We start from the raw sequence: 72089 nt of genomic DNA, 5'->3' as shown, positions 1-72089 counted from the left end.
CAGCCCATCTCAAGCTCACCAGAACCCACCACAGACCACCATAGCCCGTCCCAGCCCGTCCCAGCCCACCGCAGCCCGTCCCACCAAACCACAGACCGTCCCTGTCCACCACAGACCATCCCAGCATGTCCCAGCCCGTCCCAGCCCATCACAGCCCGTTCCAGATCACCACAAAACGTTCCAGCCCACCACAGCCCACCACAGCCCTTCCCAGCCTGTCCCCGCCCAACCCAGCCCGTCCCAGCTCATCCCAGCCCGTCTCAGCCCACCACAGCCCGTCCAAGCACACCACAGACCGTCCCAGCATGTCCCAGCCCGTCCCAGCCCATCACAGCCCGTTCCAGACCACCACAGCCCGTTCCAGCCCACCACAGCCCACCACAGCCCTTCCCAGCCGGTCCCAGCCTACCACAGCCCGTCACCGCCCACCACAGCCCGTCACCGCCCACCACAGCCCGTCACCGCCCACCACAGCCCTTCCCAGCCGGTCCCAGCCCACCACAGCCCGTCACCGCCCACCACAGACCGTCACCGCCCACCGCAGCCCGTCCCCGCAAACCACAGCTTGTCCCAGCCCACCACAGCCCGTCCCAGCCCAACCACAGCTCGTTCCAGACCACCAGAGCCCACCACAGCCCACCACAGAATGTCCCAGGCCACCACAGCCTATCTCAGCCTATCCCAGCCTGTCCCAGCCCGTCCCCGCCTGTCCCAGCCCACCACAGACCAGCACAGCCCTTCCCAGCACACCACAGCCCGTCCCAGCCCACCACAGCACACCAGAGCCCGTCCCAGCCCACCACAGCCCGTCCCAGCCCGTCCCAGCTTATCCCAGCCCGTCGCAGCCCACCACAGCCCGTCCAAGCACTACCACAGCCCGTCCCAGTCCACCACAGACCGTCCCAGCATGTCCCAGCCCGTCCCAGCCCATCACAGCCCGTTCCAGCCCACCACAGCCCACCACAGCCCTTCCCAGGCCGTCCCAGCCCACCACAGCCCGTCACCGCCCACCACAGCCCGTCCCCGCCCACCGCAGCCCATCCCCGCAAACCACAGCTTGTCCCAGCCCACCACAGCCCGTCCCAGCCCAACCACAGCCCGTTCCAGACCACCAGAGCCCACCACAGCCCACCACAGAATGTCCCAGGCCACCACAGCCTATCTCAGCCTATCCCAGCCTGTCCCAGCCCGTCCCAGCCCACAGCAGCCCGTCCCAGCCGACCACAGCTCGTCCCAGCCTGTCCCAGCCCGTCCCCGCACACCACAGCCCGTCCCAGCCCGTCCCCGTCGACCACAGCCCGTCCCAGTCCACCACAGCCAGTCTCCGCCCACCACAGCTCGTCACAGCCCGTCCCAGCCCGTCCCAGCACACCACAGCCCGTCCCAGCACACAACAGCCCGTCCCCGCCCACCACAGCCCGTTACAGCTTACCAAAGCCCGTGCCAGCCCACCACAGCCCGTCCCAGCCCGTCCCAGCTCGTCGCAGCCTGTCCCAGCACACCACAGCTCGTCCCAGCACACCACAGCCCGTCCCAGCACACCACAGCCCGTCCCAGCACACCACAGCCCGTCCCATCACACCACAGCCCACCAGAGCCCGTCCCAGCCCGTCCCAGCCCACCAAAGCCTGTCCCCGCCCACCACAGCCCGTCCCAGCCCGTCCCCGTCGACCACAGCCCGTCCCAGCCCGTCCCCGTCGACCACAGCCCGTCCCAGTCCACCACAGCCAGTCTGCGCCCACCACAGCTCGTCCCAGCCCGTCCCAGCCTGTCCCAGCACACTACAGCCCGTCCTAGCACACCACAGCCCGTCCCCGCCCACCACAGCCCGTTACAGCTTACCAAAGCCCGTCCCAGCCCACCACAGCCCGTCCCAGCCCACCACAGCCAGTCCCAGCCCACCACAGCCCGTCCCAGCCCACCACAGCCCACCAAAGCCTGTCCCCGCCCACCACAGCCCGTCCCAGCCCGTCCCCGTCAACCACAGCCCGTCCCAGTCCACCACAGCTCGTCCCAGCCCGTCCCAGCCCATCCCAGCACACCACAGCCCGTCCTAGCACACCACAGCCCGTCCCCGCCCACCACAGCCCGTCCCCGCCCACCACAGCCCGTTACAGATTACGAAAGCCCGTCCCAGCCCACCACAGCCCGTCCCAGCCCACCAAAGAATGTCCCAGCCCACCACAGCCCGCCCCGGCCCACCACAGCCCGCCCCGGCCCACCACAGCCCGCCCCGGCCCACCACAGCCCGCCCCGGCCCAACACAGCCCGTCCCAGCACACCACAGCCCACCACAGCCTGTTCCAGACCACCAGAGCCCGTCCCAGCCCGTCCCAGCCCACCACAGTCTGTCTCAAGCTCACCAGAACCCACCACAGCCCACAACAGCCCGTCCCCGCCCACCGCAGCCCGTCCCAGTCCACCGCAGCCCGTCCCCGCCCACCGCAGCCCGTCCCAGCACACTACAGCTTGTCCCAGCCCACCACAGCCCGTCCCAGCACACCACAGCCCGTGCCAGCCCAGCCCAGCCCACCACAGCCAGTCCCAGCACGCCACAGCGTGTTCCAGACCACCAGAGCCCGTCCCAACCCATCCCAGCACACCACAGCATGTCCCAGCCCGTCCCAGCTCGTCCCAGCCCGTCCCAGCACACCACAGCATGTCCCAGCCCGTCCCAGCCCATCGCAGCCCGTCGCAGCCCACCACAGCCCATCCCAGCACACCACAGACCGTCCCTGTCCACCACAGCCCACCACAGCCCGTCCCAGCTAGTCCCAGCCCACCACAGCCCGTCCCAGCACACCACAGCCCGTTCCAGCCCATCCCAGCCCGTCGCAGCCCATCCGAGCCCGTCCCAGCACACCACAGACCGTCCCAGTCCACCACAGACCGTCCCAGCATGTCCCAGCCCAGCCCAGCCCATCACAGCCCGTTCCAGACCACCACAGCCCGTTCCAGCCAACCACAGGCCACCACAGCCCTTCCCAGCCTATCCCAGCTCACTACAACCGTCACCGCACACCACAGCCCTTCCCAGCCTCTCCCAGCCCACCACAGCCCGTCACCGCCAGCCACAGCCCGTCCCCGCACAACACAGCCCATCCCAGCACACCACAGCCCGTCCCAGCCCACCACAGAATGTCCCAGCCCACCACAGCCCGCCCCGGCCCACCACAGCCCGCCCCGGCCCAACACAGCCCGTCCCGGCCCACCACAGCCCGTCACAGCCCGTCCCAGCCCACCACGGCCCGTCCCAGCCCACCACGGCCCACCACAGCCCGTCCCAGCCCGTCCGAGCCCACCACAGCCTGTCCCAAACCACCAGAGCTCGTCCCAGCCTGTCCCAGCCCACCACAGCCCGTCTCAAGCTCACCAGAACCCACCACAGCCCACCATAGCCCGTCCCAGCCCACCACGCCCCACCACAGACCATCCCAGTCCACCACACACCGTCCCAGCATGTCCCAGCCTGTCCCAACCCACCACAGCCTGTTCCAGACCACCACAGCCGGTCCCAGCCCACCACAGCCCGTCCCCGCCCACCATAGCCCGTGCCAGCCCACCACAGCCCGTCCCAGCCCACCACAGCCCGTCCCAGATCGTTCCAGACAACCAGAACTCGTCTCAGCCCACCACAGCCCGTCTCAAGCTCAGCAAAACCCACCACAGCCCGTCCCAGCCCGTCCCAGCCCACCACAGCCCGTCTCAAGCTCACCAGAACCCACCACAGCCCACCACAGCCTGTCCCAGACCACCACGGCCCACCACAGCCCACCATGGCCCGTCCCAGCCCACCATGGCCCACCACAGCGAACCACGGCCCAGCAAAGATCACCACAGCCCGTCCCAGCACACCACAGCCCGTCCCAGCCCACCACTGCCCGTCCCAGCACACCACAGCCCGTCCCAGCCCACCACTGCCCGTCCCGGCCCACCACTGCCCGTCCCAGCCGGTCCCGGCACACCACGGCCCACCACGGCCCGTCCCGGCACACCACGGCCCGTCCCAGCCCACCACGGCCCGACCGAGCCCACCACAGCCCGACCGAGCCCACCACAGCCCGTCCCAGCTCACCACAGCCCGTCCCAGTCCACCACAGCCCACCACAGCCCGTCCCAGCCCACCACATCCCACCACAGCCCGTCCCGGCGCACCAGAACCTGTGCAGGCTTACCACAGTGCGTCCCGGCCCAGCACGGCCCGGCCCGGCCCAGCACGCCTTGTCCCGGCCCACCACAGCCCACCACGGCCCGTCCTGGCACACCACAGCCCGTCCCAGCCCACCACGGCCCGACCGAGCCCACCACAGCCCGACCGAGCCCACCACAGCCCGTCCCAGCCCATCCCAGCCCATCCCAGCCCGTCCCAGCCAGTCCCAGCTCACCACAGCCAGTCCCAGCCCAGCACAGCCTGTCCCAGCCCACCACAGCCAGTCCCAGCCCACCACAGCCCGTCCCAGCCTACCACAGCCCGTCCCAGCCCACCACACCCCGTCCCAGCCCGTCCCAGCCCGTCCCAGTTTACCACAGCCCGTCCCAGACCACCACGGCCCAAGACAACCCACAACGGCCCGTCCCAGCACACCACGGCCCACCACAGCCTGCCACAGCCCACCACATCCCGTCCCAGCCCACCACAGCCCATCCCAGGCCACCACGGCCCGTCCCAGGCCACCACGGCCTGTCCCAGCCCACCACGGCCCACCACAACCCACCACAGCCCGTCCCAGCCCACCACGGCCCAGCACACCCCACCATGGTTCACCACAGCCCGTCCCAGCTCACCAAAGCCCATCCCATCACACCACAGCCCACCAGAGCCCGTCCCAGCCCGTCCCAGCCCACCACAGCCCGTCCCAGTCCACCACGGCCCGTCCCCGCCCACCACGGCCCGTCCCAGCACACCACAGCCCGTCCCAGCACACCACAGCCCGTCCCCGCCCACCCCAGGCCGTCCCAGCACACTACAACTCGTCCCAGCCCCTCCCAGCCCGTCCCAGCCCGTCCCAGCCCACGACAGCTCGTCCCAGCACACCACAGCCCGTCCCAGCACACCACAGCCCGTCCCAGCCCACCACAGCCCCTCCCAGCCCACCACAGCCCCTCCCAGTCCCACACAGACAATTCCAGCACACCACAGCCCTTCCCAGCTTACCACAGCCCACCACAGCCCGTCCCGGCCCACTACAACTCGTCCCAGCCCACCACAGCCCACCACAGCCCGTCCCGGCCCACCACAGCCCGTCCCGGCTCACCACAGCCCGTCCCGGCTCACCACAGCCCGTCCCGGCTCACCACAGCCCGTCCCGGCTCACCACAGCCCGTCCCGGCCCACCACAGCCCGTCCCAGCCCACCACAGCCCGTCCCAGCCCACCACAGACCACCACAGCCCGTCCCAAACCACCACAGCCCGTCCCAGCCCACCACAGCCCACCACAGTCCGTCCCGGCCCACTACAACTCGTCCCAGCCCACCACAGCCCACCACAGCCTGTCCCTGAGCACCACAGCCCGTCCCAGCCCACCACGGCCCATCCCAGCCCACCACAGCCCGTCCCAGCCCACCACAGCCCGTCCCAGCCCACCACAGCCCACCGCAGCCCACCACAGCCCACCGCAGCCCGTCTCAGCCCACCGCAGCCCGTCTCAGCCCACCGCAGCCCGTCTCAGCCCACCGCAGCCCGTCTCAGCCCACCGCAGCCCGTCTCAGCCCACCGCAGCCCGTCCCAGCCCACCAGAGCCCGTCCCAGCTTACCACAGCCCACCACAGCCCGTCTCAGCCCACCACAGCCCGTACCGGCCCACTACAACTCGTCCCAGCCCACCACAGGCCACCACAGCCCACCCAGCCCTTCCCAGCCCACCAGAGGCCGTCCCAGCCCACCACAGCCCAATACAGCACACCACAGCCCGTCACAGCCCGTCAGAGGCCACCAGAGCTTGTCCCGGCCCACCAGAGTCCGTCTCAGCCCACCACGGCCCGTCCCAGCCCACCACAGCCCGTCCCAGCCCACCACAGACCACCACAGCCCGTCCCAAACCACCACAGCCCTTCCCAGCCCACCACAGCCACCACAGTCTGTCCCAGCCCAGTACAACTCGTACCAGCCCACCACAGCCCACCACAGCCCATCCCAGCCCACCACAGCCCGTCCCAGCCCACCACGGCCCGTCCCAGCCCACCACGGCCCATCCCAGCCCACCACGGCCCGTCCCCGCCCACCACGGCCCGTCCCCGCCCACCACGGCCCATCCCAGCCCACCACGGCCCGTCTCAGCCCACCACGGCCCGTCCCAGCCCCCCACAGACAATCCCAGAACACCACAGCCCACCACAGCCCGTCCCGGCCCACTACAACTCGTCCCAGCCCACCATAGCCCACCACAGCCCGTCCCGGCCCACCACAGCCCGTCCCAGCTCACCACAGCCCGTCCCAGCCCACCACAACCCGTCCCAGACCACCACAGCCCGTCCCAGCCCACCACAGACCACCACAGCCCGTCCCAAACCACCACAGCCCGTCCCAGCCCACCACAGCCCACCACAGTCCGTCCCGGCCCACTACAACTCGTCCCAGCCCACCACAGCCCACCACAGCCCGTCCCAGCCCACCACAGCCCGTCCCTGAGCACCACAGCCCGTCCCAGCCCACCACGGCCCATCCCAGCCCACCACAGCCCGTCCCAGCCCACCACAGCCCGTCCCAGCCCACCACAGCCCACCGCAGCCCGTCTCAGCCCACCACAGCCCGTCCCAGCCCACCAGAGCCCGTCCCAGTTTAACACAGCCCACCACAGCCCGTCTCAGCCCACCACAGCCCGTCCCGGCCCACTACAACTCGTCCCAGCACACCACAGGCCACCACAGCCCACCCAGCCCTTCCCAGCCCACCAGAGGCCGTCCCAGTCCACCACAGCCCAATACAGCACACCACAGCCCGTCACAGCCCGTCAGAGGCCACCAGAGCTTGTCCCGGCCCACCAGAGTCCGTCCCAAGCCACCACGGCCCGTCCCAGCCCACGACAACTGACCAAAAGCCGTCCCAGCCCACCACGGCCCGTCCCAGCCCACCACAGCCCGTCCCAGCCCACCACAGACCACCACAGCCTGTCCCAAACCACCACAGCCCTTCCCAGCCCACCACAGCCCACCACAGTCTGTCCCAGCCCAGTACAACTCGTCCCAGCCCACCACGGCCCGTCCCAGCCCACCACGGCCCATCCCAGCCCACCACGGCCCATCCCAGCCCACCACGGCCCGTCTCAGCCCACCACGGCCCGTCACAGCCCACCACTAGCCCGTCCCAGCCCACCACAGCCCGTCCCAGCCCGTCCCAGCCCACCACAGCCCGTCCCAGCCCACCACAGGCCGTCCCCGCCCATTACAGCCCATCCCAGCCCGTCCCAGACCACCACAGCCCGTCTCAAGCTCACCAGAACCTACCACAGCCCACCACAGCCCGTCCCAGACCACCACGGCCCACCACAGCCCACCACGGCCCGTCCCAGCCCACCACGGCCCGACCAAGCCCACCACGGCCCGAACAAGCCCACCACGGCCCGAACAAGCCCACCACGGCTCGTAGCGGCCCACCACGGCCCGTCGCGGCCCACCACGGCCCACAGCGGTCCGTCCCGGCCAACCACGGTCCGTCGCAGCCGACCATGGCCCACCTCAGCCCACCACGGCCCTTCCCAGCCCACCACAGCCCGTCCCAGCCCACCACAGCCCACCGCAGCCCACCACAGCCCACCACAGCTTGTCCCAGCCCACCAGAACCCGCCTCAACCCAAAACAGCTCTTCCCAGCCCACCACAGCCCGTCCCAGGCCACCACAGCCCGTCCAAGCCCACCACAGCCCGTCCCAGCCAGTGTCAGACCGTACCAGCCCACCACAGCCCGTGCCAGCCCGTCCCAGCTCGTCCCAGCCCACCACAGCCCGTCCCAGCTCGTCCCAGCCCACCACAGCTTACCGCAGCCCGTCTCAGCCCACCACAGCCCGTCTCAGCCCACCACAGCCCGTCTCAGCCCGTCCCAGCCCACCAGAGCCCGTCCCAGCTTACCACAGCCCACCACAGCCCGTCTCAGCCCACCACAGCCCGTCCCGGCCCACTACAACTCGTCCCAGCCCACCACAGGCCACCACAGCCCACCCAGCCCTTCCCAGCCCTTCCCAGCCCACCAGAGGCCGTCCCAGTCCACCACAGCCCAATACAGCACACCACAGCCCGTCACAGCCCGTCAGAGGCCACCAGAGCTTGTCCCGGCCCACCAGAGTCCGTCCCAAGCCACCACGGCCCGTCCCAGCCCACGACAACTGACCAAAAGCCGTCCCAGCCCACCACGGCCCGTCCCAGCCCACCACAGCCCGTCCCAGCCCACCACAGACCACCACAGCCCGTCCCAAACCACCACAGCCCTTCCCAGCCCACCACAGCCCACCACAGTCTGTCCCAGCCCAGTACAGCTCGTCCCAGCCCACCACAGCCCACCACAGCCCATCCCAGACCACCACAGCCCGTCCCTGAGCACCACAGCCCGTCCCAGCACACCACAGCCCGTCCCAGCCCACCACGGCCCATCCCAGCCCACCACGGCCCATCCCAGCCCACCACGGCCCGTCCCCGCCCACCACGGCCCGTCCCAGCCCACCACGGCCCAGCCCAGCCCACCACGGCCCATCCCAGCCCACCACGGCCCGTACCAGCACACCACGGCCCGTCCCAGCCCACCACTAGCCCGTCCCAGCCCACCACGGCCCGTCCCAGCCCACCACAGCCCGTCCCAGCCCACCACAGCCCGTCCCAGCCCACCACAGGCCGTCCCCGCCCATTACAGCCCATCCCAGCCCGTCCCAGACCACCACAGCCCGTCTCAAGCTCACCAGAACCTACCACAGCCCACCACAGCCCGTCCCAGACCACCACGGCCCACCACAGCCCACCACGGCCCGTCCCAGCCCACCACGGCCCGAACAAGCCCACCACGGCCCGAACAAGCCCACCACGGCTCGTAGCGGCCCACCACAGCCCGTCGCGGCCCACCACGGCCCACAGCGGTCCGTCCCGGCCAACCACGGTCCGTCGCAGCCGACCATGGCCCACCTCAGCCCACCACGGCCCTTCCCAGCCCACCACGGCCCGTCCCAGCCCACCACAGCCCACCACAGCCTGTCCCAGCCCACCAGAACCCGCCTCAACCCAAAACAGCTCTTCCCAGGCCACCACAGCCCGTCCCAGGCCACCACAGCCCGTCCAAGCCCACCACAGCCCGTCCCAGCCAGTGTCAGACCGTACCAGCCCACCACAGCCCGTCCCAGCTCGTCCCAGCCCACCACAGCCCGTCCTAGCTCGTCCCAGCCCACCACAGCCCGTCCCAGCTCGTCCCAGCCCACCACAGCCAGTCCCCGTCGACCACAGCCCGTCCCAGCCCACCACAGCCCGTCTCAGCCCACAACGGCCCGTCCCAGCCCACCACGGCCCGAAACAGCCCACCACGGCCCGAACAAGCCCAGCACGGCCCCAACAAGCCCAGCACGGCCCCAACAAGCCCAGCACGGCCCCAACAAGCCCACCACGGCTCGTAGCGGCCCACCACAGCCCGTCGCGGCCCACCACGGCCCACAGCGGTCCGTCCCGGCCAACCACGGTCCGTCGAAGCCCACCATGGCCCACCACAGCCCACCACGGCCCTTCCCAGCACACCACACCCGTGCCAGCCCGTCCCAGCCCACCACAGCCTGTCCCAGCCCACCACAGCCCGTCCCAGCCCACCACAGCCCGTCCCAGCCCACCACAGCCCGTCCCAGCCCACCACAGCCCACCACAGCCTATCCCAGCCCACCAGAACCCGCCTCAACCCAAAACAGCTCTTCCCAGGCCACCACAGCCCGTCCAAGCCCACCACAGCCCGTCCCAGCCAGTGTCAGACCGTACCAGCCCACCACAGCCCGTGCCAGCCCGTCCCAGCTTGTCCCAGCCCACCACAGCCCGTCCCAGCCCACCACAGCCCGTCCCAGCTCGTCCCAGCCCACCACAGCCCGTCCCAGCTCGTCCCAGCCCACCACAGCTGGTCCCAGCCTGTCCCAGCCCACCACAGCCCGTCCCAGCCCACCACAGCCCGTCTCAGCCCACCACAGCCCGTCCAAGCCCACCACAGCCCGTCCAAGCCCACCGCAGCCCGTCCCAGCCCACCGCAGCCCGTCCCAGCCCACCGCAGCCCGTCCAAGCCGTCCCAGCAAATCCCAGCCCACCATAGCCCGTCTCAGCTCACCACAGCGCGTCCCAGTCCACCACACCCACCACAGCCCATCCCAGCCCATCACAGCACACCACAGCCCGTCCCAGCCCGTCCCAGCCCAGCGCAGCCCGTCCCAGCCCAGCGCAGCCCGTGCCAGCCCAGCGCAGCCCGTGCCAGCACACCACAGCTCGTCCCAGCCCACCACAGCCCGTCCCAGCCCACCACAGCCCACCACAGCCGGTTACAGCTTATCACAGCCCGTCCCAGCCCAACACAGCCCACCACAGCCGGTTACAGCCTGTCCCAGCCCGTCCCGGCCCACCGCGTCCCGTCCCGGCTCACCTGTGTTAGGAACAGTATCTCACCTTCTTGATTTTGGCACCTCCTTTCGCTATGATGTTCTTGTGGAACTCTTTGCAGATGGGGACAGAAATAGAAAAGCTGTTTTCAACCTAAGGGAGAAAGGAAGGGAGACATGAAGTTTACACTGTCGTGGCAAGGGAGGCCCGACTTCAGGAGCTCTGATAAACGAGCTTTTGAAAACAGGCTTAGACCCAAGGAAGTTCTCTATACGAGGGACTTTTGTAAGACTAAACAAAGGCAAGGACGTTCCCCTATAGCCTTCCCATAACAGGTACTATCCCCCTGCCTCCATTCAGCCAAAACAGAGCTGACAGCTCCCTCCTCTTGAGGTGTTTTAGCTCTACCCAAGCCAGTAGAGCTCTGCTTTGCCCCAGGGTTATCCAGGCACGGAGGAGGGAAGAGCAGGCAGAAGACCTCCTTACCAGGTCTGCCACCATCTTTTGCATGTACTCGGTGCACTTCTCCACCTCGTTTTTGGGACCTCGGAGTTGGACGATGTCACTCTTGTGTGCAGGGTCTGGGAAGCTGATGATAACCTGCAGGAGCGGTCATTTCTAGTTAGCTCAAGCAAAAGCAAGAACCCTTGTGTCAGACACATGCAAAGGTTGGGGGGATCCTACTCATGCCCTTTTCCCATTCAGAAACGGGGAACCGTGTTAGCGGCCCCTGGCTAAAAGAACTATCTTCTCAGACACTTGCGCTACAGAGCCACTAAAGTTACGACTTCTGTGACGACAGGCCTACTACCCATGTAGGAAATATCCCCTCTGGATTCCTCCTCTCCTACAAAGCCTTACCTCTGGGAATTGCTCCCGGATTTCCCAGACCCGCTCAGCCTTCTGCCCAATGATGGTCCGGTGGAATTTCTGCTCAACGATTAGGTCCGCAGCGTGTTCATTTTCCTGATGGGAACAGAGGGCACACTGAGTGTTCAGCCGGAGAGCCATCTACTTTGACTTAGCGGTTTGCTGCCCGACGGTTTACTTGCCAGCACTGTCCCTCTTTTCTCCAGACCAAATTCACTCTGCGTTGACAGAGAAAGGCTACCCGAGGGAACAGGGGAAGACATTTGTGAAGAGGAACTTGCACTTGTCATGAGATCCAAGTGCTCCGTGGGCAAGGGGCACACACTCGCACCAGAAGGTTACAAGGGAACACGAGAGCGCAAACCCTGCAGTCTCCCAAACATCACGTCCTACCCACTCACCATATGGGAAGCGAGTTCCAGCAGCTCTTTCTTGGCCTGTGGGACCCCCTGTGGGTCTCCTTCCATTCTGATCGGGTTGCTCTTCTCGTTGTCCGGGGGAATGCGCACAGACACCTTGTACAGATCCTTCATCCTGTTCACTTCGAGGCAAGGACTGTGGTGACGCCATCTGCTAGGCAAAGACCTGGAAGCAAGGCACCTTGATTATCACTGCTCAGAGGCTGTTGAAGAAGTAAAGCCGCCTCTGGGAAGGGCTCGGTGGGGTAGGGTTGAGACAGGGGAAATTGCCTCTTCCCCCTGGAGTTCACTGAGAGCAGACCTGTGCCACACGAGAGCCTGTCCAAGTAAATACCGTGGCATCTACAGAGCCCATTGTTCCCTTGTCAGAGCGAGGCGTGTTTCTTCCCCAAACAGTATCACATTTAGAGCAGAGGATAATCGTTCCTTTCTACCCCAAACTCTTGGCTGGGGTCACGTTGCAGTGCTATCAAACTAGCAGACCGCAACAAGGCTTTACCGTTGGCCATATTCTACTGCCGGTGCTGTAGCGCCTTCCTCCAGAGGCCAGACCACACTGCTCCTCCTCCAGCTGACACCCTCTCCCACAAGCCACAGGGCTATTTAACCCCTTAGCGGGAACCAGCTACACCTGCACGTCATCCACGTCAATCAACCCACTGCCTCTGAGGCAAGGCCACAGCTGCGTGTTATCAATGCTAATCAACCCACCGCCTTCATTCCTCTACAGGGAGAAGCTCACCAAGCACATTTCCACCACCCACAACTGGCTGCTAAAATGTCATTCGCACAGAGAAGTAATTCCACTACTGTTCAGGCTCCCAAGGTACTTTCACACGTTAAAGCCATCGCAAGGCCTGACGGCCCATTTCTCTCCTTGTACCACCACCACTCCAGGAAAGCAGAGGAAACGTGATGGAGACAGCACACTGGGTGAGCTACAGAGCCCCTGATACCATCTACTAAACACGAAGAGTGTGAGCATGGGAAGGACTAGAAAGGCACTCCACTTACCGTTTAGCTGCGTTCTTGCCAATGAGGTGTCGGTGGAATTGGTGGTCAGCCTTGATTATTGCGTAATCCATCCCGTGGATCTAAAAAGAATTATATTTTTATATCTATATCTATATATGTATGTATGTCCACTATTATATATTATATTATATAGGGCCAGGTAGGACAGGCCACCGCTTCTGTCTCGTGCCCTAAGTAACTGCCTCCTGCCAGTATTGGCACTGACTCGCCAGCGGTCAGCTACAAGCACTTCTGCTCTTCAGCAGAGCACAAGCATTCCTCTGCTTTGAGAAGAGAGCATTGTGCTCATGAAACATTGAAAAGACTCACTTCTATGCCTCTCCAGCTATAACCAAGAGAATCCTTCCTTCTCCGCACCAAAAAAATTAATGCTGACTTTTCAAGGATGCTATGGATGACCAAGGGGTGTCATCCACCTGCCACACAATTTGTCTCCTGCAAGTTCGATTAAGCATGCCAAGACATCCTATGGATGTGACAAACACCTCATCACCTCTGCTCTGTTGCCCCTTCTTCCCCCAGTTTCTTACTGGAACTAGTAACTGCAGCTCACCAGTTCCTTGAGCACGGCTTCAATCTGTTCCTGAGCCACATGCACATCTTCTGTAGGTCCTTCCAAAGTGATGTTATCCTCTCCTCCAGTGAATTTGATGTGAACCTTGAGGTGAAGGACAATGAATCTCTTCAGAATTTGCCAAGATCCAAGCCAGGCCAATGCTTTTGGTCAGGCCTACACCATCGATCCCTGCCACTGAGAGATGTGCTCCTTCCCAAAAAGCCCAGACCAAATCCCCACAATTTTACAAGTCAGAAACTTAACAATTTCGGCCATATGGCAGTGCCTAGAGCCCAAGGCTCTGGTGCCGTCCCGGTTTCTGCAAGGGCTTTGGAGAAGTTTACTCATTTAGCCTTTATCTAGATACCGTCTAACTCCCCAGGGAGAAGCCTTGCTGCACTCGCCATTTCCAGGTATCCTACTACATCAGTTCTCAAAACAGCACCACATAAAGCTTCCTTGGAAGGGCTCAACCCATGACAATAACATAGGAGGAGCAGTGTTTGCAGCAGTAAAAGAGAGGGTTCCCTTGAACAGCAAAGATCTGTGTCATTTCCCCCTGGTTTTACCCACGCTAGAATACACCTCTCTCTTTCGTGACGAGTGATCTGGACTAAACCTTTTTCTACGCCGGGGGTGCTAAGCTAACCAGCTCACCCATACCTTTGGCATCTGCTGAGTTATTTTGGCCAGGTTCTGTCCTTTCTTTCTAATAATGAAACGATGAAGCCAAGAGGGGGCAGAGACCGAGGAGACGGTAAAACTGTTGGCCTGAGAGACAGAAAAACAGAGAAGCTGTTTGATGGACAAACCACAGCACACCACAGCAAGTCCCAGCCCACCACAGCCCGTCCCAGCCTGTCCAAGCCCGTCCCAGACCACCAGAGCCCGTCGCAGCCCACCACAGCCCGTCACAGCTCTCCACAACCCACCACAGCCCGTCCCAGCCCGTCCTCGCCCACCACAGCCCGTCCCAGCCCACCACAGCCCACGAAAGCCCACCACGGCCCACCACAGTTCACCACAGCCCGTCCCAGCCCACCACAGCCCTCCAGAGCCCGTCTCAGATCACCACAGCCTGTCCCAGCCCACCACAGCCCACCGCAGCCCATCCCAGCCCACCACGGCCCGTCCCAGCCCGTGCCAACCCGTCACAACACACCACAGCCCACCACAGCCCGTCCCTACCCACCACACCGTGTCCCAACCCACCACAGCCCACCACAGCCCTTCAGAACCCACCACAGCCCACCACAGCCCGTCCCAGGCCACCACAGACCACCACAGCCCACCACAGCCCGTGCCAGCCCACCACAGCCCGCCTCAGCCCACTACAGCCCATCCCAGCCCACCACAGCCTGTCCCAGCCCACCACGGCCCGTCTCAGCCCACCACGGCCCGTCTCAGCTCACCACAACCCGTCCCAGACGACCACAGCCCGTCTCAGCCCACCACAGCCCACCACAGCCCGTCCCAGCCCACCACGGCCCGTCCCAGCCCACCACATCCCGTCCCAGCCCACCAGAGCCCGTCCCAGCCTGTTTCAGCCCAGCACGGCTAACCACGGCCTGTCCCGGCCCACCACGGTCCACCATGGCCCACCAGAGCACACCACGGCCCACCACGGCCCTTCCCAGTCCACCACAACCCACCACGGCCCGTCCCAGCCCACCACGGCCCGTCCCAGCCCACCACGGCCCGTTGCAGCCCACCACGGCCCACCCCAGCCCACCACGGCCTGTCCCAGCGCACCACGGCCCATCACAGCCCACCACAGTTCACCACAGCCCGTCCTAGCCCAGCACGGCCCGTCCCAGCCCACCACGGACCACCACGGCCCATCTCAGCCCACCACAGCCTGTCCAAGCCCAGCACAGCCCTCCACAACCCTCCACAGCCCGTCCCAACCCTCCATAGCTCATCCCAGCCTACCACAGCCCGTCGCAGCCCAACACAGCTTATCCCAGCCCACCGCAGCCCGTCCCAGCCCACCGCAGCCCGTCCTAGCCCACCGCAACCCGTCCCAGCCCATCACAACCCGTCCCAGCCCACCACAGCCCACCACAGGTCACCACAGCCCACCACAGGTCACCACAGCCCACCACCGGTCACCACAGCCCACCACAGGTCACCACAGCCTGTTTCAGCCCACCACGGCAAACCACGGCCCGTCCCAGCCCACCACGGCCCGCCATGGCCCACCACAGCTCATCCCAGCTTACCACAGCCCACCACAGACCGTCCCAGCCCACCACAGCCCGTCCCAGCTTACCACAGCCCACCACAGACCGTCCCAGCCCACCACAGCCCGTCCCATCTTACCACAGCCCACACCAGACCGTCCCAGCCCACCACAGACCGTCCCAGCCCACCACAGCCCGTCCCAGCCCACCGCAGCCCACCACAGCCCACCACGGCCCGTCCCAGCCCGTGCAAACCCGTCACAACACACCACAGCCCACCACAGCCCGTCCCTACCCACCACAGTGTGTCCCAACCCACCACAGCCCACCACAGCCCGTCCCAGCCCACCACAGCACGTCCCAGGCCACCACAGACCACCACAGCCCACCACAGCCCGTGAAGCCCACCACAGCCCGCCTCAGCCCACTACAGCCCGTCCCAGCCCACCACAGCCCACCACAGCTTGTCCCAGACCACCACAGCTCTTCCCAGCCCACCATAACCAACCACAGCCTATCCCAGCCGATCCCAGCCCACCACAGCCCGTCCCATCACACCACAGCCCACCACAGCCCGTCCCAGCCAACCACGGCCCGTCCCAGCCCACCACAGCCCGTCCCAGCCCACCACGGCCCACCACAGCCCACCACGGCCCATCCGGGCCCAACACAGCCCACCAAGGCGCACCACAGCCCATCCCAGCCCATTACAGCCTGTCCCAGACCACCACATCCCATCTCAGCCCACCACAGCCCGTCCCAGCCCACCACAACCGACCACAGCCCACCACAGCCCACCACGGCCGACCACAGCCCACCACGGCAGACCACAGCCCACCACGGCCCATCCAAGCCCACCACGGCCCATCCAAGCCCACCACGGTCCACCACGGCACGTCCCAGCCCACCACAGAGCACCACAGCCCGTCCCAGCCCGTCCCAGCCCACCACAGTATGTCCCAGACCACCAGAGCCCGTCCCAGCCCACCACAGCCCGTCCCAGCCCACCACAGCCCACCACGCCCCGTGCCAACCCACCAGAGCCCGTCCCAGCTCACCACAGCCCACCACAGCCCGTCCCAGACCACAAGAGGTCGTCCCAGCCCACCACTAACCCACCAAAGCCCGTCCCCGCCCACCACAGCCCGTCCCAGCCCACCACAGCCCGTCACAGCCCGTCCCAGCCCACCAGAGGTCGTCCCAGCTCACCACAACCCACCACAGCCCTTCCCAGCCCGTCCCAGCCCACCAGAGGTCATCCCAGCCCACCATGGCCGCCGCAGACCATCAGAGCCCGTCCCAGCCCACCACAATCCCGTCCCAGCCCACTATAGCCCGTCCCAGCCCACCACAACCCGTTCTAGCTCACCACAACCCACCACAGCGCACCAGAGCCTGTCCCAGCCCACCGCAGCCTGCCACGGCCCGTCCCAGCCCACCACAGCCCATTCCAGACCACCAGAGCCCTTCCCAGTTCACCACAGCATGTCCCAGCACACCACGGCCCACCATAGCCCGTCCAATTTCACCACAGCCCGTCTCAGCTCACCACAACCCACCACAGCCCGTCCCAGCACACCGCAGCCTATCCCAACCCGTCCCAGCCCACCACGGCCCGTCCCAGCCCACCACGGCCCGTCCCAGCCCACCACGGCCCGTCCCAGCCCGTCCCAGCCCACGACAGTCCGTCCCAGCCCACCAGAGCCCACCAGAGCCCACCACAGCTCGTCCCAGCCCACCACAGCCCACAAGAGCTTGTCACAGACCACCACAGCCCGTCCCAGCCCACCACAGCCCACTACGGCCCACCACAGCCCGTCCCAGCCCACCACAGCCAGTCCCAGCCCACCACAGCCCGTCCCAGCTCGTCTCAGACCACCACAGCCTCTCACAGCACACCACAGCCCGTAACAGCCCACCACAGCAAGTACCAGCCCGTCCCAGCCCACCACGGCCCGTCTCAGCCCACCATGGCCCGTCTCAGCTCACCACAACCCGTCCCAGACAACCACAGCCCGTCCCAGCCCACCACAGCCCACCACAGCCCGTCCCAGCCCACCACGGCCCGTCCCAGCCCACCACAGCCCGTCCCAGCCCACCACAGCCCGTCCCAGCCTGTTTCAGCCCACCACGGCTAACCACGGCCTGTCCCGGCCCACCACGGCCAACCACGGTCCACCATGGCCCACCAGAGCACACCACGGCCCACCACGGCCCTTCCCACTCCACCACAGCCCACCGCAGCCCGTCCCAGCCCACCGCAGACCGTCCTAGCCCACCGAAACCCGTCCCAGCCCACCGCAACCCGTCCCAGCCCACCACAGCCCACCACAGGTCACCACAGCCCACCACCGGTCACCACAGTCCACCACCGGTCACCACAGCCCACCACAGGTCACCACAGCCTGTTTCAGCCCACCACGGCAAACCACGGCCCGTCCCAGCCCACCACAGCCCGTCCCAGCCCACCACGGCCCACCACAGCCCACCACGGCCCATCCGGGCCCACCACAGCCCACCAAGGCGCACCACAGCCCATCCCAGCCCATTACAGCCTGTCCCAGACCACCACATCCCATCTCAGCCCACCACAGCCCGTCCCAGCCCACCACAACCGACCACAGCCCACCACAACCCACCACGGCCGACCACAGCCCACCACGGCAGACCACAGCCCACCACGGCCCATCCAAGCCCACCACGGTCCACCACGGCACGTCCCAGCCCACCACAGAGCACCACAGCCCGTCCCAGCCCGTCCCAGCCCACCACAGCCCGTCCCAGCCCACCACAGCCCACCACGCCCCGTCCCGGCCCACCAGAGCCCGTCCCAGTCCACCACAACCCACCACGGCCCGTCCCAGCCCACCACGGCCCGTCCCAGCCCACCACGGCCCACCCCAGCCCACCACGGCCCGTCCCAGCCCACCACGGCCCGTCCCAGCCCACCACGGCCCATCACAGCCCACCACAGTTCACCACAGCCCGTCCTAGCCCAGCACGGCACGTCCCAGCCCACCACGGACCACCACGGCCCATCTCAGCCCACCACAGCCTGTCCAAGCCCAGCACAGCCCTCCACAACCCTCCACAGCTCATCCCAGCCTACCACAGCCTGTCGCAGCCCAACACAGCTTATCCCAGCACACCGCAGCCCGTCCCAGCCCACCGCAGTCCGTCCTAGCCCACCGAAACCCGTCCCAGCCCATCGCAACCCGTCCCAGCCCACCACAGCCCACCACAGGTCACCACAGCCCACCACAGGTCACCACAGCCCACCACCGGTCACCACAGCCCACCACAGGTCACCACAGCCTGTTTCAGCCCACCACGGCAAACTACGGCCCGTCCCAGCCCACCACGGCCCGCCATGGCCCACCACAGCTCATCCCAGATAAACAAGGCGCACCACAGCCCACCAAGGCCCGTCCCAGCCCACCACAGCCCGTCCCAGCTTACCACAGCCCACCACTGTTGGGGCTCTTGCTGTATTGAATGATTATACTGAACTCTGAAGCAAGTGGAAAAATACTGAAGAAATAAGACGAGGTTACGGCCAGAACAGTGGGATGAAGAAAAAGGAGCAAATTGCAGATGTTTGCTCAAAAGCAAGGCCAACCGGACGTGATAAGAGGAGCTGGGAAACCGCAGAAAGGAGCCTACGTGCCAGAGAAAGCAGAAACAGAAATCTTCCCAGTAAACAATTGTTAACCAATCATATTATTATACGCTTGTAAAATAGCCAATCACATTATTGCACGCTTAGAGAATGCCTTATAAAAGTCTACCTGGTTTGTACAATAAACGGATCAGATCTTGAACTCTGTGAGTATTTGAATCTGACTCCCGCTCGCCCGAAATGCCCGCAGCATCTGGTGACCCCGACGATCCGATGAGGGTCGACAGGATCGGTTAAAAGTCAGGAAGATTCATTAAGGATCGTGTTACAAGCTGCGGAGCCGGCGAGGATCCTGCTGCCAGCGGAGAGAGAGCTGGGCGCCCGAAGAAAGGCGGAACGTGCACGGCTGACCGGTGAGTCAGGGAATTTAAGCAGGATGGGAATCACTGCATCAGTGGTGGAAAAAGCAATCGTAGACAATTTGATGAAACTGGCAGAAAAAACTGAAACGCCAGTCTCACGGCAGGCAGTAGTTGATCTGCTATGTTGGAGTCGCCGCCGTGGTTACCTTGCTTCTACGCAAGATGTATATAATAATGAAACATGGAAGAAAGTAGGAGAGGACTTATGGGAATCTGTGCAAGTTGGGACTAAGGGGGTAAAGACTTTGGCTCGCACGTATCGAGCGGTACGGGGCATGGTCGCGCAGTTACACGGTGAGGCGCAAGTCGCTGCAGCTGTTAAAGCTGCAGTGCGGTCTCCCGGCGATCCTGCTGCTCAGTCGGAGGAAGAGCCAGAGGGACAGCCTCCGTGTGAAAATCCCCCCGATTATACATCCAAAGCTTATCCAGTACTGACTACTGCTGAACGAATAGCGTGGGGATTAGATGATGAACTGCCACCCTGGTGTCCTGAAAAGGAACAAACGGCAAGCGGCAGACAGACATTAGTACCGGTAACTGGCTGTAAGTCTGCTGGGATGGGAACAACACAGCCCACAGCTCCTCTTAAGGAGGAAATGGAGACTGAGCCTGAACCGTTTAACAATCTGCCTCCTTTACCTCCCGAAAGTGGCAGTCTTTACAGTAGTGATGAGGAGGGAGCACCGACGCCTTATTCGGCATTACGGAAACAGCTGCGAGAGCAGGAAAAGAAGATGTCCGACCTATTACATCATATGGAGAGGCTCGACAAGGACTCTAAAAAGAAAGATGTTAAAAAAGCGTATAAAAGTGCCCATAAGGCTATAATTGAGGGGTTAGAGGCTCTGGGGGATAAAATTGAACGGGATGCGTGCGCGGTACCTATAGACCCTAATTTTGATCCTCGAAGGCGATACAGGGGCCTGGTAGAGAATTGTAGCATAGAAGGGGATTTTTCGTTTACCCCATTAGCTGCCCCTGTAGTGTTGCGTCAGGGTCAACCGACATGGGAACCCCTGGATTGGAAATTGGTGCAGGGTATTCAAAAAGCTATAATGCAATATGGTCATAATAATAAGCTAGTGAGAAATCAGGTAACAGCCTTAATTAAGTATACTGAGTTGGTGCCAGCCGACTTAAGAGCAGTTATGGAGCTTATCCTGTCTCCAACAACATTCATGCTTTGGTTAGCAAAGTGGCAGGAAAATCTAGAGTTGAAACTTATAGATAATATTCATTTGCCACAAGGGGATCCTTTACGAGTAGCGCCGTTAGATGCCTTAATGGGTACGGGTCCTTATCGTGATGGAGCTGCACAAGCAGCGTTACATACCAGAGTATTACAACAATCGAAACAAGCTGGGTTAGCAGCTTTCTTGGCGCTACCTCAATTGCATACGCCAACCTTACCATATACAAAAATTTTGCAAAAACCTAATGAATCCTTTTTTAGTTTTGTTGACAAGTTAAGAGAGGCCATTGATAATGCTCCTAACGTCACTCCAGATCTCAAAATTATTTTGACTAAAGAAATCGCTGTACAAAATGCAAATGCCACTTGTAAACAACTTATAGCATCCTTACCCCCTGGGGCATCCATCACTCAGATGATAGAGGCATGCGCAAGGGCTCCTTTGGTTGAGGAAGAGGCCAAGGCAAAAATACATGCCAATGCTCTAGCAGTAGCTCTAAACAACAACAAAGTGCACGGCCGAGGGGATCGGGGATCTAGGCCAAAATGTTATCAATGTGGACAGGAAGGTCACTTTAAACGTGACTGCAAAAAGAATCTAGGAGAAAAGTCTTTGTTGAATGGAAATTGTTTGCGTTCTCAAAAATTTGGTCATAAAGCGGCCGATTGTCGCTCAAAATTTAAAAAAGATGGTACACCCCTTTCTGTTCCGGGAAACGGGAACAGCCGCGTTCTGAGGGACGCGGCCAAGAAATATCCCCAGAACCCAACAAAGTCCATGGCTGCCTCGGCGAGCTGTGTTCAGCCACCAGAGGAAGTGCAGGAGTCGATCTGGCCGTGGCAGAACCCATAAATATTACCGATGACAAAGTACATGTACTTCCTTCTACAGTTAGTGGCCCTTTGGGTTATGGTTTATCTGCACTCCTTATAGGACGCTCTTCTGCGTCAAAAAAGGGGATTTTTGTTCTTCCTGGTTGCATTGATGCCGATTATACCGGACCTATTGGAATTATGGTAAAAGTTTTTTCTCCACCTGTTCATATTCCAGCAGGAAGCACTATTGCACAGCTCGTTCCATTCCAAGCTACTGTCCCTAAAAAAGGAGAAAAGGACAGGGGTCGAGGTGCATTTGGCTCAACGGGTATGCCTAATATTGCCTTTTGTCAACTTGTTGGTGCCGAACGGCCAAAATGTAATGTTAAGATATCTGGTCCACAAGGTGTAATTCTTCCTAATGTTTCAATGATGATTGATACTGGCGCTGATGTTACTGTTCTTCCTTTCTCAGTTTGGCCTACCATGTGGGAATTAGATAGTGCGGGTTCAACCATTTCAGGCATTGGGGGAAGTCGTCTGACACAGGTCAGTAAAATCTTCATTCTTTTCACGGATCAAGAAGGACATCAAGCATGGGTAAAACCATATGTCCTACATACATCATTGTCCTTGTTAGGTAGGGATGTACTCTCCCAATGGGGAATGAGAATCTCTACAGATTTTTGATTGGGGCCATTGATAGCAGCTCTCGCCCAACTTTAAAATTAAAATGGAAATCAGAAACTCCTGTATGGGTTGATCAATGGCCCTTACCTCAAGAGAAGCTGCAACACATTCAAGAATTAGTCCAAGAACAATTGGATTTAGGTCATATCAGACCTTCTGTTAGCCCATGGAATACACCCATTTTTACAATTCAAAAGAAATCAGGGAAATGGAGATTATTACATGATTTAAGAGCAATAAATGAAAAAATGGTTGACATGGGTGCCCTTCAGCCTGGACTGCCTTCTCCCGCTATGTTACCACAAAATTGGGACCTATTAATTATTGATTTAAAAGATTGTTTTTTCACTATTCCCCTGCATGAAGATGATTGTGAAAAATTTGCATTCACAGTACCAGCTATAAACCGTGCCGCTCCAGCAAAAAGGTATGAGTGGGTTGTACTACCTCAGGGTATGAAAAACTCCCCAACAATATGTCAGTGGTTTGTGGATTTAGCTTTACAATCCTGGAGAGAAAATAATCCTAACCTCATTACCTATCATTATATGGATGATCTTTTAATAGCCAGCCCTTACACACTAGCCCATGAAAAACAACAGGAACTTATACAGTGTCTACATACTTTTGGATTGGTTATAGCAAAAGAAAAGGTACAAAAATTAGCGCCCTGGAATTATCTTGGCTTGCGCATCTCAGAAACAAGAATTCAGCCACAAAAAATTATTAGTGTCCCAAATATAAAAAACGTTAACGATGTCCAGAAGCTAGTCAGAGACATTCAATGGTTAAGAACTTTTTGTGGTATTGCCAATACGGATTTGGCTCCTTTATTCGCGTTATTGAAGGGTAGCTCATCACCCGCTGATCCCAGATCTCTTTCACCTGAAGCTGAAAAAGCCCTAGAAAAAATTACACAGAAAATTCAAAATGCCGGAGTGGACAGGCGATTATTGAATTGTCCATTTACCCTACTCGTGTATAACCAAGACACAGAAATTGTGGCTATAATAGCACAATTGCCTGTCGATCGATCTATGATTTTGTTAGAATGGGTTTTCCACAGTAACACCTTAAAAGCCACAGTTACTACTAGAGCGGATGCAGTAGGACAGTTATTGCTGAAGGCACGAGAGCGTTTGCGTACTCTTGCAGGATGCGACCCTGAAAAAATTATTTTACCTGTGAAAAATTTGTCCTTGGCTAACTGGTGGATTCAGATTTCTGAGTGTTTTGCTGTGGCGACCCTAGGTATTCAATTAGATAATCATTATCCCAATCACCCCTTATTCAAAACTTCCTTAGTATTGGAGGAAAAATCTTTACAGCAACAAAATCCTATAAAAAATGCACTTACGGTTTTTACCGACGCTAGCAGCAAAACTCAAAAATGTGGTTATGCCTATAAGGATGACAGGAACAATTGGATTTCTCATATAGAACAAATGGAAGGTTCAGTTCAAATTTTGGAATTAAAAGCGGTATTAATGGTGTTTCAGGAATTTCGCAATGTCCCTCTTAATATTGTAAGCGATTCTAAATATGTTGTTGGAATAGTTTCACGTCTTTCGCGTTCCCTTTTAGGGTCTTTTATAAATAACAGACTTATGGCCCTGGTTATTCAGATGTGGAATGAAATAAATTTTAGACAAGTTCCTTGGTGGGTTACACATATTAGAAGTCATCTAGATTTACCTGGTGTTTTATCGGAAGGCAATGCTTATATAGACACTCAGGTGGCATCCCCAGTATTACAAAATTCCCCTTTAAAACAAGCAACAGAGTCACATGCCTTTTTTCACCAATCCGCTCGGTCTCTCCAAAAACAGTTTGGCCTGTCTCGTCAGGACGCTAGGACTGTCATAGCGGCCTGTCCTGATTGTGCCAGGCTAACACCTCTTCAACAGGAAGGTACAAATCCTAGGGGGTTACAACCTCGACAAATCTGGCAAACTGATGTCACAGAATTCACTCCATTTGGAGTACTTAAATACGTCCATGTCACAATTGATACCTGCTCGAAAGCTATTTGGGCGACTGCTCATAAGTCTACCAATGCTGTTGCCTGTATTCAGCATTGGACGTCAGCCATGGCTGTGTTGGGCCACCCAGATATGGTGAAAACAGATAATGCCCCTGCATATCTTAGTGCCCGAGTAAAGACCTTTTTGCTGCACTGGCAGGTGAAGCACGTTACCGGAATTCCATATAATGCTGGTGGTCAAGCAATTATTGAACGTGCCCATCAATCATTAAAACATTATCTGTCTGTTTTTCGAAAAGAGGGGGAGAAGAGTCCTCATGTAATAGTGGCAAAAGCATGCTATGTACTGAACTGGTTGAACCCCAGAACGGAATGTACTGAACAGCCGATTTTCTATCACTTTTCTAATAATCCCAACGATTTTTCGACTCGTGACATAGCTGTCCAGGTATTTGACCCTGTCTCAAATTGTTGGTCAGGGCCTCATAATTTATTAACGTGGGGTCGGGGTTATGCATGTATCTCCACAGGGGCAGTGACTAAGTGGATTCCGGCAAAATGGGTTCGCCCGTGGATTGAAAATCGACCCACTGAAAAGAAAGAGCAGGGTAATTACAACAAGATTGATTCCTAAATGGACAGGAGGGATCAGTGGGTACAGTGGACCCGGCATTGAGAACAGTTATTCCGACCACCACGACCAGATGAAGAAAAGCGGTTTGTAAATAAGTTAACATACATTATTCTGCCCATCTTATAGCAGTTGCCTCGAGAGATACAATGTCAATTACCCTCTGGTGAATTGTCTTTGTTACACTATAATCGTATCGTGCATGCGTTGCAGGATCTTTTCGGACAAGGACCGATAAAAACAGAGAACTCTTGTCCTATATGTGCTACTTCTTGTAATTCAAGAGTTACCCTGTATCGTGAATATTGTAAAAAGTTGAAGTATATAGGCGAAAGGCTTTACACTCTTGGCTGTGTCCACCCTGTCGGTATAGAATCTTACGTTTTGGTTCCGGCGGTTTTTCCCTTCTTACTGGGACACATGCCCCTACTTTTTCAGGTATAAACGAGGCCTTACAATTATTGTTGTTTGTTATTCTTTTGTTACTTTTAGTGCCTTGCCTTTTACAATGTTTTCAGAGCTGTGTGGAACGTAATATTAATGCTGTATTTAAAAAGAAAGGGGGAGGTGTTGGGGCTCTTGCTGTATTGAATGATTATACTGAACTCTGAAGCAAGTGGAAAAATACTGAAGAAATAAGACGAGGTTACGGCCAGAACAGTGGGATGAAGAAAAAGGAGCAAATTGCAGATGTTTGCTCAAAAGCAAGGCCAACCGGACGTGATAAGAGGAGCTGGGAAACCGCAGAAAGGAGCCTACGTGCCAGAGAAAGCAGAAACAGAAATCTTCCCAGTAAACAATTGTTAACCAATCATATTATTATACGCTTGTAAAATAGCCAATCACATTATTGCACGCTTAGAGAATGCCTTATAAAAGTCTACCTGGTTTGTACAATAAACGGATCAGATCTTGAACTCTGTGAGTATTTGAATCTGACTCCCGCTCGCCCGAAATGCCCGCAGCATCTGGTGACCCCGACGATCCGATGAGGGTCGACAGGATCGGTTAAAAGTCAGGAAGATTCATTAAGGATCGTGTTACAAGCTGCGGAGCCGGCGAGGATCCTGCTGCCAGCGGAGAGAGAGCTGGGCGCCCGAAGAAAGGCGGAACGTGCACGGCTGACCGGTGAGTCAGGGAATTTAAGCAGGATGGGAATCACTGCATCAGTGGTGGAAAAAGCAATCGTAGACAATTTGATGAAACTGGCAGAAAAAACTGAAACGCCAGTCTCACGGCAGGCAGTAGTTGATCTGCTATGTTGGAGTCGCCGCCGTGGTTACCTTGCTTCTACGCAAGATGTATATAATAATGAAACATGGAAGAAAGTAGGAGAGGACTTATGGGAATCTGTGCAAGTTGGGACTAAGGGGGTAAAGACTTTGGCTCGCACGTATCGAGCGGTACGGGGCATGGTCGCGCAGTTACACGGTGAGGCGCAAGTCGCTGCAGCTGTTAAAGCTGCAGTGCGGTCTCCCGGCGATCCTGCTGCTCAGTCGGAGGAAGAGCCAGAGGGACAGCCTCCGTGTGAAAATCCCCCCGATTATACATCCAAAGCTTATCCAGTACTGACTACTGCTGAACGAATAGCGTGGGGATTAGATGATGAACTGCCACCCTGGTGTCCTGAAAAGGAACAAACGGCAAGCGGCAGACAGACATTAGTACCGGTAACTGGCTGTAAGTCTGCTGGGATGGGAACAACACAGCCCACAGCTCCTCTTAAGGAGGAAATGGAGACTGAGCCTGAACCGTTTAACAATCTGCCTCCTTTACCTCCCGAAAGTGGCAGTCTTTACAGTAGTGATGAGGAGGGAGCACCGACGCCTTATTCGGCATTACGGAAACAGCTGCGAGAGCAGGAAAAGAAGATGTCCGACCTATTACATCATATGGAGAGGCTCGACAAGGACTCTAAAAAGAAAGATGTTAAAAAAGCGTATAAAAGTGCCCATAAGGCTATAATTGAGGGGTTAGAGGCTCTGGGGGATAAAATTGAACGGGATGCGTGCGCGGTACCTATAGACCCTAATTTTGATCCTCGAAGGCGATACAGGGGCCTGGTAGAGAATTGTAGCATAGAAGGGGATTTTTCGTTTACCCCATTAGCTGCCCCTGTAGTGTTGCGTCAGGGTCAACCGACATGGGAACCCCTGGATTGGAAATTGGTGCAGGGTATTCAAAAAGCTATAATGCAATATGGTCATAATAATAAGCTAGTGAGAAATCAGGTAACAGCCTTAATTAAGTATACTGAGTTGGTGCCAGCCGACTTAAGAGCAGTTATGGAGCTTATCCTGTCTCCAACAACATTCATGCTTTGGTTAGCAAAGTGGCAGGAAAATCTAGAGTTGAAACTTATAGATAATATTCATTTGCCACAAGGGGATCCTTTACGAGTAGCGCCGTTAGATGCCTTAATGGGTACGGGTCCTTATCGTGATGGAGCTGCACAAGCAGCGTTACATACCAGAGTATTACAACAATCGAAACAAGCTGGGTTAGCAGCTTTCTTGGCGCTACCTCAATTGCATACGCCAACCTTACCATATACAAAAATTTTGCAAAAACCTAATGAATCCTTTTTTAGTTTTGTTGACAAGTTAAGAGAGGCCATTGATAATGCTCCTAACGTCACTCCAGATCTCAAAATTATTTTGACTAAAGAAATCGCTGTACAAAATGCAAATGCCACTTGTAAACAACTTATAGCATCCTTACCCCCCTGGGGCATCCATCACTCAGATGATAGAGGCATGCGCAAGGGCTCCTTTGGTTGAGGAAGAGGCCAAGGCAAAAATACATGCCAATGCTCTAGCAGTAGCTCTAAACAACAACAAAGTGCACGGCCGAGGGGATCGGGGATCTAGGCCAAAATGTTATCAATGTGGACAGGAAGGTCACTTTAAACGTGACTGCAAAAAGAATCTAGGAGAAAAGTCTTTGTTGAATGGAAATTGTTTGCGTTCTCAAAAATTTGGTCATAAAGCGGCCGATTGTCGCTCAAAATTTAAAAAAGATGGTACACCCCTTTCTGTTCCGGGAAACGGGAACAGCCGCGTTCTGAGGGACGCGGCCAAGAAATATCCCCAGAACCCAACAAAGTCCATGGCTGCCTCGGCGAGCTGTGTTCAGCCACCAGAGGAAGTGCAGGAGTCGATCTGGCCGTGGCAGAACCCATAAATATTACCGATGACAAAGTACATGTACTTCCTTCTACAGTTAGTGGCCCTTTGGGTTATGGTTTATCTGCACTCCTTATAGGACGCTCTTCTGCGTCAAAAAAGGGGATTTTTGTTCTTCCTGGTTGCATTGATGCCGATTATACCGGACCTATTGGAATTATGGTAAAAGTTTTTTCTCCACCTGTTCATATTCCAGCAGGAAGCACTATTGCACAGCTCGTTCCATTCCAAGCTACTGTCCCTAAAAAAGGAGAAAAGGACAGGGGTCGAGGTGCATTTGGCTCAACGGGTATGCCTAATATTGCCTTTTGTCAACTTGTTGGTGCCGAACGGCCAAAATGTAATGTTAAGATATCTGGTCCACAAGGTGTAATTCTTCCTAATGTTTCAATGATGATTGATACTGGCGCTGATGTTACTGTTCTTCCTTTCTCAGTTTGGCCTACCATGTGGGAATTAGATAGTGCGGGTTCAACCATTTCAGGCATTGGGGGAAGTCGTCTGACACAGGTCAGTAAAATCTTCATTCTTTTCACGGATCAAGAAGGACATCAAGCATGGGTAAAACCATATGTCCTACATACATCATTGTCCTTGTTAGGTAGGGATGTACTCTCCCAATGGGGAATGAGAATCTCTACAGATTTTTGATTGGGGCCATTGATAGCAGCTCTCGCCCAACTTTAAAATTAAAATGGAAATCAGAAACTCCTGTATGGGTTGATCAATGGCCCTTACCTCAAGAGAAGCTGCAACACATTCAAGAATTAGTCCAAGAACAATTGGATTTAGGTCATATCAGACCTTCTGTTAGCCCATGGAATACACCCATTTTTACAATTCAAAAGAAATCAGGGAAATGGAGATTATTACATGATTTAAGAGCAATAAATGAAAAAATGGTTGACATGGGTGCCCTTCAGCCTGGACTGCCTTCTCCCGCTATGTTACCACAAAATTGGGACCTATTAATTATTGATTTAAAAGATTGTTTTTTCACTATTCCCCTGCATGAAGATGATTGTGAAAAATTTGCATTCACAGTACCAGCTATAAACCGTGCCGCTCCAGCAAAAAGGTATGAGTGGGTTGTACTACCTCAGGGTATGAAAAACTCCCCAACAATATGTCAGTGGTTTGTGGATTTAGCTTTACAATCCTGGAGAGAAAATAATCCTAACCTCATTACCTATCATTATATGGATGATCTTTTAATAGCCAGCCCTTACACACTAGCCCATGAAAAACAACAGGAACTTATACAGTGTCTACATACTTTTGGATTGGTTATAGCAAAAGAAAAGGTACAAAAATTAGCGCCCTGGAATTATCTTGGCTTGCGCATCTCAGAAACAAGAATTCAGCCACAAAAAATTATTAGTGTCCCAAATATAAAAAACGTTAACGATGTCCAGAAGCTAGTCAGAGACATTCAATGGTTAAGAACTTTTTGTGGTATTGCCAATACGGATTTGGCTCCTTTATTCGCGTTATTGAAGGGTAGCTCATCACCCGCTGATCCCAGATCTCTTTCACCTGAAGCTGAAAAAGCCCTAGAAAAAATTACACAGAAAATTCAAAATGCCGGAGTGGACAGGCGATTATTGAATTGTCCATTTACCCTACTCGTGTATAACCAAGACACAGAAATTGTGGCTATAATAGCACAATTGCCTGTCGATCGATCTATGATTTTGTTAGAATGGGTTTTCCACAGTAACACCTTAAAAGCCACAGTTACTACTAGAGCGGATGCAGTAGGACAGTTATTGCTGAAGGCACGAGAGCGTTTGCGTACTCTTGCAGGATGCGACCCTGAAAAAATTATTTTACCTGTGAAAAATTTGTCCTTGGCTAACTGGTGGATTCAGATTTCTGAGTGTTTTGCTGTGGCGACCCTAGGTATTCAATTAGATAATCATTATCCCAATCACCCCTTATTCAAAACTTCCTTAGTATTGGAGGAAAAATCTTTACAGCAACAAAATCCTATAAAAAATGCACTTACGGTTTTTACCGACGCTAGCAGCAAAACTCAAAAATGTGGTTATGCCTATAAGGATGACAGGAACAATTGGATTTCTCATATAGAACAAATGGAAGGTTCAGTTCAAATTTTGGAATTAAAAGCGGTATTAATGGTGTTTCAGGAATTTCGCAATGTCCCTCTTAATATTGTAAGCGATTCTAAATATGTTGTTGGAATAGTTTCACGTCTTTCGCGTTCCCTTTTAGGGTCTTTTATAAATAACAGACTTATGGCCCTGGTTATTCAGATGTGGAATGAAATAAATTTTAGACAAGTTCCTTGGTGGGTTACACATATTAGAAGTCATCTAGATTTACCTGGTGTTTTATCGGAAGGCAATGCTTATATAGACACTCAGGTGGCATCCCCAGTATTACAAAATTCCCCTTTAAAACAAGCAACAGAGTCACATGCCTTTTTTCACCAATCCGCTCGGTCTCTCCAAAAACAGTTTGGCCTGTCTCGTCAGGACGCTAGGACTGTCATAGCGGCCTGTCCTGATTGTGCCAGGCTAACACCTCTTCAACAGGAAGGTACAAATCCTAGGGGGTTACAACCTCGACAAATCTGGCAAACTGATGTCACAGAATTCACTCCATTTGGAGTACTTAAATACGTCCATGTCACAATTGATACCTGCTCGAAAGCTATTTGGGCGACTGCTCATAAGTCTACCAATGCTGTTGCCTGTATTCAGCATTGGACGTCAGCCATGGCTGTGTTGGGCCACCCAGATATGGTGAAAACAGATAATGCCCCTGCATATCTTAGTGCCCGAGTAAAGACCTTTTTGCTGCACTGGCAGGTGAAGCACGTTACCGGAATTCCATATAATGCTGGTGGTCAAGCAATTATTGAACGTGCCCATCAATCATTAAAACATTATCTGTCTGTTTTTCGAAAAGAGGGGGAGAAGAGTCCTCATGTAATAGTGGCAAAAGCATGCTATGTACTGAACTGGTTGAACCCCAGAACGGAATGTACTGAACAGCCGATTTTCTATCACTTTTCTAATAATCCCAACGATTTTTCGACTCGTGACATAGCTGTCCAGGTATTTGACCCTGTCTCAAATTGTTGGTCAGGGCCTCATAATTTATTAACGTGGGGTCGGGGTTATGCATGTATCTCCACAGGGGCAGTGACTAAGTGGATTCCGGCAAAATGGGTTCGCCCGTGGATTGAAAATCGACCCACTGAAAAGAAAGAGCAGGGTAATTACAACAAGATTGATTCCTAAATGGACAGGAGGGATCAGTGGGTACAGTGGACCCGGCATTGAGAACAGTTATTCCGACCACCACGACCAGATGAAGAAAAGCGGTTTGTAAATAAGTTAACATACATTATTCTGCCCATCTTATAGCAGTTGCCTCGAGAGATACAATGTCAATTACCCTCTGGTGAATTGTCTTTGTTACACTATAATCGTATCGTGCATGCGTTGCAGGATCTTTTCGGACAAGGACCGATAAAAACAGAGAACTCTTGTCCTATATGTGCTACTTCTTGTAATTCAAGAGTTACCCTGTATCGTGAATATTGTAAAAAGTTGAAGTATATAGGCGAAAGGCTTTACACTCTTGGCTGTGTCCACCCTGTCGGTATAGAATCTTACGTTTTGGTTCCGGCGGTTTTTCCCTTCTTACTGGGACACATGCCCCTACTTTTTCAGGTATAAACGAGGCCTTACAATTATTGTTGTTTGTTATTCTTTTGTTACTTTTAGTGCCTTGCCTTTTACAATGTTTTCAGAGCTGTGTGGAACGTAATATTAATGCTGTATTTAAAAAGAAAGGGGGAGGTGTTGGGGCTCTTGCTGTATTGAATGATTATACTGAACTCTGAAGCAAGTGGAAAAATACTGAAGAAATAAGACGAGGTTACGGCCAGAACAGTGGGATGAAGAAAAAGGAGCAAATTGCAGATGTTTGCTCAAAAGCAAGGCCAACCGGACGTGATAAGAGGAGCTGGGAAACCGCAGAAAGGAGCCTACGTGCCAGAGAAAGCAGAAACAGAAATCTTCCCAGTAAACAATTGTTAACCAATCATATTATTATACGCTTGTAAAATAGCCAATCACATTATTGCACGCTTAGAGAATGCCTTATAAAAGTCTACCTGGTTTGTACAATAAACGGATCAGATCTTGAACTCTGTGAGTATTTGAATCTGACTCCCGCTCGCCCGAAATGCCCGCAGCACACCACAGACCGTCCCAGCCCACCACAGCCCGTCCCAGCTTACCACAGCCCACCACAGACCGTCCCAGCCCACCACAGCCCGTCCCATCTTACCACAGCCCACACCAGACCGTCCCAGCCCACCACAGACCGTCCCAGCCCACCACAGCCCATCCCAGCCCACCGCAGCCCACCACAGCCCACCACGGCCCGTCCCAGCCCGTGCAAACCCGTCACAACACACCACAGCCCACCACAGCCCGTCCCTACCCACCACAGTGTGTCCCAACCCACCACAGCCCACCACAGCCCGTCCCAGCCCACCACAGCACGTCCCAGGCCACCACAGACCACCACAGCCCACCACAGCCCATGAAGCCCACCACAGCCCGCCTCAGCCCACTACAGCCCGTCCCAGCCCACCACAGCCCGTCCCAGCCCACCACAGCCCACCACAGCTTGTCCCAGACCACCACAGCTCTTCCCAGCCCACCATAACCAACCACAGCCTATCCCAGCCGATCCCAGCCCACCACAGCCCGTCCCATCACACCACAGCCCACCACAGCCCGTCCCAGCCAACCACGGCCCGTCCCAGCCCACCACAGCCCGTCCCAGCCCACCACGGCCCACCACAGCCCACCACGGCCCATCCGGGCCCAACACAGCCCACCAAGGCCCACCACAGCCCATCCCAGCCCATTACAGCCTGTCCCAGACCACCACATCCCATCTCAGCCCACCACAGCCCGTCCCAGCCCACCACAACCGACCACAGCCCACCACAGCCCACCACGGCCGACCACAGCCCACCACGGCAGACCACAGCCCACCACGGCCCATCCAAGCCCACCACGGCCCATCCAAGCCCACCACGGTCCACCACGGCACGTCCCAGCCCACCACAGAGCACCACAGCCCGTCCCAGCCCGTCCCAGCCCACCACAGTATGTCCCAGACCACCAGAGCCCGTCCCAGCCCACCACAGCCCGTCCCAGCCCACCACAGCCCACCACGCCCCGTGCCAACCCACCAGAGCCCGTCCCAGCTCACCACAGCCCACCACAGCCCGTCCCAGACCACAAGAGGTCGTCCCAGCCCACCACTAACCCACCAAAGCCCGTCCCCGCCCACCACAGCCCGTCCCAGCCCACCACAGCCCGTCACAGCCCGTCCCAGCCCACCAGAGGTCGTCCCAGCTCACCACAACCCACCACAGCCCTTCCCAGCCCGTCCCAGCCCACAAGAGGTCATCCCAGCCCACCATGGCCGCCGCAGACCATCAGAGCCCGTCCCAGCCCACCACAATCCCGTCCCAGCCCACTATAGCCCGTCCCAGCCCACCACAACCCGTTCTAGCTCACCACAACCCACCACAGCGCACCATAGCACACCACAGCCCACCAAAGCGCACCAGAGCCTGTCCCAGCCCACCACAGCCTGTCCCAGCCCACCGCAGCCCGCCACGGCCCGTCACAGCCCACCACAGCCCATTCCAGACCACCAGAGCCCTTCCCAGTTCACCACAGCATGTCCCAGCACACCACGGCCCACCACAGCCCGTCCAATTTCACCACAGCCCGTCTCAGCTCACCACAACCCACCACAGCCCGTCCCAGCCCACCGCAGCCTATCCCAACCCGTCCCAGCCCACCACAGCCCGTCCCAGCCCACCACGGCCCGTCCCAGCCCGTCCCAGCCCACGACAGCCCGTCCCAGCCCACGACAGTCCGTCCCAGCCCACCAGAGCCCACCACAGCTCGTCCCAGCCCACCACAGCCCACAAGAGCTTGTAACAGACCAACACAGCCCTTCCCAGCCCACCACAGCCCACTACGGCCCACCACAGCCCGTCCCAGCCCACCACAGCGTGTCCCAGCCCACCACAGCCCGTCCCAGCCCACCACAGCCCGTCCCAGCTCGTCCCAGACCACCACAGCCTCTCACAGCACACCACAGCCCGTAACAGCCCACCACAGCAAGTACCAGCCCGTCCCAGCCCACCACGGCCCGTCTCAGCCCACCACGGCCCGTCTCAGCTCACCATAACCCGTCCCAGACGACCACAGCCCGTCCCAGCCCACCACAGCCCACCACAGCCCGTCCCAGCCCACCACGGCCCGTCCCAGCCCACCACATCCCGTCCCAGCCCACCACATCCCGTCCCAGCCCACCAGAGCCCGTCCCTGCCTGTTTCAGCCCACCACAGCCCACCACGGCCCGTCCCGGCCCACCACAGCCCGTCACAGCCCGTCCCAGCTCTCCACAACCCACCGCAGCCCGTCCCAGCCCACCACAGCCCGTCCAAGCCCACCACGGCCCACAAAAGCCCACCACAGCCCACCACGGCCCACCACAGCCCGTCCCAGCCCACCACAAGCCGTCCTAGCCCACCACAGACATCCAGAGCCCGTCTCAGCCCACCACAGCCTATCCCAGCCCACCACGGCCCACCACAGCACACCACTGCCCACCGCAGCCTATCCCAACCCGTCCCAGCCCACCACGGCCCGTCCCAGCCCACCACGGCCCGTCCCAGCCCACGACAGCCCGTCCCAGCCCACCAGAGCCCACCAGAGCCCACCAGAGCTCGTCCCAGCCCACCACAGCCCACAAGAGCTTGTCACAGACCACCACAGCCCGTCCCAGCCCACCACAGCCCACTACGGCCCACCACAGCCCGTCCCAGCCCACCACAGCTTGTCCCAGCCCACCACAGCCCGTCCCAGCCCACCACAGCCTCTCCCAGCTCGTCCCAGACCACCACAGCCTCTCACAGCACACCACAGCCCGTAACAGCCCACCACAGCAAGTACCAGCCCGTCCCAGCCCACCACGGCCCGTCTCAGCCCACCACGGCCCGTCTCAGCTCACCACAACCCGTCCCAGACGACCACAGCCCGTCCCAGCCCACCACAGCCCACCACAGCCCGTCCCAGCCCACCACGGCCCGTCCCAGCCCACCACATCCCGTCCCAGCCCACCACATCCCGTCCCAGCCCACCAGAGCCCGTCCCTGCCTGTTTCAGCCCACCACGGCTAACCACGGCCTGTCCCGGCCCACCACGGCCAACCACGGTCCACCATGGCCCACCAGAGCACACCACGGCCCACCACGGCCCTTCCCAGTCCACCACAGCCCACCACGGCCTGTCCCAGCCCACCACGGCCCGTCCCAGCCCACCACGGCCCACCCCAGCCCACCACGGCCCGTCACAGCCCACCACGGCCCGTCCCAGCCCAGCACGGCCCGTCCCAGCTTACCACGGACCACTACGGCCCATCTCAGCCCACTACAGCCTGTCCAAGCCCAGCACAGCCCTCCACAACCCTCCACAGCCCGTCCCAACCCTCCACAGCTCATCCCAGCCTACCACAGCCCGTCGCAGCCCAACACAGCTTATCCCAGCCCACCGCAACCCGTCCCAGCCCACCGCAACACGTCCCAGCCCACCACAGCCCACCACAGGTCACCACAGCCCACCACCGGTCACCACAGCCCAACACAGGTCACCACAGCCTGTTTCAGCCCACCACGGCAAACCACGGCCCGTCCCAGCCCACCACGGCCCGCCATGGCCCACCACAGCTCGTCCCAGATAAACACGGCGCACCACAGCCCACCACGGCCCGTCCCGGCCCACCACAGCCCGTCCCAGCTCTCCACAACCCACCGCAGCCCGTCCCAGCCCACCACAGCCCGTCCAAGCCCACCACGGCCCACAAAAGCCCACCACAGCCCACCACGGCCCACCACAGCCCGTCCCAGCCAACCACAAGCCGTCCTAGCCCACCACAGACCTCCAGAGCCCGTCTCAGCCCACCACAGCCTATCCCAGCCCACCACGGCCCACCACAGCACACCACTGCCCACCGCAGCCTATCCCAACCCGTCCCAGCCCACCACGGCCCGTCCCAGCCCACCACGGCCCGTCCCAGCCCACCAGAGCCCACCAGAGACCACCACAGCTCGTCCCAGCCCACCACAGCCCACAAGAGCTTGTCACAGACCACCACAGCCCGTCCCAGCCCACCACAGCCCACTACGGCCCACCACAGCCCGTCCCAGCCCACCACAGCCCGTCCCAGCCCACCACAGCCCGTCCCAGCCCACCACAGCCCGTCCCAGCTCGTCCCAGACCACCACAGCCTCTCACAGCACACCACAGCCCGTAACAGCCCACCACAGCAAGTACCAGCCCGTCCCAGCCCACCACGGCCCGTCTCAGCCCACCACGGCCCGTCTCAGCTCACCACAACCCGTCCCAGACGACCACAGCCCGTCCCAGCCCACCACAGCCCACCACAGCCCGTCCCAGCCCACCACGGCCCGTCCCAGCCCACCACATCCCGTCCCAGCCCACCAGAGCCCGTCCCAGCCTGTTTCAGCCCAGCACGGCTAACCACGGCCTGTCCCGGCCCACCACGGCCAACCACGGTCCACCATGGCCCACCAGAGCACACCACGGCCCACCACGGCCCTTCCCAGTCCACCACAGCCCACCACAGCCTGTCCCAGCCCACCATGGCCCGTCCCAGCCCACCACGGCCCACCCCAGCCAACCACGGCCCACCCCAGCCCACCACGGCCCACCCCAGCCCACCACAGCCCGTCCCAGCCCACCACGGCCCGTCCCAGCCCACCACGGCCCATCACAGCCCACCACAGTTCACCACAGCCCGTCCTAGCCCAGCACGGCCCGTCCCAGCCCACCACGGACCACCACGGCCCATCTCAGCCCACCACAGCCTGTCCAAGCCCAGCACAGCCCTCCACAACCCTCCACAGCCCGTCCCAACCCTCCACAGCTCATCCCAGCCTACCACAGCCCGTCGCAGCCCAACACAGCTTATCCCAGCCCACCGCAGCCCGTCCCAGCCAACCGCAGCCCGTCCTAGCCCACCGAAACCCGTCCCAGCCCACCGCAACACGTCCCAGCCCACCACAGCCCACCACAGGTCACCACAGCCCACCACCGGTCACCACAGCCCACCAGAGGTCACCACAGCCTGTTTCAGCCCACCACGGCAAACCACGGCCCGTCCCAGCCCACCACGGCCCGCCATGGCCCACCACAGCTCGTCCCAGATAAACACGGCGCACCACAGCCCACCACGGCCCGTCCCGGCCCACCACAGCTCGTCCCAGCTTACCACAGCCCACCACAGCCCGTCCCAGCCCACCACAGCCCGTCCCAGCTTACCACAGCCCACCACAGACCGTCCCAGCCCACCACAGACCGTCCCAGCCCACCACAGCCCGTCCCAGCCCACCACTGCCCGTCCCAGCCCACCACTGCCTGTCCCAGCCCGTCCCAACCCTCCAAAGCCCGTCCCAGCACACCACAGCCCACCACAGCCCATCACAGCCCACCACAGCCCGTCCCAGCTTACCACAGCCCACCACAGCCCGTCCCAAACCACCACAGCCCGTCCCAGCCCACCACTGCCCGTCCCAGCCCACCACTGCCTGTCCCAGCCCGTCCCAGCCCGTCCCAGCCTGTCCCAACCCACCACAGCCCGTCCCAGCCCACCACAGCCCACCACAGCCCACCGCAGCTCATCCCAGCCCACCACGGCCCGTCCCAGCCCGTGCCAACCCGTCACAACACACCACAGCCCGTCCCTACCCACCACAGCGTGTCCCAACCCACCACAGCCCACCACAGCCCTTCAGAACCCACCACAGCCCACCACAGCCCGTCCCAGCCCACCACAGCACGTCCCAGGCCACCACAGACCACCACAGCCCACCACAGCCCGTGAAGCCCACCACAGCCCGCCTCAGCCCACTACAGCCCGTCCCAGCCCACCACAGCCCGTCCCAGCCCACCACAGCCCACCACAGCTTGTCCCAGACCACCACAGCTCTTCCCAGCCCACCATAACCAACCACAGCCTATCCCAGCCGATCCCAGCCCACCACAGCCCACCACAGCCCGTCCCAGCCAACCACGGCCCGTCCCAGCCCACCACAGCCCGTCCCAGCCCACCACGGCCCACCACAGCCCACCACGGCCCATCCGGGCCAAACACAGCCCACCAAGGCACACCACAGCCCATCCCAGCCCATTACAGCCTGTCCCAGACCACCACATCCCATCTCAGCCCACCACAGCCCGTCCCAGCCCACCACAACCGACCACAGCCCACCACAGCCCACCACGGCAGACCACAGCCCACCAAGGCCGACCACAGCCCACCACGGCCCATCCAAGCCCACCACGGCCCATCCAAGCCCACCACGGTCCACCACGGCACGTCCCAGCCCACCACAGAGCACCAGAGCCCGTCCCAGCCCGTCCCAGCCCACCACAGTATGTCCCAGACCACCAGAGCCCGTCCCAGCCCACCACAGCCCGTCCCAGCCCACCACAGCCCACCACGCCCCGTGCCAACCCACCAGAGCCCGTCCCAGCCCACCACAGCCCGTCACAGCCCGTCCCAGCCCACCAGAGGTCGTCCCAGCTCACCACAACCCACCACAGCCCTTCCCAGCCCGTCCCAGCCCACCACAGCCCGTCCCAGCCCACCACGGCCGCCGCAGACCATCAGAGCCCGTCCCAGCCCACTATAGCCCGTCCCAGCCCACCACAACCCGTTCTAGCTCACCACAACCCACCACAGCGCACCAGAGCCTGTCCCAGCCCACCACAGCCCGTCCCAGCCCACCGCAGCCGGCCACGGCCCGTCCCAGCCCACCACAGCCCATTCCAGACCACCAGAGCCCTTCCCAGTTCACCACAGCATGTCCCAGCACACCACAGGCCACCACAGCCCGTCCAATTTCACCACAGCCCGTCTTAGCTCACCACAACCCACCACAGCCCGTCCCAGCACACCGCAGCCTATCCCAACCCGTCCCAGCCCACCATGGCCCGTCCCAGCCCACCACGGCCCGTCCCAGCCCACGACAGCCCGTCCCAGCCCACGACAGTCCGTCCCAGCCCACCAGAGCCCACCAGAGCCCACCACAGCTCGTCCCAGCCCACCACAGCCCACAAGAGCTTGTCACAGACCACCACAGCCCGTCCCAGCCCACCACAGCCCACTACGGCCCACCACAGCCCGTCCCAGCCCACCACAGCTTGTCCCAGCCCACCACAGCCCGTCCAAGCTCGTCCCAGACCACCACAGCCTCTCACAGCACACCACAGCCCGTAACAGCCCACCACAGCAAGTACCAGCCCGTCCCAGCCCACCACGGCACATCTCATCCCACCACGGCCCGTCTCAGCCCACCACGGCCCGTCTCAGCTCACCACAACCCGTCCCAGACGACCACAGCCCGTCCCAGCCCACCACAGCCCACCACAGCCCATCCCAGCCCACCACAGCCCGTCCCAGCCCACCAGAGCCCGTCCCAGCCCACCAGAGCCCGTCCCAGCCTGTTTCAGCCCAGCACGGCCAACCACGGCCTGTGCCGGCCCACCACGGCCAACCACGGTCCACCATGGCCCACCAGAGCACACCACGGCCCACCACGGCCCTTCCCAGTCCACCACAGCCCACCACGGCCTGTCCCAGCCCACCACGGCCCGTCCCAGCCCACCACGGCCCACCCCAGCCCACCACGGCCCGTCCCAGCCTACCACGGCCCGTCCCAGCCCACCACGGCCCATCACAGCCCACCACAGTTCACCACAGCCCGTCCCAGCCCACCACAGCCCGTCCCAGCCCACCACAGCCCGTCCCAGCCCACCACAGCCCGTCCCAGCTCGTCCCAGACCACCACAGCCTCTCACAGCACACCACAGCCCGTAACAGCCCACCACAGCAAGTACCAGCCCGTCTCAGCCCACCACGGCCCGTCTCAGCCCACCACGGCCCGTCTCAGCACACCACAATCCGTCCCAGATGACCACAGCCCGTCCCAGCCCACCACAGCCGACCACAGCCCGTCCCAGCCCACCACAGCCTGTCCCAGCCCACCAGAGCCCGTCCCAGCCTGTTTCAGCCCAGCACGGCTAACCACGGCCTGTCCCGGCCAACCACGGTCCACCATGGCCCACCAGAGCACACCACGGCCCACCAAGGCCCTTCCCAGTCCACCACAGCCCACCACAGCCTGTCCCAGCCCACCACGGCCCGTCCCAGCCCACCACGGCCCACCCCAGCCAACCACGGCCCACCCCAGCCCACCACGGCCCGTCCCAGCCCACCACAGTTCACCACAGCCCGTCCTAGCCCAGCACGGCCCGTCCCAGCCCACCACGGCCCATCACAGCCCACCACAGTTCACCACAGCCCGTCCTAGCCCAGCACGGCCCGTCCCAGCCCACCACGGACCACCACGGCCCATCTCAGCCCACCACAGCCTGTCCAAGCCCAGCACAGCCCTCCACAACCCTCCACAGCCCGTCCCAACCCTCCACAGCTCATCCCAGCCTACCACAGCCCGTCGCAGCCCAACACAGCTTATCCCAGCACACCGCAGCCCGTCCCAGCCAACCGCAGCCCGTCCTAGCCCACCAAAACCCGTCCCAGCCCACCGCAACCCGTCCCAGCCCACCACAGCCCACCACCGGTCACCACAGCCCACCACAGGTCACCACAGCCCACCACAGGTCACCACAGCCTGTTTCAGCCCACCACGGCAAACCACGGCCCGTCCCAGCCCACCACGGCCCGCCATGGCCCACCACAGCTCGTCCCAGATAAACACGGCGCACCACAGCCCACCACGGCCCGTCCCGGCCCACTACAGCTCGTCCCAGCTTACCACAGCCCACCACAGCCCGTCCCAGCCCTCCACAGCCTGTCCCAGCTTACCACAGCCCACCACAGACCGTCCCAGCCCACCACAGCCCGTCACAGCCCACCACAGCCCGTCCCAGCCCACCACTGCCCGTCCCAGCCCACCACTGCCCGTCCCAGCCCGTCCCAGCCCGTCCCAAACCGTCCCAGCCCGTCCCAACCCTCCAAAGCCCGTCCCAGCACACCACAGCCCACCACAGCCCATCACAGCCCACCACAGCCCGTCCCAGCTTACCACAGCCCACCGCAGCCCGTCCCAGCCCACCACAGCCCGTCCCAGCCCACCACTTCCCGTCCCAGCCCACCACTGCCCGTCCCAGCCCGTCCCAGCCCGTCCCAACCCACCACAGCCCGTCCCAGCCCACCACAGCCCACCGCAGCCCATCCCAGCCCACCACGGCCCGTCCCAGCCCGTGCCAACCCGTCACAACACACCACAGCCCGTCCCTACCCACCACAGCGTGTCCCAACCCACCACAGCCCACCACAGCCCTTCAGAACCCACCACAGCCCAACACAGCCCGTCCCAGCCCACCACAGCACGTCCCAGGCCACCACAGACCACCACAGCCCACCACAGCCCGTGAAGCCCACCACAGCCCGCCTCAGCCCACTACAGCCCGTCCCAGCCCACCACAGCCCGTCCCAGCCCACCACAGCCCACCACAGCTCTTCCCAGCCCACCATAACCAACCACAGCCTATCCCAGCTGATCCCAGCCCACCACAGCCCGTCCCATCACACCACAGCCCACCACAGCCCGTCCCAGCCAACCACGGCCCACCCCAGCCCACCACAGCCCGTCCCAGCCCACCACGGCCCACCACAGCCCACCACGGCCCATCCGGGCCAAACACAGCCCACCAAGGCGCACCACAGCCCATCCCAGCCCATTACAGCCTGTCCCAGACCACCACATCCCATCTCAGCCCACCACAGCCCGTCCCAGCCCACCACAACCGACCACAGCCCACCACAGCCCACCACGGCCGACCACAGCCCACCACGGCCGACAACAGCCCACCACGGCCCATCCAAGCCCACCACGGCCCATCCAAGCCCACCACGGTCCACCACGGCACGTCCCAGCCCACCACACAGCACCAGAGCCCGTCCCAGCCCGTCCCAGCCCACCACAGTATGTCCCAGCCCACCACAGCCCGTCACAGCCCATCCCAGCCCACCAGAGGTCGTCCCAGCTCACCACAACCCACCACAGCCCTTCCCAGCCCGTCCCAGCCCACCACAGCCCGTCCCAGCCCACCACGGCCGCCGCAGACCATCAGAGCCCGTCCCAGCCCACCACAATCCCGTCCCAGCCCACCACAACCCGTTCTAGCTCACCACAACCCACCACAGCGCACCAGAGCCTGTCCCAGCCCACCACAGCCCGTCCCAGCCCACCGCAGCCCGCCACGGCCCGTCCCAGCCCACCACAGCCCATTCCAGACCACCAGAGCCCTTCCCAGTTCACCACAGCATGTCCCAGCACACCACAGCCCACCACAGCCCGTCCAATTTCACCACAGCCCGTCTTAGCTCACCACAACCCACCACAGCCCGTCCCAGCACACCGCAGCCTATCCCAACCCGTCCCAACCCACCACGGCCCGTCCCAGCCCACCACGGCCCGTCCCAGCCCACCACGGCCCGTCCCAGCCCGTCCCAGCCCACGACAGCCCGTCCCAGCCCACGACAGTCCGTCCCAGCCCACCAGAGCCCACCAGAGCCCACCACAGCTCGTCCCAGCCCACCACAGCCCACAAGAGCTTGTCACAGACCACCACAGCCCGTCCCAGCCCACCACAGCCCACTACGGCCCACCACAGCCCGTCCCAGCCCACCACAGCCCGTCCCAGCCCACCACAGCCCGTCCCAGCTCGTCCCAGACCACCACAGCCTCTCACAGCACACCACAGCCCGTAACAGCCCACCACAGCAAGTACCAGCCCGTCCCAGCCCACCACGGCCCGTCTCAGCCCACCACGGCCCGTCTCAGCCCACCACGGCCCGTCTCAGCTCACCACAACCCGTCCCAGACCACCACAGCCCGTCCCAGCCCACCACAGCCCGTCCCAGCCCACCAGAGCCCGTCCCAGCCCACCAGAGCCCGTCCCAGCCTGTTTCAGCCCAGCACGGCCAACCACGGCCTGTCCCGGCCCACCACGGTCCACCATGGCCCACCAGAGCACACCACGGCCCACCACGGCCCTTCCCAGTCCACCACAGCCCACCACGGCCTGTCCCAGCCCACCACGGCCCGCCCCAGCCCACCACGGCCCACCCCAGCCCACCACGGCCCGTCCCAGCCCACCACGGCCCGTCCCAGCCCACCACGGCCCATCACAGCCCACCACAGTTCACCACAGCCCGTCCCAGCCCACCACAGCCCACTACAGCCCACCACAGCCCGTCCCAGCCCACCACAGCCCGTCCCAGCCCACCACAGCCCGTCCCAGCCCACCACAGCCCGTCCCAGCTCGTCCCAGACCACCACAGCCTGTCACAGCACACCACAGCCCGTAACAGCCCACCACAGCAAGTACCAGGCCGTCTCAGCCCACCACGGCCCGTCTCAGCCCACCACGGCCCGTCTCAGCACACCACAATCCGTCCCAGACGACCACAGCCCGTCCCAGCCCACCTTAGCCTGTCCCAGCCCACCAGAGCCCGTCCCAGCCTGTTTCAGCCCACCACGGCTAACCACGGCCTGTCCCGGCCAACCACGGTCCACCATGGCCCACCAGAGCACACCACGGCCCACCACGGCCCTTCCCAGTCCACCACAGCCCACCACAGACTGTCCCAGCCCACCACGGCCCGTCCCAGCCCACCACGGCCCACCCCAGCCCACCACGGCCCGTCCCAGCCCACCACGGCCCATCACAGCCCACCACAGTTCACCACAGCCCGTCCTAGCCCAGCACGGCCCGTCCCAGCCCACCACGGACCACCACGGCCCATCTCAGCCCACCACAGCCTGTCCAAGCCCAGCACAGCCCTCCACAACCCTCCACAGCCCGTCCCAACCCTCCACAGCTCATCCCAGCCTACCACAGCCCGTCGCAGCCCAACACAGCTTATCCCAGCCCACCGCAGCCCGTCCCAGCCCACCGCAGACCGTCCTAGCCCACCGAAACCCGTCCCAGCCCACCGCAACCCGTCCCAGCCCACCACAGCCCACCACCGGTCACCACAGCCCAACACAGGTCACCACAGCCTGTTTCAGCCCACCACGGCAAACCACGGCCCGTCCCAGCACACCACGGCCCGCCATGGCCCACCACAGCTCGTCCCAGATAAACACGGCGCACCACAGCCCACCACGGCCCGTCCCGGCCCACCACAGCCCGTCCCAGCACACCACAGCCCACCACAGCCCATCACAGCCCACCACAGCCCGTCCCAGCTTACCACAGCCCACACCAGACCGTCCCAGCCCACCACAGCCCGTCCCAAACCACCACAGCCCGTCCCAGCCCACCACTGCCCGTCCCAGCCCGTCCCAGCCCATCCCAACCCTCCAAAGCCCGTCCCAGCACACCACAGCCCACCACAGCCCATCACAGCCCACCACAGCCCGTCCCAGATTACCACAGCCCACACCAGACCGTCCCAGCCCACCACAGACCATCCCAGCCCACCACAGCCCGTCCCAGCCCACCACTGCCCGTCCCAGCCCACCACTGCCCGTCCCAGCCCGTCCCAGCCCGTCCCAACCCACCACAGCCCGTCCCAGCCCACCACAGCCCACCACAGCCCACCGCAGCCCATCCCAGCCCACCACGGCCCGTCCCAGCCCGTGCCAACCCGTCACAACACACCACAGCCCACCACAGCCCGTCCCTACCCACCACAGCGTGTCCCAACCCACCACAGCCCACCACAGCCCTTCAGAACCCACCACAGCCCACCACAGCCCGTCCCAGCCCACCACAGCACGTCCCAGGCCACCACAGACCACCACAGCCCACCACAGCCCGTGAAGCCCACCACAGCCCGCCTCAGCCCACTACAGCCCGTCCCAGCCCACCACAGCCCGTCCCAGCCCACCACAGCCCACCACAGCTTGTCCCAGACCACCACAGCTCTTCCCAGCCCACCATAACCAACCACAGCCTATCCCAGCCGATCCCAGCCCACCACGGCCCGTCCCAGCCCACCTCAGCCCACCGCAGCCCGTCCCAGCCCACCACAGCCCGTCCCAGCCCACCACAGCCCGTCCCAATTCACCACGGCCCGTCCCAGCCCACCACGGCCTTTCCCAGCGAACCACAGCCCGTCCCAGCCCACCACAGCCCACCATAGCCAGTCCCAGCCCACCACAGCCCGTCCAAGCCCACCAAAGCTCGTGCCTGTCCATCCCAGCCCACGACAGCCCACCACAGCCCGTCCCAGCCCACCACAACCCGTCCAAGCCCACCACAGGTCGTACCTATCCATCCCAGCCCACCACAGCCCACCACAGCCCGTCCCAGCCAACCAGAGCCAGTCCCAGCCCACCACAACACGTCCAAGCCCACCACAGGTCGTACCTGTCCATCCCAGCCCACCACAGCCCGTGTCAGCCCGTCCCAGACCGTCCCAGCTCACCACAACCCACCACAGCCCGTCCCCGCCCAGCACAGCTCGTCCCAGCCTGTCCCAGGCCTTCCCAGCCCACCACAGCCCGTCCCGGCCCACCACAGCCCTGTCCGGCCCACCACGGCGAGCCACAACCCACCACAACTTGTCCCAGCACACCACAGCCCGTCCTAGCCCACCACAGCCCGTCCCAGCCCACCACAGCCCACCACAGCCCGTCCCAGCCCGTGCCAACCCATCCCAGCCCGTCCCAGCCCACCACAGCCCGTGCCTACCCACCACAGCCCGTCCTAGCCCACCACAGCCCGTCCCAGCCCACCACAGCCCGTCCCAGACCACCACAGCCCACCACAGCCCGTCCCAGCCCACCACAGCCCACCACAGCCCGTCTCCGCCCACCACAACCTGTCCTCGCCCACCACAGCCTGTCCCCGCCCAGCAAAATCTCTCCCCGCCCACCAAAGCCAATCCCAGCCCACCACAGCTCACCACAAACCACCACAGCCCACTACAGCCCGTCCCAGACCATCCCAGCCCATCCCAGCCCACGACAGCCCGTCACAGCCCGTCCCAGCCCACAACAGCCAGTCCCAGCTTGTCCCAGACCACCACGGCCCGTCCAAGCCCACCACAGCCCGTCTCCGCTCACCACAGCACGTACCAGCCTGTCTCAGCCTACCACAGCCCGTCCCAGCATGTCCCAGCCCACCGCAGCCCGTCCCAGCCCATCACAGCTCGCCCCAGCCCGTCACAGCTTGTCCCAGCCCTTCCCAGCCCACCACAGCATGTCCCAGGCCCCCACAGCCCACGACAGCCCGTCCCAGCCCACGACAGCCCGTCCCAGCCCACGACAGCCCGTCCCAGCCCACCACAGACCACTACAGCACACCACAGCCTACCGCAGCCCACCACAGCCCGTCCCAGCCCGTCACAGCTCGTCCCAGCCCGTCACAGCTCGTCCCAGCCTGTCACAGCTCGTCCCAGCCCGTCCCAGCCCACCACGGCCCGTCCCAGCCCACAACAGACCACCACAGTTCGTCCCAGCCCGCCACAACCCGTCCCAAACCGCCACGGCCCGTCCCAGCCCACCATGGCCCGTCCCGGCCCACCACGGCCCGTCCCGGCCCACTACGCCCCGTCCCGGCCCACCACAGCCTTTCCCAGCCCACCACAGCCCGTTCCAGCCCACCACAGACCGTCGCAGCTCACCACAGAAAGTCCCAGCCCATCCCAGCCCACCACAGCCCGTCCCAGCTTACCACAGCCCGTGTCAGCCCGTCCCAGCTCACCACAACCCACCACAGCCCGCTCCAGCCCGCCACAGCCCGTACCAGCCCACCACAGCCCGTCCCAGCCCACCACAGCCCGTGCCATCCCACCACGGCCCGTCCCAGCTTGTCGCAGCCCACCACAGCGCGTCCCAGCCCACCACAGCCAACCACAGCCAGTCCCAGCCCGTCCCAGCCCACCACGGCCCGTCCCAGGCCACCACGGCACATCACAGCCCGTCCCAGCCCTCCACAGCACACCACAGCCCACTACAGCCCATCCCAGCGCACCACAGCCCGTCCCAGCCCACCACAGCCCACCACAACCCGTCCCAGCCTGTCCCAGCTCATCCCAGCCCACCATAGCCCACCACAGTTTGTCCCAGCCCACCACAGGCCACTACAGCACAACACAGGCCACTACAGCACACCACAGCCCGTCACAGCTCGTCCCAGCCCGTCACAGCTTGTCCCAGCCCTTCCCAGCCCACCACAGCATGTCCCAGGCCCCCACAGCCCACGACAGCCCGTCCCAGCCCACGACAGCCCGTCCCAGCCCACGACAGCCCGTCCCAGCCCACCACAGCCCGTCCCAGCCCATCACAGACCACTACAGCACACCACAGCCTACCGCAGCCCACCACAGCCAGTCCCAGCCCGGCACAGCTCGTCCCAGCCCGTCACAGCCCACCACGGCCCGTACCAGCCCACCACAGACCACCACAGTTCGTCCCAGTCCTCCACAACCCGTCCCAAACCGCCACGGCCCGTCCCAGCCCACCACGGCCCGTCCTGGCCCACCACGGCCCGGCCCGTCCCACCACGGCCCGTCCCAGCCCACCACAGCCTGTCCCAGCCAAACACAGCCCGTCCCGGCCCACCACGGCCCGTCCCGGCACACCACGGCCCGTCCCGGCACACCACGGCCCGTCCCAGCCCACCGCGGCCCGTCCCAGCCCACCACAGCCCGTGCCATCCCACCACGGCCCGTCCCAGCTTGTCGCAGCCCACCACAGCGCGTCCCAGCCCACCACAGCCAACCACAGCCAGTCCCAGCCCGTCCCAGCCCGTCCCAGCCCACCACAGCCCCTTCCAGCCGTCCCAGCAAATCCCAGCCCACCACAGCCAGTCTCAGCTCACCACAGCGCGTCCCAGGCCACCACACCCACCACAGCCCGTCCCAGCCCATTCCAGCCCACCACAGCCCACCGCAGCCGGTCCCAGCCCACCACAGCCCACCACAGCCCACCACAGCCAGTCCCAACCCACCACAGCCCACCACAGCCCGTCCCGGCCCACCAGAGCCCATCCCGGCTTACCACAGCCCGGCCCGGCCCACCACGGCCCGGCCCGGCCCGTCCCAGCCCACAGCCCGGCCCAGCTCACCACATCCCGTCCCAGACCTTGCCAGCCCACCACAGCCCACTACAGACCGTCCCAGCCCGTCCCAGCCCACAACAGCCAGTCCCAGCTTGTCCCAGACCACCACAGCCCGTCCCAGCCCACCACAGCCCATACCAGCCCACCACATCAAGTACCAGTCCGTCCTAGCCCACCACGGCCCGTCCAAGCCCACCACAGCCCGTCTCCGCTCACCACAGCACGTACCAGCCTGTCTCAGCCTACCACAGCCCGTCCCAGCATGTCCCAGCCCACCGCAGCCCGTCCCAGCCCATCACAGCTCGCCCCAGCCCGTCACAGCTTGTCCCAGCCCTTCCCAGCCCACCACAGCATGTCCCAGGCCCCCACAGCCCACGACAGCCCGTCCCAGCCCACGACAGCCCGTCCCAGCCCACGACAGCCCGTCCCAGCCCACCACAGACCACTACAGCACACCACAGCCTACCGCAGCCCACCACAGCCCGTCCCAGCCCGTCACAGCTCGTCCCAGCCCGTCACAGCTCGTCCCAGCCCGTCACAGCTCGTCCCAGCCCGTCCCAGCCCACCACGGCCCGTCCCAGCCCACAACAGACCACCACAGTTCGTCCCAGCCCGCCACAACCCGTCCCAAACCGCCACGGCCCGTCCCAGCCCACCATGGCCCGTCCCGGCCCACCACGGCCCGTCCCGGCCCACCACAGCCCGTCCCGGCCCACCACAGCCCGTCCCAGCTTACCACAGCCCGTGTCAGCCCGTCCCAGCTCACCACAACCCACCACAGCCCGCTCCAGCCCGCCACAGCCCGTACCAGCCCACCACAGCCCGTCCCAGCCCACCACAGCCCGTGCCATCCCACCACGGCCCGTCCCAGCTTGTCGCAGCCCACCACAGCGCGTCCCAGCCCACCACAGCCAACCACAGCCAGTCCCAGCCCGTCCCAGCCCACCACAGCCCGTCCTAGCCCATCCCAGCCCACCACGGCCCGTCCCAGCCCACCACGGCACATCACAGCCCGTCCCAGCCCTCCACAGCACACCACAGCCCACTACAGCCCATCCCAGCGCACCACAGCCCGTCCCAGCCCACCACAGCCCACCACAACCCATCCCAGCCTGTCCCAGCTCATCCCAGCCCACCATAGCCCACCACAGTTTGTCCCAGCCCACCACAGGCCACTACAGCACAACACAGGCCACTACAGCACACCACAGCCCGTCACAGCTCGTCCCAGCCCGTCACAGCTTGTCCCAGCCCTTCCCAGCCCACCACAGCATGTCCCAGGCCCCCACAGCCCACGACAGCCCGTCCCAGCCCACGACAGCCCGTCCCAGCCCACGACAGCCCGTCCCAGCCCACCACAGCCCGTCCCAGCCCATCACAGACCACTACAGCACACCACAGCCTACCGCAGCCCACCACAGCCAGTCCCAGCCCGGCACAGCTCGTCCCAGCCCGTCCCAGCCCACCACGGCCCGTACCAGCCCACCACAGACCACCACAGTTCGTCCCAGTCCTCCACAACCCGTCCCAAACCGCCACGGCCCGTCCCAGCCCACCACGGCCCGTCCTGGCCCACCACGGCCCGGCCCGTCCCACCACGGCCCGTCCCAGCCCACCACAGCCTGTCCCAGCCAAACACAGCCCGTCCCGGCCCACCACGGCCCGTCCCGGCACACCACGGCCCGTCCCGGCACACCACGGCCCGTCCCAGCCCACCGCGGCCCGTCCCAGCCCACCACAGCCCGTGCCATCCCACCACGGCCCGTCCCAGCTTGTCGCAGCCCACCACAGCGCGTCCCAGCCCACCACAGCCAACCACAGCCAGTCCCAGCCCGTCCCAGCCCGTCCCAGCCCACCACAGCCCCTTCCAGCCGTCCCAGCAAATCCCAGCCCACCACAGCCAGTCTCAGCTCACCACAGCGCGTCCCAGGCCACCACACCCACCACAGCCCGTCCCAGCCCATTCCAGCCCACCACAGCCCACCGCAGCCGGTCCCAGCCCACCACAGCCCACCACAGCCCACCACAGCCAGTCCCAACCCACCACAGCCCACCACAGCCCGTCCCGGCCCACCAGAGCCCATCCCGGCTTACCACAGCCCGGCCCGGCCCACCACGGCCCGGCCCGGCCCGTCCCAGCCCACAGCCCGTCCCAGCTCACCACATCCCGTCCCAGACCTTGCCAGCCCACCACAGCCCACTACAGACCGTCCCAGCCCGTCCCAGCCCACAACAGCCAGTCCCAGCTTGTCCCAGACCACCACAGCCCGTCCCAGCCCACCACAGCCCATACCAGCCCACCACATCAAGTACCAGTCCGTCCTAGCCCACCACGGCCCGTCCAAGCCCACCACAGCCCGTCTCCGCTCACCACAGCACGTACCAGCCTGTCTCAGCCTACCACAGCCCGTCCCAGCATGTCCCAGCCCACCGCAGCCCGTCCCAGCCCATCACAGCTCGCCCCAGCCCGTCACAGCTTGTCCCAGCCCTTCCCAGCCCACCACAGCATGTCCCAGGCCCCCACAGCCCACGACAGCCCGTCCCAGCCCACGACAGCCCGTCCCAGCCCACGACAGCCCGTCCCAGCCCACCACAGACCACTAAAGCCCACCACAGCCTACCGCAGCCCACCACAGCCCGTCCCAGCCCATCACAGCTCGTCCCAGCCCGTCACAGCTCGTCCCAGCCCGTCACAGCTCGTCCCAGCCCGTCCCAGCCCACCACGGCCCGTCCCAGCCCACAACAGACCACCACAGTTCGTCCCAGCCCGCCACAACCCGTCCCAAAACGCCACGGCCCGTCCCAGCCCACCATGGCCCGTCCCGGCCCACCACGGCCCGTCCCGGCCCACTACGCCCCGTCCCGGCCCACCACGGCCCGTCCCGGCCCACCACAGCCTTTCCCAGCCCACCACAGCCCGTTCCAGCCCACCACAGACCGTCGCAGCTCACCACAGAAAGTCCCAGCCCATCCCAGCCCACCACAGCCCGTCCCAGCTTACCACAGCCCGTGTCAGCCCGTCCCAGCTCACCACAACCCACCACAGCCCGCTCCAGCCCGCCACAGCCCGTACCAGCCCACCACAGCCCGTCCCAGCCCACCACAGCCCGTGCCATCCCACCACGGCCCGTCCCAGCTTGTCGCAGCCCACCACAGCGCGTCCCAGCCCACCACAGCCAACCACAGCCAGTCCCAGCCCGTCCCAGCCCACCACAGCCCGTCCTAGCCCATCCCAGCCCACCACGGCCCGTCCCAGCCCACCACGGCACATCACAGCCCGTCCCAGCCCTCCACAGCACACCACAGCCCACTACAGCCCATCCCAGCGCACCACAGCCCGTCCCAGCCCACCACAACCCGTCCCAGCCTGTCCCAGCTCATCCCAGCCCACCATAGCCCACCACAGTTTGTCCCAGCCCACCACAGGCCACTACAGCACAACACAGGCCACTACAGCACACCACAGCCCGTCACAGCTCGTCCCAGCCCGTCACAGCTTGTCCCAGCCCTTCCCAGCCCACCACAGCATGTCCCAGGCCCCCACAGCCCACGACAGCCCGTCCCAGCCCACGACAGCCCGTCCCAGCCCACGACAGCCCGTCCCAGCCCACCACAGCCCGTCCCAGCCCATCACAGACCACTACAGCACACCACAGCCTACCGCAGCCCACCACAGCCAGTCCCAGCCCGGCACAGCTCGTCCCAGCCCGTCACAGCCCACCACGGCCCGTACCAGCCCACCACAGACCACCACAGTTCGTCCCAGTCCTCCACAACCCGTCCCAAACCGCCACGGCCCGTCCCAGCCCACCACGGCCCGTCCTGGCCCACCACGGCCCGGCCCGTCCCACCACGGCCCGTCCCAGCCCACCACAGCCTGTCCCAGCCAAACACAGCCCGTCCCGGCCCACCACGGCCCGTCCCGGCACACCACGGCCCGTCCCGGCACACCACGGCCCGTCCCAGCCCACCGCGGCCCGTCCCAGCCCACCACAGCCCGTGCCATCCCACCACGGCCCGTCCCAGCTTGTCGCAGCCCACCACAGCGCGTCCCAGCCCACCACAGCCAACCACAGCCAGTCCCAGCCCGTCCCAGCCCGTCCCAGCCCACCACAGCCCCTTCCAGCCGTCCCAGCAAATCCCAGCCCACCACAGCCAGTCTCAGCTCACCACAGCGCGTCCCAGGCCACCACACCCACCACAGCCCGTCCCAGCCCATTCCAGCCCACCACAGCCCACCGCAGACGGTCCCAGCCCACCACAGCCCACCACAGCCCACCACAGCCAGTCCCAACCCACCACAGCCCACCACAGCCCGTCCCGGCCCACCAGAGCCCATCCCGGCTTACCACAGCCCGGCCCGGCCCACCACGGCCCGGCCCGGCCCGTCCCAGCCCACAGCCCGTCCCAGCTCACCACATCCCGTCCCAGACCTTGCCAGCCCACCACAGCCCACTACAGACCGTCCCAGCCCGTCCCAGCCCACAACAGCCAGTCCCAGCTTGTCCCAGACCACCACAGCCCGTCCCAGCCCACCACAGCCCATACCAGCCCACCACATCAAGTACCAGTCCGTCCTAGCCCACCACGGCCCGTCCAAGCCCACCACAGCCCGTCTCCGCTCACCACAGCACGTACCAGCCTGTCTCAGCCTACCACAGCCCGTCCCAGCATGTCCCAGCCCACCGCAGCCCGTCCCAGCCCATCACAGCTCGCCCCAGCCCGTCACAGCTTGTCCCAGCCCTTCCCAGCCCACCACAGCATGTCCCAGGCCCCCACAGCCCACGACAGCCCGTCCCAGCCCACGACAGCCCGTCCCAGCCCACGACAGCCCGTCCCAGCCCACCACAGACCACTACAGCACACCACAGCCTACCGCAGCCCACCACAGCCCGTCCCAGCCCGTCACAGCTCGTCCCAGCCCGTCACAGCTCGTCCCAGCCCGTCCCAGCCCACCACGGCCCGTCCCAGCCCACAACAGACCACCACAGTTCGTCCCAGCCCGCCACAACCCGTCCCAAACCGCCACGGCCCGTCCCAGCCCACCATGGCCCGTCCCGGCCCACCACGGCCCGTCCCGGCCCACTACGCCCCGTCCCGGCCCACCACGGCCCGTCCCGGCCCACCACAGCCTTTCCCAGCCCACCACAGCCCGTTCCAGCCCACCACAGACCGTCGCAGCTCACCACAGAAAGTCCCAGCCCATCCCAGCCCACCACAGCCCGTCCCAGCTTACCACAGCCCGTGTCAGCCCGTCCCAGCTCACCACAACCCACCACAGCCCGCTCCAGCCCGCCACAGCCCGTACCAGCCCACCACAGCCCGTCCCAGCCCACCACAGCCCGTGCCATCCCACCACGGCCCGTCCCAGCTTGTCGCAGCCCACCACAGCGCGTCCCAGCCCACCACAGCCAACCACAGCCAGTCCCAGCCCGTCCCAGCCCACCACAGCCCGTCCTAGCCCATCCCAGCCCACCACGGCCCGTCCCAGCCCACCACGGCACATCACAGCCCGTCCCAGCCCTCCACAGCACACCACAGCCCACTACAGCCCATCCCAGCGCACCACAGCCCGTCCCAGCCCACCACAACCCATCCCAGCCTGTCCCAGCTCATCCCAGCCCACCATAGCCCACCACAGTTTGTCCCAGCCCACCACAGGCCACTACAGCACAACACAGGCCACTACAGCACACCACAGCCCGTCACAGCTCGTCCCAGCCCGTCACAGCTTGTCCCAGCCCTTCCCAGCCCACCACAGCATGTCCCAGGCCCCCACAGCCCACGACAGCCCGTCCCAGCCCACCACAGCCCATCCCAGCCAACCACGGCCCGTCCCAGCCCACCACGGCCCATCACAGCCCACCACAGTTCACCACAGCCCGTCCTAGCCCAGCACGGCCCGTCCCAGCCCACCACGGACCACCACGGCCCATCTCAGCCCACCACAGCCTGTCCAAGCCCAGCACAGCCCTCCACAACCCTCCACAGCCCGTCCCAACCCTCCACAGCTCATCCCAGCCTACCACAGCCCGTCGCAGCCCAACACAGCTTATCCCAGCCCACCGCAACCCGTCCCAGCCCACCGCAACCCGTCCCAGCCCACCACAGCCCACCACCGGTCACCACAGCCCACCACAGGTCACCACAGCCTGTTTCAGCCCACCACGGCAAACCACGGCCCATCCCAGCCCACCACGGCCCGCCATGGCCCACCACAGCTCGTCCCAGATAAACACGGCGCACCACAGCCCACCACGGCCCGTCCCGGCCCACCACAGCCCGTGCCAGCTTACCACAGCCCACCACAGCCCATCACAGCCCACCACAGCCCACCACAGACCGTCACAGCCCACCACAGCCCGTCCCAGCCCCTCCCAGCCCGTGTCAGCCCACCACAGCCTGTCCCAGCCTGTCCCAGCTCGTCCAAGCCTGTCCCAGACCCCCAGAGCCCACCCAGCCCACCACAGCCCGTCCCAGCCCACCACGGCCCACGAAAGCCCACCACAGCCCACCACATCCCGTCCCAGCCCACCACGGCCCACCACAGCACACCACGGCCCACTGCAGCCTATCCCAACCCGTCCCAGCCCACCACGGCCCGTCCCAGCCCACCACGGCCCGTCCCAGCCAACCACGGCCCGTCCCAGCCCGTCCCAGCCCACGACAGCCCGTCCCAGCCCACGACAGCCCGTCCCAGCCCACCAGAGCCCACCAGAGCCCACCACAGCTCGTCCCAGCCCACCACAGCCCACAAGAGCTTGTCACAGACCACCACAGCCCGTCCCAGCCCACCACAGCCCACTACGGCCCACCACAGCCCGTCCCAGCCCACCACAGCCCGTCCCAGCCCACCACAGCCCGTCCCAGCCCACCACAGCCTGTCCCAGCCCACCACAGCCCACCACAGTCCGTCCCGGCCCAGTACAACTCGTCCCAGCCCACCACAGCCCACCACAGCCCGTCTCAGCCCACCACAGCCCGTCCCCGCCCACCACAGCACACCACAGCCCGTCCCAGCCCACCAGAGCCCGTCCCAGCTTACCACAGCCCACCACAGCCCGTCCCGGCCCACTACAACTCGTCCCAGCCCACCACAGGCCACCACAGCCCACCCAGCCCGTCCCAGCCCACCACAGCCCAATACAGCACACCACAGCCCGTCACAGCCTGTCAGAGGCCACCAGAGCTTGTCCCGGCCCACCAGAGTCCGTCCCAAGCCACCACGGCCCGTCCCAGCCCACGACAACTGACCACAGGCCGTCCCAGCCCACCACGGCCCGTCCCAGCCCACCACAGCCCGTCCCAGCCCACCACAGACCACCACAGCCCGTCCCAAACCACCACAGCCCTTCCCAGCCCACCACAGCCCACCACAGTCTGTACCAGCCCAGTACAACTCGTCCCAGCCCACCACAGCCCACCACAGCCCATCCCAGCCCACCACAGCCCGTCCCAGCCCACCACGGCCCGTCCCAGCCCACCACAGCCCGTCCCAGCCCGTCCCTGAGCAACACAGCCCGTCCTAGCTCACCACGGCCCGTCCCAGCCCACCACGGCCCGTCCCAGCCCACCACCAGCCCGTCACAGCCCACCACAGCCCGTCCCAGCCCGTCCCAGCCCACAACAGCCCGTCCCAGCACACCACAGCCCGTCCCTGAGCACCACAGCCTGTCCCTGAGCACCACAGCCCGTCCCAGCTCACCACGGCCCGTCTCAGCCCACCACGGCCCTTCACAGCCCACCACTAGCCCGTCCCAGCCCACCACAGCCCGTCCCAGCCCGTCCCAGCCCACCACAGCCCGTCCCAGCCCACCAAAAGGCCGTCCCCGCCCATTACAGCCCATCCCAGCCCATCCCAGACCACCACAGCCCGTCTCAAGCTCACCAGAACCTACCACAGCCCACCACAGCCCGTCCCAGACCACCACGGCCCACCAGAGCCCACCACGGCCCGTCCCAGCCCACCACGGCCCGACCAAGCCCACCACAACCTGAACAAGCCCACCACGGCCCGAACAAGCCCACCACGGCTCGTAGCAGCCCACCACAGCCCGTCGCGGCCCACCACGGCCCACAGCGGTCCGTCCCGGCCAACCACGGTCCGTCGCAGCCCACCATGGCCCACCTCAGCCCACCACGGCCCTTCCCAGCCCACCACAGCCCGTCCCAGCCCACCACAGCCCACCACAGCCCGTCCCAGCCCACCACAGCCCGTCCCAGCCCACCACAGCCCGTCCCAGCCCACCACAGCCCGTCCCAGCCCACCACAGCCAACCACAGCCTGTCCCAGCCCACCAGAACCCGCCTCAACCCAAAACAGCTCTTCCCAGGCCACCACAGCCCGTCCCAGGCCACCACAGCCCGTCCCAGCCCACCACAGCCCGTCCCAGCCAGTGTCAGACCGTACCAGCCCACCACAGCACGTGCCAGCCCGTCCCAGCTCGTCCCAGCCCACCACAGCCCATCCCAGCTCGTCCCAGCCCACCACAGCCCGTCCCAGCTCGTCCCAGCTCACCACAGCCAGTCCCCGTCGACCACAGCCCGTCCCAGCCCACCACGGCCCGTCTCAGCCCACAACGGCCCGTCCCAGCCCACCACGGCCCGTCCCAGCCCACCTCTAGCCCACCACAGCCCGTCCCAGCCCACCACAGCCCGTCCCAGCCAGTGTCAGACCGTACCAGCCCACCACAGCCCGTGCCAGCCCGTCCCGGCTCGTCCCAGCCCACCACAGCCCGTCCCAGCTCGTCCCAGCCCACCACAGCCCGTCCCAGCTCGTCCCAGCCCACCACAGCCCGTCCCAGCTCGTCCCAGCCCACCACAGCTGGTCCCAGCCTGTCCCAGCCCACCACAGCCCGTCCCAGCCCACCATAGCCCGTCTCAGACCACCACAGCCCGTCCCAGCCCACCGCAGCCCGTCCCAGCCCACCGCAGCCCGTCCCAGCCCACCGCAGCCCGTCCTAGCCCACCGAAACCCGTCCCAGCCCACCGCAACCCGTCCCAGCCCACCACAGCCCACCACAGGTCACCAAAGCCCACCACCGGTCACCACAGCCCACCACCGGTCACCACAGCTCACCACAGGTCACCACAGCCTGTTTCAGCCCACCACGGCAAACCACGGCCCATCCCAGCCCACCACGGCCCGCCATGGCCCACCACAGCTCGTCCCAGATAAACACGCCACACCACAGCCCACAACGGCCCGGCCCGGCCCACCACAGCCCATCCCAGCACACCACAGCCCACCACGGCCCGGCCCGGCCCACCACAGCCCGTCCCAGCCCACCACAGCCCACAAGAGCTTGTCACAGACCACCACAGCCCGTCCCAGCCCACCACAGCCCACTACGGCCCACCACAGCCCGTCCCAGCCCACCACAGCCCGTCCCAGCCGACCACAGCCCGTCCCAGCCCACCACAGCCTGTCCCAGCCCACCACAGCCCAAAACAGTCCGTCCCGGCCCACTACAACTCGTCCCAGCCCACCACAGCCCACCACAGCCCGTCCCAGCCCACCACAGCCCGTCCCTGAGCACCACAGCCCGTCCCAGCCCACCACGGCCCATCCCAGCCCACCACAGCTCGTCCCAGCCCACCACAGCCCGTCCCAGCCCACCACAGCCCACCACAGCCCGTCTCAGCCCACCACAGCCCGTCCCCGCCCACCACAGCACACCACAGCCCGTCCCAGCCCACCAGAGCCCGTCCCAGCTTACCACAGCCCACCACAGCCCGTCCCGGCCCACTACAACTCGTCCCAGCCCACCACAGGCCACCACAGCCCACCCAGCCCGTCCCAGCCCACCACAGCCCAATACAGCACACCACAGCCCGTCACAGCCTGTCAGAGGCCACCAGAGCTTGTCCCGGCCCACCCGAGTCCGTCCCAAGCCACCACGGCCCGTCCCAGCCCACGACAACTGACCACAGGCCGTCCCAGCCCACCACGGCCCGTCCCAGCCCACCACAGCCCGTCCCAGCCCACCACAGACCACCACAGCCCGTCCCAAACCACCACAGCCCTTCCCAGCCCGCCACAGCCCACCACAGTCTGTCCCAGCCCAGTACAACTCGTCCCAGCCCACCACAGCCCACCACAGCCCATCCCAGCCCACCACAGCCCGTCCCAGCCCACCACGGCCCGTCCCAGCCCACCACAGCCCGTCCCAGCCCACCACAGCCCGTCCCTGAGCACCACAGCCCGTCCCTGAGCACCACAGCCCGTCCCAGCCCACCACGGCCCGTCCCAGCCCACCACCAGCCTGTCCCAGCCCACCACAGCCCGTCCCAGCCCGTCCCAGCCCACCACAGCCCGTCCCAGCACACCACAGCCCGTCCCTGAGCACCACAGCCTGTCCCTGAGCACCACAGCCCGTCCCAGCTCACCACGGCCCGTCTCAGCCCACCACGGCCCGTCACAGCCCACCACTAGCCCGTCCCAGCCCACCACAGCCCGTCCCAGCCCGTCCCAGCCCACCACAGCCCGTCCCAGCCCACCAAAAGGCCGTCCCCGCCCATTACAGCCCATCCCAGCCCATCCCAGACCACCACAGCCCGTCTCAAGCTCACCAGAACCTACCACAGCCCACCACAGCCCGTCCCAGACCACCACGGCCCACCACAGCCCACCACGGCCCGTCCCAGCCCACCACGGCCCGACCAAGCCCACCACGGCCTGAACAAGCCCACCACGGCCCGAACAAGCCCACCACGGCTCGTAGCGGCCCACCACAGCCCGTCGCGGCCCACCACGGACCACAGCGGTCCGTCCCGGCCAACCACGGTCCGTCGCAGCCCACCATGGCCCACCTCAGCCCACCACGGCCCTTCCCAGCCCACCACAGCCCGTCCCAGCCCACCACAGCCCACCACAGCCCGTCCCAGCCCACCACAGCCCGTCCCAGCCCACCACAGCCCGTCCCAGCCCACCACAGCCCACCAAAGCCTGTCCCAGCCCACCAGAACCCGCCTCAACCCAAAACAGCTCTTCCCAGGCAACCACAGCCCATCCCAGGCCACCACAGCCCGTCCCAGCCCACCACAGCCGGTCCCAGCCAGTGTCAGACCGTACCAGCCCACCACAGCACGTGCCAGCCCGTCCCAGCTCGTCCCAGCCCACTACAGCCCGTCCCAGCTCGTCCCAGCCCACCACAGCCCGTCCCAGCTCGTCCCAGCTCACCACAGCCAGTCCCCGTCGACCACAGCCCGTCCCAGCCCACCACGGCCCGTCTCAGCCCACAACGGCCCGTCCCAGCCCACCACGGCCCGTCCCAGCCCACCTCTAGCCCACCACAGCCCGTCCCAGCCCACCACAGCCCGTCCCAGCCAGTGTCAGACCGTACCAGCCCACCACAGCCCGTGCCAGCCCGTCCCGGCTCGTCCCAGCCCACCACAGCCCGTCCCAGCTCGTCCCAGCCCACCACAGCCCGTCCCAGCTCGTCCCAGCCCACCACAGCCCGTCCCAGCTCGTCCCAGCCCACCACAGCTGGTCCCAGCCTGTCCCAGCCCACCACAGCCCGTCCCAGCCCACCATAGCCCGTCTCAGACCACCACAGCCCGTCCCAGCCCACCGCAGCCCGTCCCAGCCCACCGCAGCCCGTCCCAGCCCACCGCAGCCCGTCCTAGCCCACCGAAACCCGTCCCAGCCCACCGCAACCCGTCCCAGCCCACCACAGCCCACCACAGGTCACCAAAGCCCACCACCGGTCACCACAGCCCACCACCGGTCACCACAGCTCACCACAGGTCACCACAGCCTGTTTCAGCCCACCACGGCAAACCACGGCCCATCCCAGCCCACCACGGCCCGCCATGGCCCACCACAGCTTGTCCCAGATAAACACGGCACACCACAGCCCACAACGGCCCGTCCCGGCCCACCACAGCCCATCCCAGCACACCACAGCCCACCACAGCCCGTCCCAGCACACCACAGCCCACCACAGACCGTCCCAGCCCACCACAGACCGTCCCAGCACACCACAGCCCCTCACAGCCCACCACAGCCTCTCACAGCCCACCACAGCCCGTCCCAGCCCACCACTGCCCGTCCCAGCCCACCACTGCCCGTCCCAGCCCGTCCCAGCCCGTCCCAACCTTCCAAAGCCCACCACAGCACACCACAGCCCACCACAGCCCATCACAGCCCACCACAGCCCGTCCCAGCTTACCACAGCCCACCACAGCCCGTCCCAGCTTACCACAGCCCACCACAGCCCATCCCAGCCAACCACGGCCCATCACAGCCCACCACAGTTCACCACAGCCCGTCCTAGCCCAGCACGGCCCGTCCCAGCCCACCACGGACCACCACAGTCCATCTCAGCCCACCACAGCCTGTCCAAGCCCAGCACAGCCCTCCACAACCCTCCACAGCCCGTCCCAACCCTCCACAGCTCATCCCAGCCTACCACAGCCCGTCGCAGCCCAACACAGCTCATCCCAGCCCACCGCAGCTAGTCCTAGCCCACCGAAACCCGTCCCAGCCCACCGCAACCCGTCCCAGCCCACCACAGCCCACCACAGGTCACCACAGCCCACCACCGGTCACCACAGCCCACCACCGGTCACCACAGCCTATTTCAGCCCACCACGGCAAACCACGGCCCGTCCCAGCCCACCACGGCCCGCCATGGCCCACCACAGCTCGTCCCAGATAAACACGGCGCACCACAGCCCACCACGGCCTGGCCCGGCCCGGCCCACCACAGCCCGTCCCAGCACACCACAGCCCACCACAGCCCGTCCCAGCTTACCACAGCCCACCACAGCCCATCCCAGCCAACCACGGCCCATCACAGCCCACCACAGTTCACCACAGCCCGTCCTAGACCAGCACGGCCCGTCCCAGCCCACCACGGACCACCACGGCCCATCTCAGCCCACCACAGCCTGTCCAAGCCCAGCACAGCCCTCCACAACCCTCCACAGCCCGTCCCAACCCTCCACAGCTCATCCCAGCCTACCACAGCCCGTCGCAGCCCAACACAGCTCATCCCAGCCCACCGCAGCTAGTCCTAGCCCACCAAAACCCGTCCCAGCCCACCGCAACCCGTCCCAGCCCACCACAGCCCACCACAGGTCACCACAGCCCACCACCGGTCACCACAGCCTATTTCAGCCCACCACGGCAAACCACGGCCCGTCCCAGCCCACCACGGCCCGCCATGGCCCACCACAGCTCGTCCCAGATAAACACGGCGCACCACAGCCCACCACGGCCTGGCCCGGCCCGGCCCACCACAGCCCGTCCCAGCACACCACAGCCCACCACAGCCCGTCCCAGCTTACCACAGCCCACCACAGCCCGTCCCAGCCCACCACAGCCCGTCCCAGCCCACCACAGTCCGTCCCAGCCCACCACTGCCCGTCCCAGCCCACCACTGCCCGTCCCAGCCCGTCCCAACCCACCACAGCCCGTCCCAGCCCACCACAGCCCACCACAGGCCACCGCAGGCCATCCCAGCCCAAAACAGACGGTCCCAGCCAACCACAGCCCGTCGAGCCCACCACAGCCCGTCCCAGCCCTCCACAGCCCGTCCCAGCCCTCCACAGCCCACCACAGCCCGTCCCAGGTCACCACAGCCCGTCCCAGCCTACCACAGCCCACCACGGCCCACTACGGCCCACCACGGCCAACGACGGCCCGCCACAGCCCGCCACAGACTGTCCCGGCCCGCCAAAGCCCATCCCAGCCTGCCACAGCCCGACCCAGCCCACCACAGCCTGTCACAGCCCACCACAGCCCGTCCCGGTCCACCACAGCCCGTCCCTGACCACAACAGCCCGTCCCAGCCCACCACAACCCACCACAGACCGTCCCAACCCACTACAGCCCGTCTAAGCTCACCATAACCCACCACAGCCCACCACAGCCCGTCCCGGCCCACCACAACTCGTCCCAGCCCACCACAGGCCGTCCTGGCCCACCACAGCCCGTCCCGGCCCACAACAGCCCGTCACAGCCCACCACAGACGACCACAGTTCGTCCCAGTCCTCCCCAACCCGTCCCAGCCCGCCACGGCCCGTCCCAGCCCACCACGGCCCGGCCCGTCCCACCACGGCCCGTCCCAGCCCACCACAGCCTGTCCCAGCCCACCACAGCCCGTCCCGGCCCACCACGGCCCGTCCCGGCCCACCACGGCCCGTCCCGGCCCACCACGGCCGTTCCCGGCCCACCACGGCCCGTCCCGGCCCACCACGGCCCGTCCCGGCCCACCACGGCCTGTCCCGGCCCACCACGGCCCGTCCCGGCCCACCGCAGCCCGTCCCAGCACACCACAGCCCGTCCCACCAAACCACATACCGTCCCAGTCCACCACAGACCGTCCCAGCATGTCCCAGCCCTTCCCAGCCCATCACAGCCCGTTCCAGCCCACCACAGCCCGTCCCAGCCCACCACAGCCCGTCCCAGCCCATCACAGCCCGTCCCAGCCCACCACAGCCCGTCCCAGCCCACCACAGCCCGTCCCAGCCCACCACAGCCCTTCCCAGCTTGTCCCAGACCACCACAGCCTCTCACAGCACACCACAGCCCGTAACAGCCCACCACAGCAAGTACCAGCCCGTCCCAGCCCACCACGGCCCGTCTCAGCCCACCACGGCCCGTCTCAGCTCACCACAACCCGTCCCAGACGACCACAGCCCGTCCCAGCCCACCACAGCCCGTCCCAGCCCACCACAGCCCGTCTCAGCCCACCAGAGCCCGTCCCAGCCCACCAGAGCCTGTCCCAGCCTGTTTCAGCCCAGCACGGCTAACCACGGCCTGTGCCGGCCCACCACGGCCAACCACGGTCCACCATGGCCCACCCGAGCACACCACGGCCCACCACGGCCCTTCGCAGTCCACCACAGCCCACCACAGCCTGTCCCAGCCCACCACGGCCCGTCCCAGCCCACCACGGCCCGTCCCAGCCCACCATGGCCCGTCCCAGCCCACCACAGTTCACCACAGCCCGTCCTAGCCCAGCACGGCCCGTCCCAGCCCACCACGGACCACCACAGCCAATCTCAGCCTACCACAGACTGTCACAGCCCACCACAGCCAGTCCCGGCCCACCAGAGCCCATCCCAGCTTACCACAGCCCGTCCCGGCCCACCACGGCCCGTCCCGGCCCACCACGGCCCGTCCCAGCTCACCACAGCCTGTCCCAGCCCGCCACGGGCTGTCCCAGCCGACCACGGCCCGTCCCAGCTCACCACGGCCCGTCCCGGCCCGTCCCAGCCCGTCCCAGCCCACGACAACCCGTCCCAGCCCACGAAAGCCCGTCCCAGCTTACCACATCCCGTCCCAGCTTACCACAGCCCATCACAGCCCACCACGGTCCACCACAGTCCACCACAGACCACCACAGTTCGTCCCAGTCCTCCACAACCCGTCCCAGCCCGCCACGGTCCGTCCCAGCCCACGACGGCCTGTCCCAGCCCACCACAGACCGTCCCAGCCCACCACAGCCCGTCCCCGCCCACCACAGCCCGTCCCAGCCCACCACAGCCCGTCTCAAGCTCAGCAGAACCCACCACAGCCCACCACAGCCCGTCCCAGCCCGTCCCAGACCACCACAGCCCACCACAGCCCGTCCCAGCACACCACAGCCCGTCCCAGCCCGTCCCAGCCCGTCCCACCAAACCACAGACCGTCCCAGCATGTCCCAGCCCGTCCCAGCCCATCACAGCCCGTTCCAGATCACCACAAACCGTTCCAGCCCACCACAGCCCGTCCCAGCCCGTCCCAGCCCACCACAGAATGTCACAGCCTGCCCCGGCCCACCACAGCCTGTCCCGGCCCACCACAGCCCGTCCCGGCCCACCACAGCCCACCACAGAATGTCCCAGCCCACCACAGAATGTCCCAGCCCACCACAGCCCGTCCCAGCCCACCACAGACCGTCACAGCCCACCACAGACCGTCTCCGCCCACCACAGCCCATCCCCGCCCACCACAGTTCATCCCCGCCCACCACAGCCCGTCCCGGCCCACCACAGCCTGTCCCGGCCCACCACAGCCCGTTCCAGACCACCAGAGCCCGTCCCAGCCCACCACAGAATGTCCCAGGCCACGACAGCCTGTCTCAGCCTATCCCAGCCTGTCCCAGCCCACCACAGCCCGTCCCAGCCCACCACAGCCCGTCCCAGCCCGTCCCAGCACACCACAGCACGTCCCAGCCCGTCCCAGCCCACCACAGCCTGTCCCAGCACACCACAGACCGTCCCTGTCCACCACACCACACCACAGCCCGTCCCAGCCTACCACAGCCCGTCCCAGCACACCACAGCCCATCCCAGCCCGTCCCAGCCCATCCCAGCCCGTTGCAGCCCATCCCAGCCCGTCGCAGCCCATCCCAGCCCGTCCCAGCACACCACAGACCGTCCCAGTCCACCACAGACCGTCCCAGCATGTCCCAGCCCATCCCAGCCCGTTCCAGACCACCACAGCCCGTTCCAGCCAACCACAGCCACCGCAGCCCTTCCCAGCCTGTCCCAGCTCACCACAGACCGTCACCGCCCACCACAGCCCGTCCCATCCCACCACACCCCGTCCCTGCTCCTCCCAGCCCGTCCCAGCCCACCACAGAATGTCCCAGCCCACCACAGACCGTCCCAGGCCGTCTCCGCCCACCACAGCCCGTCCCCGCCCACCACAGCCCGTCCTTGCAAACCACAGCTTGTCCCAGCCCACCACAGCCCGTCCCAGCCCGTCCCAGACCACCAGAGCCCACCACAGCCCACCACAGAATGTCCCAGGCCACCACAGCCTGTCTCAGCCTATCCCAGCCTGTCCCAGCCCGTCCCAGCCCGTCCCAGCCCACAGCAGCCCGTCCCAGCCCACCACAGCCCGTCCCAGCCCACCACAGCCCGTCCCAGCTGACCACAGCCCGTCCCAGCCTGTCCCAGCCCGTCCCCGCCCACCACAGCCCGTCCCAGCCCACCACAGACCGGCCCACCACAGCCCGTCCCAGCCCACCACAGAATGTCCCAGCCCACCACAGCCCGTCCCAGCCCACCACAGACCGTCACAGCCCACCACAGACCGTCTCCGCCCACCACAGCCCATCCCCGCCCACCACAGTTCATCCCCGCCCACCACAGCCCGTCCCGGCCCACCACAGCCTGTCCCGGCCCACCACAGCCCGTTCCAGACCACCAGAGCCCGTCCCAGCCCACCACAGAATGTCCCAGGCCACGACAGCCTGTCTCAGCCTATCCCAGCCTGTCCCAGCCCACCACAGCCCGTCCCAGCCCACCACAGCCCGTCCCAGCCCGTCCCAGCACACCACAGCACGTCCCAGCCCGTCCCAGCCCACCACAGCCTGTCCCAGCACACCACAGACCGTCCCTGTCCACCACACCACACCACAGCCCGTCCCAGCCCGTCCCAGCCTACCACAGCCCGTCCCAGCACACCACAGCCCATCCCAGCCCGTCCCAGCCCATCCCAGCCCGTTGCAGCCCATCCCAGCCCGTCGCAGCCCATCCCAGCCCGTCCCAGCACACCACAGACCGTCCCAGTCCACCACAGACCGTCCCAGCATGTCCCAGCCCATCCCAGCCCGTTCCAGACCACCACAGCCCGTTCCAGCCAACCACAGCCACCGCAGCCCTTCCCAGCCTGTCCCAGCTCACCACAGACCGTCACCGCCCACCACAGCCCGTCCCAGCCCACCACACCCCGTCCCTGCTCCTCCCAGCCCGTCCCAGCCCACCACAGAATGTCCCAGCCCACCACAGACCGTCCCAGGCCGTCTCCGCCCACCACAGCCCGTCCCCGCCCACCACAGCCCGTCCTTGCAAACCACAGCTTGTCCCAGCCCACCACAGCCCGTCCCAGCCCGTCCCAGACCACCAGAGCCCACCACAGCCCACCACAGAATGTCCCAGGCCACCACAGCCTGTCTCAGCCTATCCCAGCCTGTCCCAGCCCGTCCCAGCCCGTCCCAGCCCACAGCAGCCCGTCCCAGCCCACCACAGCCCGTCCCAGCCCACCACAGCCCGTCCCAGCTGACCACAGCCCGTCCCAGCCTGTCCCAGCCCGTCCCCGCCCACCACAGCCCGTCCCAGCCCACCACAGACCGGCCCACCACAGCCCGTCCCAGCCCACCACAGAGTGTCCCAGCACACCACAGACCGTCACAGCCTGTCCCAGCCCACCATAGACCGTCCAGGCCACCACAGCCCGTCCCAGCCAAACACAGCACGTCCCAGTCCACCATAGCCCGTCCCAGCCCATCACAGCACGTCCCAGCCCACCACGGCCCACCGCAGCGAGCCACGGCCCACCACAGCCCACCACGGCCCGTCCCAGCCCACCACAGCCTGCCACATCCCACCACGGCCCACCACAGCCCACGCCTTCCCATCCAGGCCCAAAACGGCCCACCAGAACCCACCACGGCCCGTCCCTGCCCACCACGGCCCACTGCAGCCCGTCCCAGCCCACCGCAGCCTGTCCCAGCCCACCGCAGCCCGTCCCAGCCCGTCCCAGCCCACCGCAGACCGTCCCAGCCCACCGCAGCCCGTCCCAGCCCACCGCAGCCCGTCCCAGCCCACCGCAGCCCCTTCCAGCCGTCCCAGCAAATCCCAGCCCACCACAGCCCGTCTCAGCTCACCACAGCCACCACAGCCCGTCCCAGCCGATTCCAGCCCACCACAGCCCACCGCAGACGGTCCCAGCCCACCACAGCCCACCACAGCCCACCACAGCCCACCACAGCCAGTCCCAACCCACCACAGCCCACCACAGCCCGTCCCGGCCCACCAGAGCCCATCCCGGCTTACCACAGCCCGTCCCGGCCCACCACGGCCCGTCCCGGCCCACCACAGCCCGTCCCAGCCCGTCCCAGCCCACAGCCCGTCCCAGCTCACCACATCCCGTCCCACACCGTGCCAGCCCACCACAGCCCACTACAGACCGTCCCAGCCCGTCCCAGCCCGTCCAAGCCCACCACAGCACGTTACTACCCACCACAGCCCGTCCCTGTCCACCACATACCGTCCCAGCCCACCGCAGCCCGTCCCAGCCCACCACAGTCGACCACAGCCCGTCCCGGCCTACCAGAGCCCGTCCCGGATTACCATGGCCCGTCCCAGCGAACCACAGCCCGTCCCTGCACACCACAGCCCATCCCTAGCCCAACACAGCCCACCACAGCCCGTGCCAGCCCATCCCAGCCCGTCCCCGCCCGTCCCAGCCCACCACAGACCAGCACAGCCCGTCCCAGCACACCACAGCCCGTCCCAGCCCGTCGCAGCCCGCCGCAGCCCGTCCCAGCCCACCACAGCCTGTCCCAGCCCACCACAGACCGTCCCAGCCCACCACAGCCCGTCCCATCACACCACAGTCCGACCCAACCCGCCACGGCCCGTCCCAGCCCGCCACGGCCCGTCCCAGCCCGCCACAGTTTGTCCCAGCCTACCACAGCCCGTCCCAGGCCACCACAGCCCACCACAGTTCGTCCCAGCCCGCCACGGCCCGTCCCGGCCCACCACGGCCCGTCCCGGCCCACCACGGCCCGTCCCAGCTCACCACAGCCTGTCCCAGCCCGCCACGGGCTGTCCCAGCTGACCACGGCCCGTCCCAGCTCACCACGGCCCGTCCCAGCCCACGACAACCCGTCCCAGCCCACGAAAGCCCGTCCCAGCTTACCACATCCCGTCCCAGCTTACCACAGCCCATCACAGCCCACCACGGTCCACCACAGCCCACCACAGCCCATCCCAGCCCATCCCAGACCACCACAGCCCACCACAGCTCGTCCCAGCACACCACAGCCCGTCCCAGCCCGTCCCACCAAACCACAGACCGTCCCAGTCCACCACAGACCGTCCCAGCATGTCCCAGCCCGTCCCAGCCCATCACAGCCCGTTCCAGATCACCACAAACCGTTCCAGCCCACCACAGCCCACCACAGCCCGTCCCAGCCTGTCCCAGCTCACTACAGACCGTCACCGCACACCACAGCCCTTCCCAGCCTGTCCCAGACCACCACAGCCCGTCACCGCCAGCCACAGCCCGTCCCTGCACAACACAGCCCGTCCCAGCCCTCCACAGCCCGTCCCAGCCCACCACAGAATGTCACAGCCCGCCCCGGCCCATCACAGCCCGTCCCGGCCCACCACAGCCCGTCCCGGCCCACCACAGCCCGTCACAGAATGTCCCAGCCCACCACAGAATGTCCCAGCCCACCACAACCCGTCTCCGCCCACCACAGCCCATCCCCGCCCACCACAGTTCATCCCCGCCCACCACAGCCCGTCCCGGCCCACCACAGCCCGTTCCAGACCACCAGAGCCCGTCCCAGCCCACCACAGAATGTCCCAGGCCACCACAGCCTGTCTCAGCCTATCCCAGCCTGTCCCAGCCCACCACAGCCCGTCCCAGCCCACCACAGCCCACCACAGCCCGTCCCAGCCCGTCCCAGCACACCACAGCCCGTCCCAGCCCGTCCCAGCCCACCACAGCCCGTCCCAGCACACCACAGCCCATCCCAGCCCGTCCCAGCCCATCCCAGCCCGTCGCAGCCCATCCCAGCCCGTCCCAGCACACCACAGACCGTCCCAGTCCACCACAGACCGTCCCAGCATGTCCCAGCCCATCCCAGCCCATCACAGCCTGTTCCAGACCACCACAGCCCGTTCCAGCCAACCACAGCCACCGCAGCCCTTCCCAGCCTGTCCCAGCTCACCACAGACCGTCACCCGCCCACCACAGCCCGTCCCAGCCCACCACACCCCGTCCCTGCTCCTCCCAGCCCGTCCCAGCCCACCACAGAATGTCCCAGCCCACCACAGACCGTCCCAGGCCGTCTCCGCCCACCACAGCCCATCTCCGCCCACCACAGCCTGTCCCCGCAAACCACAGCTTGTCCCAGCCCGTCCCAGCCCAACCACAGCTCGTTCCAGACCACCAGAGCCTACCACAGCCCACCACAGAATGTCCCAGGCCACCACAGCCTGTCTCAGCCTATCCCAGCCCGTCCCAGCCCGTCCCAGCCCACAGCAGCCCGTCCCAGCCCACCATAGCCCGGCCCAGCCCACCACAGACCGGCCCACCACAGCCCGTCCCAGCCCACCACAGAGTGTCCCAGCCCACCACAGACCGTCACAGCCTGTTCCAGCCCACCATAGACCGTCCAGGCCACCACAGCCTGTCCCAGCACTCCACAGCCCGTCCCAGCCCGTCCCAGCCCAACACAGCACGTCCCAGTCCACCATAGCCCGTCCCAGCCCATCACAGCACGTCCCAGCCCACCACGGCCCACGGCAGCGAGCCACGGCCCACCACAGCCCACCACGGCCCGTCCCAGCCCACCACAGCCTGCCACATCCCACCACGGCCCACCACAGCCCACCCCTTCCCATCCAGGCCAAAAACGGCCCACCAGAGCCCACCACGGCCCGTCCCTGCCCACCACGGCCCACCGCAGCCCGTCCCAGCCCACGGCAGCTCGTCCCAGCCCACCGCAGCCTGTCCCAGCCCACCGCAGCCCGTCCCAGCCCGTCCCAGCCGACCGCAGACCGTCCCAGCCCACCGCAGCCCGTCCCAGCCCACCGCAGCCCCTTCCAGCCGTCCCAGCAAATCCCAGCCCACCACAGCCCGTCTCAGCTCACCACAGCGCGTCCCAGTCCACCACAGCCACCACAGCCCGTCCCAGCCCATTCCAGCCCACCACAGCCCACCGCAGACGGTCCCAGCCCACCACAGCCCACCACAGCCCACCACAGCCCACCACAGCCAGTCCCAACCCACCACAGCCCACCACAGCCCGTCCCGGCCCACCAGAGCCCATCCTGGCTTACCACAGCCCGTCCCGGCCCACCACGGCCCATCCCGGCCCACCACGGCCCGTCCCAGCCCGTCCCAGCCCACAGCCCGTCCCAGCTCACCACATCCCGTCCCACACCGTGCCAGCCCACCACAGCCCACTACAGACCATCCCAGCCCGTCCCAGCCCGTCCAAGCCCACCACAGCACGTCCCCACCCACCACAGCCCGTCCCTGTCCACCACATCCCGTCCCAGCCCACCGCAGCCCGTCCAAGCCCACCACATCCCGTCCCAGCCCACCGCAGCCCGTCCCAGCCCACCGCAGCCCGTCCCAGCCCACCGCAGCCCGTCCCAGCTCACCACGGCCCGTCCCAGCCCACCACGGCCTGTCCCAGCCAAACACAGCCCGTCCCGGCACACCACGGCCCGTCCCGGCACACCACGGCCCGTCCCGGCACACCACGGCCCGTCCCGGCACACCACGGCCCGTCCCAGCCCACCGCAGCTCGTCCCAGCCCACCACAGCCTGTCCCAGCCCACCGCAGCCAATCCCAGCCCGTCCCAGCCCGTCCCAGCCCACCGCAGACCGTCCCAGCCCACCGCAGCCCGTCCCAGCCCACCACAGCCCCTTCCAGACGTCCCAGCAAATCCCAGCCCACCACAGCCCTTCTCAGCTCACCACAGCGCGTCCCAGGCCACCACACCCACCACAGCCCGTCCCAGCCCATTCCAGCCCACCACAGCCCACCGCAGCCGGTCCCAGCCCACCACAGCCCACCACAGCCCACCACAGCCAGTCCCAACCCACCACAGCCCACCACAGCCCGTCCCGGCCCACCAGAGCCCATCCCGGCTTACCACAGCCCGGCCCGGCCCACCACGGCCCGGCCCGGCCCACCACGGCCCGTCCCAGCCCGTCCCAGCCCACATCCCGTCCCAGCCCTTGCCAGCCCACCACAGCCCACTACAGCCCGTCCCAGCCCGTCCCAGCCCGTCCAAGCCCACCACAGCACGTCCCCACCCACCACAGCCCGTCCCTGTCCACCACATCCCGTCCCAGCCCACCGCAGCCCATCCCAGCCCACCACAGTCGACCACAGCCCGTCCCAACTCACCACAGCCCACCACAGCCCGTCCCGGCCTACCAGAGCCCGTCCCGGATTACCATTGCCCATCCCAGCGAACCACAGCCCGTCCCAGCACACCACAGCCCGTCCCTAGCCCAACACAGCTTGTCCCAGCCCGTGCCAGCCCATCCCAGCCCACCACAGCCCGTCCCAGCCAACCACAGCCCGTCCCCGCCCGTCCCAACCCACCACAGACCAGCACAGCCCGTCCCAGCCCACCGCAGCCCGTCCCAGCCTGTCGCAGCCCGCCGCAGCCCGTCCCAGCCCACCACAGACCGTCCCAGCCCACCACAGACCGTTCCAGACCACCACAGCGCGTCCCAGCCCACCACAGCCCGTCCCATCCCACCACAGCCCGTCCCAGCCCACCACAGCCCGTCCCAGCTCGTTCCAGCCCACCACAGCCCGTCTCAAGCTCAGCAGAACCCACCACAGCCCACCACAGCCCGTCCCAGCCCGTCCCAGACCACCACAGCCCACCACAGCTCGTCCCAGCACACCACAGCCCGTCCCAGCCCGTCCCACCAAACCACAGACCGTCCCAGTCCACCACAGACCGTCCCAGCATGTCCCAGCCCGTCCCAGCCCATCACAGCCCGTTCCAGATCACCACAAACCGTTCCAGCCCACCACAGCCCACCACAGCCCGTCCCAGCCCGTCCCAGCTCACTACAGACCGTCACCGCACACCACAGCCCTTCCCAGCCTGTCCCAGCCCACCACAGCCCGTCACCGCCAGCCACAGCCCATCCCTGCACAACACAGCCCGTCCCAGCCCACCACAGCCCGTCCCAGCCCGTCCCAGCCCACCACAGAATGTCACAGCCCGCCCCGGCCCACCACAGCCCGTCCCG

General features: G+C 64.3%; 1 protein-coding gene across 1 annotated transcript; it reads left to right on the top strand.

Moving 5' to 3' along the window:
* Positions 1 to 19657: 19657 nt before the first annotated feature.
* Positions 19658 to 24922, top strand: LOC130143564 (endogenous retrovirus group K member 7 Gag polyprotein-like). The gene is made up of 2 exons (XM_056326245.1): positions 19658 to 22200; positions 24856 to 24922. The coding sequence occupies exon 1, from the start codon at positions 19658 to 19660 to the stop codon at positions 21686 to 21688; it is 2031 nt and encodes a 676-aa protein (XP_056182220.1). The 3' UTR covers positions 21689 to 22200; positions 24856 to 24922.
* The last annotated feature ends 47167 nt before the right edge of the window (positions 24923 to 72089 follow it).

The sequence above is a fragment of the Falco biarmicus genome, unplaced genomic scaffold (assembly GCF_023638135.1).
Source record: "Falco biarmicus isolate bFalBia1 unplaced genomic scaffold, bFalBia1.pri scaffold_90, whole genome shotgun sequence".
In the NCBI taxonomy this organism is placed as follows: domain Eukaryota; kingdom Metazoa; phylum Chordata; class Aves; order Falconiformes; family Falconidae; genus Falco; species Falco biarmicus.
Note: the sequence above shows the minus strand (reverse complement) of the source record. Positions and strands in the feature narration are given on the sequence as shown.

What these genes read in the sequence shown, in the direction of transcription:
- LOC130143564 (XM_056326245.1), top strand. Translation starts at nt 19,658, where the DNA reads ATGGGAATCACTGCATCAGTGGTGGAAAAAGCAATCGTAGACAATTTG.